The sequence below is a fragment of the Hydra vulgaris genome, chromosome 09, assembly GCF_038396675.1.
Source record: "Hydra vulgaris chromosome 09, alternate assembly HydraT2T_AEP".
NCBI lineage: Eukaryota > Metazoa > Cnidaria > Hydrozoa > Anthoathecata > Hydridae > Hydra > Hydra vulgaris.
In genome coordinates, this window is record NC_088928.1 from 50,227,078 (window position 1) to 50,296,026 (window position 68,949).

The window sequence follows — 68,949 nt, forward strand, 5'->3', positions numbered from 1 at the left end:
AACTATCCTAATTTGTCTAATTAAAAAACTGTCTTAACGTGATATCCCTAGCAACGCCATAGCAACGCACTTGTTTAACTGTATACATCCTTCATTTTACCTTTATTCAACCCTAATGAGTGTTATAACTGTTATGTACAAGCTTGAACAGCTTCTTTATGAATTTTTCTAGAATTTTTGTAAAGGTTGCTACATCAAGTACGACAATTTAAATCAGTTAAAGTGTTATTTTATCAGCTTAGTTTTATTAGTGAAAATGGGAAAAGATTGTCGAGTGAAGCAACGTACACAAACTCACCGTAAAAGGAAAGGATTTATTGGAAATCTTAATAAATCTGTGAACATTGATAGTGTTTCTGATAATGTTATTATTGAGTTGCCAACAATTAATTTAAATGCTGCTAACAGCACTAGTATTTTGGAACAAAATAATGAAAACTCACTTAATTTGTCAGCTTCGTCTCGAAAAGTTGAAGACTTAGAAGATACACTTGTTTTGAAACCTTCTATATCTGGTTATCGTATCATTGATGTTGCTGTTTTGGTTTCTGTTTTTAGTTCTTTTCTGTGTCCAGAATGTGGTAGTCCCACACTCTCATTAGGTGAGAGATATAATAAACGACATGGTTTATCTTCCTTGTTATATCTTAAGTGTCAAAAAAAAGATTGCAACTATCTTCATCAGTTCTACACCTCTATCAATGATAATAATGAAAAAGGATTTGATATTAATAAGCGAATAATTTATTGCATGCGACTATTGGGCCATGGATATGCAAGCATAAAAAAGTTTTGCACTTTTATGAATTTACCTAAGCCTATGACCAAAAACAACTTTCAAAAACTACTGAAAATAATTGCAACAGCTGTTAAAACTGTAGCAGAACAAACAATGATAAATGCTGCAAAAAAATTGCAAAAAACATCTTCGGCACCAACTGATATTTGTGTATCTTGCGATGGTACATGGCACAAACGAGGATATTCATCGCTGAGTGGAGTCTTTTCTGTTATCTCTACTGTTAGTGGCAAAGTGTTAGATGTTGAAGTCATGTCTAGATATTGTAAAGGTTGTAGTATTAATCAAGACCTTCAAAAGTCTATTCCAAATGCTTATGCACAATGGAGAAATTCCCATGTTTGTAAGTATAATTACCAAGGTTCTGCTGGTGGAGCAAAACGTGTTTTTCAGCGTTCTATTGATAATCGCCAGTTAAGATATATTCAATATTTAGGTGATGGAGACAGTAAAAGTTACATGAATGTTAAAAATACATACCCTGATATAGAAGTTGAAAAGCTGGAATGCGTTGGTGGTAAAAGGCGTCTTACAGATGCGACAATCGATCGCTTACAAAATTTTGTTGGAGTTGCAATCAGACAAAATGTAGGTAACCTAAAGGAAATGAAGGCAGGAGTGTTAGCATCGCTATTTCATGTGGCTTCATCGAAAAATAATAGTTTACATTTTCCACACTGCCCTACTGGTTCAGACAGCTGGTGCAAATACAATGCTGATAAAATAAATAAAACAACAACATATAAGCCAGGACCGGGTTTACCAATGGACGTTATTATGAAAGTGAGATATATATTTGAAGAGTTAAGTAAAGACTGTGAGTTACAAAAATGTTTGCACGGCAAAACACAAAATGCTAATGAATCGTTTAATAGAATGATTTGGGATCGTATACCAAAACAAACATTTGTCTCGCTTACCCAATTAGAAATTGGTGTATATAATGCTGTTGCTTACTTTAATATTGGAGCAAAAGCATCATTTGATATTTTTAAAGAACTGAAAATGGAACCAGGTTTTCATATGATTGCAGGATGCAAAGTATTAAATAATGAAAGAAAAAGAAATGCTGAATATCGAATAAACCCTGATAATAAGTCAAGACGACAATTTTTACGTGCCAAAAAGTTGGAAAAAAAATGATAAAATAATTGAAAAAGATGGTGACTTGTATGTTCCTGGTGGATTTTGATAATTTGGATTAATATTTTTACCTATTTTATGAATAAAATATTACTGTATTTAATGTTTTTACTTTAATCGAGTTTTTCTCAGAATTTAGTGATCGACCGAAACCGAAATTTGAGACGAAACCGAAAGTACCAAAATTTCGGTTCAGTGAAGCCGTAGCCGAAACCGAAACCGAAATTTCGGCCGAAACCGAAACCAAAATTTCGGCCGAAATTTGAAAAAGAATGTTTAAAATTCCTGAACCTTTTATGATCACCGAATTAAAGCAAAAAAAGTTATATTACATATATCTAAGCAATCACCATGAAACATAGTTTGATAAAAACTATAATTTCAATAATTAAAGGTAATAATTGAAGTATTTTCTATGCGGAATACATTTTTTTTTCATGTTTTCTGGCAAAAGTCTGTTTCTTTCATGTGAAAGAATGTCTCCAGCAGTTAAAAACAACCTTTTTACTTCGGTAGATGTTGGTCGAGGTCGTCGGAATCTCTTTGCTACTTTTGCCAAACCAATCTTTGCTTTTAATGTTGTTTTCTGATATAAATCTATGAAACTTCAGACCTTCTTCGGAGTTTGAATCAATTTTTGAGATTTTGTCAACCCAACCAGGCATTTCAAATTGCAACATTTCAGCCCTCTGTTGTTTTGTTCTGGTGTCAAATAAGGGTATTGATCTTTTTTTAATTGTAATAGGCTCAACTTGACCCGAAGTTTGTATATTTTCAGGACTGCCGGTAGTTGTGAGTATTGCTTTTTCAGTTAGGAGATTTTTTAGAGTAAATGACTTCTTAAATGTAATAAAAGTCCGCTAAGTGATTGAAGTTTTGGATTGTGCGATCCACGAGATACTTTCAAATTGCAGATATTGCAAGTTCCGTGTTTGAAATCACTACCTGTCACGGTAAAATGATTCCATAAACCAGTTTTTTATCGATTATTTTCCATTGTAAAATTTAGCACTGAGAAACTTTTGATGAAACTATTGGTTTGGGTTGCTTTAATTAAATGTTAATTCATTTTAAGAATGATTTTGAGAATAGTAATTTAAAACTTTTATGTAACGTGATTTCAATTAAAATTTCTACAATTGTTATAATTAAAAATTGATTTACTAACAAACGATTACAATTAGGAAACCGTCATAATCCCACTCTAAATTAAAACTTAAAAAAAAATCTTATAAAAGTTTCGGCTCATTTCGGTTGCGGTTTGAACCGAAATTTCGGCCGAAACAGGAAAAGTAAAAAAATTAGTGAAGCAGAAATTTCGGTTTCGGTTTCGGTCGAAACTTCGGCCGATATTTCGGCCGAAGCCGAAAGTTTCCGTTCACTACTCAGAATAGCAATTTGTGGACGCCGGCCAATATATTTGGAGAACGGTATGATATTTTTTAATGAAATTTTCATGAAGTGTTGTCCATATTATACTCTATGATATGAATGGAATGGATTTTATTTAAATTAAAAAAAAAAAGTTTTGGGTCAATAAAATGATAAAAAATTTGACCTTAAACTTCAGTCGTCCTGTTGTGGTGATGAGAAAAAGTTATGAAAAATCTGTTCCACTCATATCATAGACCTGCCTTATAACAACACTATGGTTCAGTATGGAAAGGTGGAAATGACTCAATTTCTTTGTATTTTGGCCGGCATAAAGTCATTGTTTGATCATTTTAGAGGTATTTTGTGGTTACCATGGCAACAATATGGATTTTTAATAAAAAAGTTAGTCCATTATTCTTAATTTAATATAAGCATGTTACCAATAATCATTTTTTGTAAAAATGCTTAGATTTAAAATCAGAGGGGGGTACCCCCTTAAAGTAAACATACCTCAGGTTTTTGTTTGATATCAACCAGTTAATATGTTGGTTTAAAATAATGTTTTAATTTTTTTTTAATTTAAAATTGACGATGTTTTCTTTGTTAAAAATATTTAAGTAAAATGAAAACAAAATAATTTTTTTATTTTATTTAAATATTACCATAATAACATATTTATATAGTAAAAAAAAAAAAACTTAAAGTTCTTAACATTTTCTTTTTTCGTTTGTTTTTTTTTCGATGAAAAGTATATAAGCCGATATTAATATTTTGAGCGATTCTTGCGATTTCTTATATTTCAAAATTTCAAAATTATTTTGTATAGCTTTGCCAAACTTTGACACACTGTGTTGTGATTGGAAGTAATTTTCTTTTGTTTTTTTATTTTGGCATGTGTCTGGCAATTCAAAGCAGTTTCTTGTCAACAATATACATTCAACATAAAAGTAGAATTTGTAAATATTATTCTATAATATTATCTGTTATAAAGATGGTTTTTGTATTAGTATTGGTTTTATTTATTTATAAATAAAAAACAATACTTTAAAAAAAAATCTCTTTTAATTTTAATATATTTATAATATACAGGTTTCGCTAATAAACTATTTAAAGTTTTAAAAACGTCACGAAGCATGTTTTAAAATCTGTTGTTACTCAAAGTTGACAAACGTTTTTGTATAAAATTATATGACTCCGATATAAGAAAATATGACCGCGGAAGTTTCAAAGGATTTAGGTCACTAATACCATACATTTTAAGAATCTAAAATATTGTTTCATTTGGGAAACATTGAACCTGTAGATAATAGACTTCATTTTAGCATGAGCTAGTTTAAAAGCCTGCTCTGCATATTTTTCTAGAAAATGTCCAAATAAAGTCTTCTAAGTGCGCTATAATATCATTTACTTTCCAAGTGACAGTTAGATGCTTTGAAAGAGACTATGATAAAAAAATCAATCAAATTTCTATAAACGAAAAGCTGCTTATAGTAATAATCTCTTTAAAAAAAATAATATGTATAAATTATAGTGAAATACCAAAAAATGTGAAGAGGCAGACAGTAATAATAGAAGCAAGAGATATATTACTATACCCTACCTCCTTACAATATTCCAGTGAATGTTATTTTTGTAAATGATATCTAAACTGTTCCCAAATTTTCCTCAAACTACCCAGCTGAATCTTCGCTGGGGATCTAATTGTGATAGTAGCTCTACTAACAACATGTTGCTAAGCCCATATCATTGTGACCGTTTTGAAGTGTTTCCAATTTCATCAATCATCTAGAGAACTCAAAGTTCTGAGATCTCCAGCAACAATAGTGGATTTCCCTTTACACCAGACACAGGAATATTTTTGATATGCTATAGATTGTTTTGAATTTCTTAAAAGATCTTAGAGTATGCTTCTCTGTAGCTCTTGATGTCCTCTTTTTTTTCTTCCTCAGATTTGAACATAATATAGATTACTTTCAATAAACCTCCGTTTAAATTGCATCAAATATATTTAATAATTTAAGGATGTTTTACTAAATACTAAAAGAAAAGTATATTCAATTTAAATCTATATCCCTATTTTTAACTTTAGTTACCTGAATTAGTTCCAACTCTGTTAAAGGTACTGTGGTATCCTGGTAAGTAAGCAAGGTCTCTTATGACTTAATTATTTATCTTCTCTATAACTTCTATAGTTTTAACAGCATAAAAATCTGACAGGATCTTGCTCTTCTCGTTTAGTTTTTCTTCCATAAACAATTCAAATTTTATACATTTCTGAAGCACCTACAAGATTTGCTTATTCATATATTGACTAAGCCCTAGTTAGTTCGTTAGAGGCTGGATTGCTTTAAGTTTTACTTTCCCGGTGTATTCAATTGATAAAATTGAACTTTTCGGTAACATTTTTTTAAAGGTATAATTGAAAGGCAGTTTGTTGAAGTATGATTTGTAAGATAAAAAAATTCTTAAAGTAGAGGAAAACTGCAAATATGCGTTCAGGAACAACAGGGATCAAATTTTGACAAAAAGCATCGATGTAAGTTTTACAATTTTACATAGAATGATATTGAACTATTTTTTTTTGGCCAACATACATGTTTTATTTTTAAAATTATATTTGGTTCAATATACTTTTAAAAGACAATACTTAATTTATTATGAATATTTTGTCCATTGTAAGTTTTATTATACCTATTGTATAGTCAAACACAGTTCGTGAATAACTTTGATTGTAATGATCTTTAATTAATTTCTCTAGTTTCATGTTCATGGATATACATTTTTAATCTTTGATGTGGCAAGAGACACAAACCAGTAACTAGCTTTGCGGACTTGATTTTGTAGTATCGCGGATTATCTCTTTAAGACACATAAGTATATTTATAAATTAGGGATGGCACTTTTACTTATTTTGATGTAAAAACGCGAATTACTTTTAAGCGTAAATTCCTTCACATAGCTCATATAAAAATATATAATTTACTTACATTTAAAAGTAATTCGTTTTTTTTTACATAAATTATATAACGTGTAAAACTTAATTACTTAAATTAAGTTTTTTAAACGAGTAACTGTTAATTGAAAAATTAATTATTTTTACAAGTAAAAGTTATTTGCATTTTTACTTTTACTTGTAAATATAACATACTTTTAATGGTACATCGTGTAAAATAATTTACTTTGAAAAGTAATTTTGGTTACAATTATGTAAAAAATTTATATCGAAATGTAATTTACTTTTTCCATGCTTTATATAAGGTTACTTTCTATATATATATATATATATATATGTTTGTGTGCCACAAAATTTGAAATCAATTTTTGAAAGCTTTTTTCTCAACCAATTTTGCTCAAATTTTGCACACTTAATCATTTTCGATGACAATACAAGGAAATGGAAAAATTTGACCAAAAAAAGTTAAATAAGTTAACAAAAATTTAATTTGTATTTTCCCATACATTTTATTTATTTGATATGAATTGCGTATTACGTCACAAAAATCATTGATTTGCAAATTATTTGCAGTTTCGAAGACATTAAAGCGCAGCGATTCAAAACCTATTGTTTTAAGTTATTAAGTAATAAGTCTTAAGTTATTAAGTTAAAAACCTATTGTTTTAAGTTATTAAGTTAATAAGTCTTAAGTTATTAAGTTAAAAAACAAAAATTTAGTAAAAACAGTAATTTTTAAATTTAAAAAAAAAAAAAAAACAATAATTTTTCCTTTTACAAAAGATAACAAAAAAAGAATTTCTAGGCCCAATAGAATTCTGCTTGTATAAAGCATGGATTTGAAAAAAGAATTTTTTTTAATTTCTAGTTATATATAAAAAAGTTATTAATGAAGTAAACTTGCGTAAATATAATATTTAAAAAACATTACACTTACTTTACAAAGTAAAATGAAACTAAAAAAAAAACTGATAGCAAAAACTAATTAACCAAAACAGCTTACATAAAAGTAATTTGAAAAAAACTGTTATTTACAATTACAAATAAAAGTAAATTTTGTCTTTGAAAATTTATACTTTATTTTGTGAGTAAGTAAAATGTAAGCTATATTACTTACTTTTCTCAAAGAACAGTCGTTTGATGATGATTTAACATAAATTTTGAGATAGGTAGCGTATTCAAATCCATTGCCTGTTTGAGGGCACTTCTGGGTAATACTTCAGCTAATACTCTGATGTATGTGGGCAGTGTCTGTGGTGGGGCATCGGGAAAGGGTTTTTTTCACGTATATCATAAAGGGTAGTTTTTTTATAATTAGGGCCAAATATAGTCAACATGAGGGTATACCAGTAGTGTAGAGACGGGCTCCCTGCCGCATGAGTGCTAATAGGGGCCGCTAAATAATCAGTAATTTTTTATTTCTTTTTTTTGTTGAGCAGAAATACGTTGGTGACCGTAATGAAAAGTTGGCGGTGGGAGGGGGAAGGGGGCATAGTTTCTAAGCTATGGGTAATTCATGCATTTGTAAACCTTGACTAAGTCACTGTTCGAACGCACTTTTTCTTAAGTTTTTTTCTTTGTATTTGCCTTTTTTAATCAAGTATTCTGTTATGGTAATATGACGCAATATAACATTTTAGGTATCTGCAAGGTCATCGATTGCTAAAACAGTTTTCAAAAAAATATAAGTCATTTAAACTATCTGATATAGTTTATATGATTGAAGGAGTGTTTATCAGATATAATCTTATATTGCGTTTTATCATATACAATCTATTTGCAAAAAGATGGTAAGGAAAGCTGTTCAATCTTCTACTGTAGGTGTTGGGCACCCTAAAAACCTCCTTTTTGTTGCGTTAGTGTCCAAACCGCACAAGGATGAAAAATAAAATCTTATTCAATTAAAATATTGCTTCAGAATAAACTTGTAATTTTTTTTCAAACGATAGTTTGACTTCACAAGTTGTTTGTCGGCTATCAATTGTCCCGGAATCTTGCGATTGATTTTGTACTACCTTCCAGACTGGCTAGAGCTCTGAAAAATCCAGCATTGGTGTAAATTTAATAAACGTACATTTTAAAATTGTTTTCAGAGTCAACTAGAGAACTCTACTTTTCCGAATCTTATTTTTTTTTTTTTGATTTTACTTTAACTTTCAGACTTTACTTTGATTTTACTTAATCTTGACAGCATTTGTGTTGTCACGATGAACATGCATGTTAAATTTGTTTACTGGGCAAGGGGGGTCGTACTCATATTTTTTTTCTTTAATACTTTGTTTTTCTTCAAAGTTGGGGTTTATAACTTTTTAGAAAGAAAGATTTTTTGCAAAAAAGCTTGAAAAGGTATTTAAATGGTTTTCAAAGCTTTTTTCCAAAAATTAATACTAAAACAAACAAATCAAAAAAAAATATTTTTGATTAATTTGTTTTAGTATTATTTTTTTTGTCAGGAGGAAATAGGTTAGTGGCACTGATAAAAGTTTACCGTAAAGCAACCGGGCGTATTTGTAGCTATGCTGCTGGTTTTCGCTTCTCTTAATCAGTGTAGTCGTTGTCAGGGCTGTCCCGAAACGGTCTCTCATAAGTGAGGGGTGTCGTATGTGTTTTTTGCCAACTAGAGACACACACACTCACAAAAAAAGGTCCTCAATTTTTGACATTTGCCAACTATACTTCAAAGCTTGCCAACTGAAATGCTAAATGTACAAATGTGCTAATTCAAATGCATATATAACAGCTTGGGGGAGTGGGTACCCTCTACACCCCCGGTTCGGGATGGCCCTGGTTGACCCAGATCATAACAACAACTCTAACAGAAATAAAAACTATTATTTTTTTATTTTTTTGTTTATTTATTAATAGTTATTAATGTCTGGAATGAACTAATTTCAATTAGTCTATTCCAGTTAACAATTATTCCAGATAGTCATTTCCAGAAATCAATTTCATTTGGTTAGATTGGTTTTTAACAACAACCACGCTGAGTAAAAGAAGCTAAAATACAAAACTTAGAATAAAATTGCAAAATGCAGAGCCATTTCCAAAGCAAGAACAATAAATCAGACAGTCTTTTAAAAGAAGCTTTAAAATAACTGATCTAAATAACAAATAGACTAATTAAAAAAAAAAAAAATTAAAGTTAAAAAAGTAATTCACTTTTACAAAATTTATAACTTGCCATTGCCACAACTGCCACTTATTATAATTTATTTTTGCGAATATAGTAAGGTGGTTAAAAAAGCACACTTTTAAACTTAAAATTATAGGGTCGATTGTGAAGAAAAGTGTCTTGATGTTATTTCATCATACAGATGAAATAACATCAAATTCTTTTTTTTTCAGTAAATTTTTGTCACTTTTTTTACTTTAAATTTTTAAAAACTTAAAGTAAAAAAGTTAACAAAAGTGTAAACCACAGTTTTAAACAACCAGATTTCAATCACATATTTAAAATCAGGCCCGTAGCAAACATTTTGTTTTTGAATGAGAGTTTATGTAACGATATGGAGCAAACTCCAAACATATATATTCATGTTTATGTAAAGCTTTTCAAAAGTATTGCAATAATCGGAGTCTGTTAACAATAAACCCCTAAAATGTTTACCTCCCTTTCCTGCAATTAGCATGAGAGTGATGAGTTTATAACATTTATATATTGGTACATTTTTAAAATTTTTTTTAACTAAATTTAAGTTTATTAACAAGTCTCTAATGTCATGCAATAATCTCTCGGTGTTCAAAAATAATAACCATATAGATTTTGAGCAATCTCCCCAATTATTAAGGGGATTTAAAATATTATCTTTAATTAAGTTATAAGTTTGTCGACTATCAAATTTTGTTCCTCATTCAAAAGTTCGGAGTGAAAGTTAATTTAACTCTTTTTTCGTGAATAAGAAATCACATGACACGGACCTCATCGTTAAAATTTGTCGAAGAATAACGACGAAAATTAAGTTTTTATAAGTAATTTTAGTCTACAAGATTATTTGTACTTTTCAAACAATATTACAATATTGTTCAAACTATTATTTTTTTTATTACTATTAATTTGATAATTATTAAATACCTTTTTTTTTTCAAAATTTAATTTCGTTATTGTTTTTTTTTTTTTTATAGCAAAAAGACATTTTTTATGCAGGTGGTGATTTTTAATTTTTATAATTTTTTATTTTCTAAATTTGCCGTTACAAATTATTACTTTTCTTCTGTAAAATATACAAATGGCGGTAAATTTGTAACGGCAAATTTAGAAAAATAAAAAATTATAAAAATTAAAAATTGATGATCATGTGTTTTTCTGAAGTTTGAGTTTAATAAGTTTATTTAGTTGACAATTATAGTTTTGTATTTTTTGGGAATATATCTAAAAAATTAATATATTATTAGCTAAAATACCAAATTCTCAAAAGTTTTAGTATGTTATTTTAGAAAAAGATAAACCTTTTTCTAAAAATAACATTATAAAGTAAAAGTTGTTTCAAACAAAATTAATTACTTATACGGAAATGTAAATTTACATTAAACGTTTAAAATTCCTTATGTAATTTCCATTTTTATAAAAATTAATTTACTCGTGTAAGTGAAAAAAAAAGTGAGTAAAAGAACCATCCCGATTGCAAATCCATATTTAATTTTAGAGAGTGACCATGAAAAGTCAGCTCAAAATAAACTAAATGTTTATTTGGGCATACAATTTTATTTTAATTCAACAAAATAGATAGATAGATGTAAATGGGGAAGCGTTAGCAAGGGATGAAACAATGATGGATGAAACTTTTAAGGTTTTATTCGTAGGGTTTTAAATAAGCTTAAGAGGAACTCGCTTAAGTCCTTCATTTTTTTAGTCAATTAATAGTAACATTCTATTTCGTGAACAATTTCTTAATTGAAACTTGCTTACGGGTGGATATGCTTCGATCACTTAATACTAGAATAACGTCAATCATAAGTACCTTTCTGACAATTGGGGGCGAACGGATAACTGTATACGCATAACTGTGACTTTCATAAAATTTTGTTGCGTTGTGAAATTTGTATTTTAACGCATTAAAAGCTGTTTTATAATTGTAAAAGTACATTTAAAGGGCAATTCAAATTTTTACTCCATCTGAACTACCTTTTTATTCACACTATTAACTAACAAGATATTTTTAAAAAATAGTTTCTTTGTTGTCAAATAATTGATAATGCTGCTAAGCCAAGTATGTTTTTATGAGATTTGTGACTCAAAAAATAAACATTTTTTGATATTCTATCTCTAAACTTTTATGAGATTTGTGACTCAAAAAATAAACATTTTTTGATATTCTATCTAAACTAATGAAAAAAAATAATGTTTCGATATCCAATTTACTATTGTTTCCATTACATTGCGCACTCTGTTCCTGACAGTACTTCAATTTTAAAAATTAAAAAATCATAGTACTGCGGCCCGAATGACCGGACTATTTCTATGACTATGCTCGTTTTTTCAAAGTAAATTTTTCTAGATGTTATGACGCAAAACCTTTTTATAAAAAATGATAATCGCTACGAAGGAGTACAAGCTATTTTTCTTCTCTATTTAATCATTGGTTTAACGTAAAGTAATAATCTCACAATCGGCGAAAAAATAAAAAAGCTTCGAAAAACAAACCATACTTTTGAAAACATTATTGAAACATCGCGATTGAAACAGTATTTTTTAAATAGCATTTGAAAGCAATTGTTCGCTTGCTCTCAACTATAGATAAATCAAAAAGAGTTTATCAGTTAAACTTTATTTTTAGTTTCAGAGTAACTATATTACAAAACTTTTAACCGCATTAGTGTCACTATATTTAAAATTCCAACAAATTGTTTTTTTATATTAACATGCATTTGAAACAGTCTGAAAGTGATAATAGTATTTTATATCAGAGCGTTAACATTGCTTATACCAAACAAATGACTAGAGATAGTTTCTTAAAATCTGCTCTTAGAAAAAAAGTAAAAAACAAAACAAAACCGGAACCTTGTATGAGAATCGATGTGTTATTGGAATGCACTTGTAAAAGATTGAGGAATGAGAGAAAACAACTTAGTAAAGGACGAACAAACCTCGATAGAGAAGAGGAAGCAAGTCATATCAAACAAAAATGCATTAGAGAAGAAAATTTATCTGATATTTTAAATGAAAGCATTGATACTCATTGTTCTGATATATGTTCAATGATTGATGAAAAAGAGCTTTTTTCTAATTCTTCAAATTTATGGAGTAATAATGAAGAAATTAAAGAGTTTTTAAGTTATGTTACAGCAGACAGTAATAATAATAATAAATATGTAGATACTTCAGAGGTTTTAGGTAAAAAAAACGAAACAACAGACTGCTTAGCTTCACTAGTTTCAAATTATGATGTTGGTTTGTTTACAATGGAGTTTGATAGCTTGTACAAAGAGCTTGTTCAAAGTTTAGTTTCTGTTGAAACAATTATAACTCAGACACATAAGTAAAACAATCTTAAAGACATTATAAGTAAAAAAATAATCTTTATTTAGCAAATATTTTTTTAAAATTTAGTTTTATCTAGGAACTTCTTTATTTTATATAAAAATGCATTTAAAAAATGAAACATGCTATTTAAATACATGTATTTAAATATCTTTTATTATGCTTTTATGAATCCTTATTAAATATGTTTAATTTACTTAATACACTAAATCAAATTTTAGTAAACCATTTTTTCAAAACCTTGAAATGATTTTCTTTATTATGTGTGTGTGTGTGTGTGTGTGTGTGTGTGTGTGTGTGTGTGTGTGTGTGTGTGTGTGTGTGTATGTGTATGTGTATGTGTATATACATATACATATATATATATATATATATATATATATATATATATATATATATATATATATATACATATATATATATATATATATATATATATATATATATATATATATATATATATATATATATATATATATATATATATATATATATATACGTAATATATATATATACGTAATATATATATATATATATATATATATATATATATATATATATATATATATATATATATATATATATATATATATATATTTATACAATATATATATATAAACAAAAATTAATTTTCTTATATTGTTAAACTTATATTGTTGTATAATCTAAACATTTGTTCATTGATTTAATTTTTTAGTTTTAATTAACTTTTTTTTTTTTGAATTTTATTTAATTCCTTGTTTTTTGTATTTATGTAGTATTTTACTACTATTTTTATTTATATATAATTAATTTTTCGTTAAAACTGGAGAATTTGTAATTTTATGTTTTATTAATAAATTTATTGGTTGGAGATCATCATATTGATGAATATAATTTATATGAATTTCTTACGGATTTCAATTTTTTTCCACAAAATATAATGATTTATATTTATTGTTTGCTGTTTTTCATTTTTGAATATATTCCAAATAATTCACTTTTATGAAACTTTTTAGTTAGTAGTTGTTAAGTATTGTTAATAACTTTAAGTGTACATAAATTTAGTAGAAGAAAAAGGAGTCTCTAAAAGTGTTAATAAAAATTTTACTTGTTTACATATTTGCTTATTGTAAACCATGCTATTTGACAAAGAGTTTAATTTAATAAAGATTTATTTTTAAAAATTTTGATACATAAGTAACAATCCTAGTGCGAAATATTATGCTATTAAACTTATTTTATATATTTCAAAATAAATAAATTTTATTTAGTGCTGAAAAAATAAGGAAAGTATTTAATCAAAAAAAATTAAAAATACCAACCCACGTGAGTATATTCAATATTCACGTGGGTTGGTTTGTTATTTTTTTTAGAACAGCTTTTATGTATAAATATTGCTTTACTTAAAAAGTTGCAAACATAAATAAAAAATATGTTCTGTAGTATAAAATCGGATTACCACAAATTTAGAAACAATAGAAAAGAAATGGCTTGAATAAAAAAACGGTAAATAAAAAATCTTTCTATTGCCTACTCTTTTCAAAAGTCATAAAAATCATTTTCTTTAATCGATTAAAAAGTTTATTCAAAACAAAGTGTTTTTTAAGGAAAACAAAAACAGCTGTATTTCAGTTTGTTATTTGATGTAAATACAAATTTATTAAAGTTATTAATTTATAAACACAATGAGATAATATAATAATGTAAAAATGAAAAAACAGATATTTTTTATCTTTCTATTAAACAAATATTTTCTATTTTCGTATATATATCTGAAATTTAATATTTTCTTTAGTTTACTAAAGATAATATTATGACTAGTTATAATACTTTTAAAGCTAAAATACAATTACTTAATAACCATTATGGTGAAAACTAAAGAAATTAGATCAAAACTTATGACTTTTTTTTGTTTGTTCACGATTTAAAGTAAATGCCTTTTTTGTTAAGCTTGAAAATAAATAAAAAAAACAGTTGTTTTGATGTAAATTTCATTTGAAGTAAACTTTTTGCTATAAAAGTTTTGACATAAAGTAAGAATAATTTTTCAAAAAGAAAAACATAAAATTTGTTTTTCTAAAGTAAACTAAAAGTTTTTGCAAAGTTAACGTAAAATGGGGTAAGTAGAACGTAAAATGGGGTAAGTAATACCCCAATGGGGTAAGTAGAAACACTCTTAAAATGTAGATTAAAAATTTTCAGCCAACATAAGTTAGAAAATTTAAATTACCAAAAACTCAGGTCTGGAGTACCGCTATCAGTTTATGATAGCAGAACCAGACCCGTAGCAACCAGGGAGAGGGGCAGCAGGGGCATTTGTCTTCCCATGTTTTTCAAATAAATAGTTTTGAAGAACTTGACTGAAAAAAAAAAAAAAAAGTCCTTAAAACTATTTTGGGGTAGTACTGCCACTCCCTCCCCTCCCCCCCCCCTACCAATATAATTTTTACTCCGACGGGCCTGAGCAGAACTACAGACACTTACTGCACTACAGAGCTGGGTTTTGAGTGCATATATACCATAGATAGTATAAGATAACATTTAACTCGTACTTTAGAAAAACTTTGATAAGTTATAACATCAGTTGTTAAATCTATAAAGTGTTTTTAAAACAAGAATTTAATTTCAGAATTAAAGTGGACAATATTAGAATCACATATTTCTAAGAGATATCAAAGGTTCTTTGTCAGTCGCAGTAAAACTATTTATTTGTGACACTCATTTCAAAAAAGTTCCCACTAAAAAAATCATTTTTGAGGTAGCTTAATATAAATATCTATGATGTTATCTATGATGTTATCTATGATGTTACCTATGATGTTATCAATGATGTTATCTATGATGTTATCTATGATGTTATCTATGATGTTATCTATTATGTTATCTATGATGTTATCTATGATGTTATCTATGATGTTATCTATGATATTACATTTTTAAATTAAACTACCTCAAAAAGATTTTTTTCTTTGTGGAAACTTTTAAAAAACGAGTGTCACAAAAAAATAACTTAATAAAAGGAATGTTTTGTTTTACTATATATTTTTACCACTATATCGTCCCTGCAAAGCAAAAAGTCTTAAGCATCTTTAGTGGACTAAATGGACTAAAGATGCTTAAGATGGCACAAAAGTCATCTCACAAAGTATGGAACCAAAACTGATTCAACTTTTACAATTATGAGTAAAATTCAAATACTTTATGTCTTAAAAAAATAATTAACAACAATATAAAAAAATAATTAGGAGACATCGTTGCTGCGAAACAAAACTATGCTGTGTCCGTTTTTTATCAAAAAAAACTTTTATGGTTTAAAATACGTAATACATATATTAAATAACTGAAAACAAGTATATTTAATCAAAAAAATCAAAAGCAGTGATCAAATTTAAAACTTGGTATGTCTTTTTCTCAGAACAGCCAAAACGAACTTAAAATGGTTTTGTTTTGCAGCGGCAATTTAATTTGTAGAATTTCGTCATATTTTAGATAGTTTTAAAATTATCTTAAGTCCATTTGCATTGTTGCTTCTCATAAACTTAAAGTTTTTATTTGTTATATTATGAAAAATAATAACATATTCTGTAAGTATTTTAAGAACACTTTGGTTTAATTAAAAAGATCAAACGTAGTGATAAATTAAAAACTTTAAATGCCTTTTTTTCAGAATAGCAAAAATGGACTTGGTCACCCGGGTTGATGTATGTATTTGCGTGCTCACCCGGGTTGATGCATGTATCTGCGTGTTCATCTGGGTCATGCATGTATCTGAGTTAGAAAGATTAGAAGGAGTAATATCAAACTCTAATAAAAATATGCTCAAAATACTTTTGAACATTGTATTTTTATTCAACGGGTAAAATGAGGGAATAAAGTGCGGAAGTAGGTTTAGGGGCTTAACTAATACTGTTTAACAAAACAATGAATTAAAACTCGTATAGAAACGTGTTCGTCATGATATAGTCATAATTTGACTTAATGACTATATATTATCATAAGTTGACTTAATAGTCATAAAAGAACACAATTTAAATATAATTTTAAAACATCAAAAGACGAATAAAATTTCCCGTATTTTTGGCTTACGATTGGTTGTGACAAACGCGTTTCTATACGAGTTTTAATTCCGAAAGCAAAGCAAGGCAATTTTTTTTCTTTGAAAAATAATTTTTTGAAGGCAAACGCTTCCAAAAAATTATTTTTCAAAGAAAATTAATTTTTTGAAAGCGTTTTTAAATGGAGAAATGTGCGGGGTTGTAACGCAGTCTATGGCGTGATAACTGGATAACGGCCTCTAGTACAGATCTTGGTGGTAGTAGCAAATATTCCTATACGACTTTTATCTGAATTAACATAACTTGAAGGATTTGTAAAAAAATATTTTAAATATTTTTATATAATTATTTGAATATTTTTAAATTTTTAATTGCAAAATATACATAGAAATCAAAAATACAAATACAAAAATACAAAAATTAAGATTAGATGTTTTTTTTCCCAGTGTTATTACACAGGAAACAAAAAGTTTCATTATGTGTTTTTCCATTCAAGATGTATATAAATTATAAAACACGTACTGATTCTTTTTAGTGCATGAGTAATAAAGTTAAAAAAAAAGAAAAGAATATTCAAGGTGGTAGCTGGTAAACATGGGTTACCACAGACTAATTTTATGTTAAAAATCAGTTAATGTTTTGTTTTTTTAATTTTTCTTAATTTGTAGTTAACATTATTTAGTTTACATTATTTTTTTAGTTTACATTATTTACTTTAGGTATATGTCGTGATTTACATATAAACATATAAACTTGGAATCTGGAAGAAGATCATGTCGATCTAGTCGCCAGAACCATACAATATAAATATAATATAAAATAATACAGGTAGTTTATAACAAAATAACAATCCAAAACATTTAAAACAATAAATGGTTAAAATAATATCTCAAAAATATTTCAATATATTATCCGTCGAAAAAATTATATTCTTTAATTTGTTTTTAAAAATAGAAAAAGAGATAGATGAATCTAAATTAGGCTGGACAATCTTGTTCCAGAGATAAGGTGCTCGATATTCTTTACAAAATTGATTAAATTTTGTTTGACAAAAGGGTTCTTTTAAATAGTTTTTATTTCGCAAACTATATTTATTCTTTACTTTATAAGTAAATAGATCTTTAAAAACATGTAATAAAGGGTGGTTCATACAACAATAGTAATAATATTCGAATAAAATTCGAAATTAGTAGTAATAATATTCGAATTTAATAATAATAATATTACCAATCAATTGTCATGATAAGTTATAACAAAACTCATTATTTAACAATTGAAATAAATTTAATGGCTTTAATTTTTTTATGACACTATTTGTTTTATGTAAATTTTTTTCTTTTTCTTTTCTTTGCATTCCTTTCCTTTAAATCCTGATAAACTTTCAACTAATTTATTTCTTTTTTGTATGTCATTCCTTACAAGAGTTCTAAAACATTTTGTTTTTGCATTTTTTCATTTGCCTGCCCTCTTATCGCATTTTAGAAATGGCCTTATTTTTTATACTGTCCAATGTGAATAAAAGGTGAATAAAAGTGCTGATTTGCTGTTTCTTGTAATTAGTAACTTCAATTACAATAAATGGTAATGTGATTATTGTTTGTGCTTGCCAATCAAATGATAGTAATCAGATAAATATAAATTGATTGATTTGAACTTACATATATAAGATATATATAAATAATTCTTCTACACCATACTTATCATTTAATATTATAAACTGCAATCAGAGGAAAAATTGAAAATATTTTATCAATTTTACAAGCCAAAAACTCGTTGATTTCACGGGAAATTTTATTCGAGTGGTATTTTAAAATTAGATTCAATTGTTGCGTGCTTTTAAGACTGCTTTTAAGATACTCTTCAAATTTTAGTACAGGCAATTCAATGTTGAAATGCAAAGCAACAATGAGCAATTTTTAAAAATACTCTTGAAAAAAATACTCTTAAATGATGATTTTTTATTTGATCATCTTTCATCTTTGGGGTCACAGTATTGACACACAACTAGCTATAATTTCGGTTTGAAGGAAAATATTGAAGAAAACTCGTCATTAACGCATTTTTTGTAGTATTTTCAATATTTTAACGCAGTGTTAACAATGAAAACACTAAATGGAACGCGTTCATAACGCATTTTATTTAATACTTTTCCCCATCCAAAAAGGTTGCACGTTTTGTGACACTACTGTGACCCCAAGGTGTCTTGCTTGATTCTTAACCTTTTTTTGTTCATTTTTACCTTGTTTACAATATTTAAAAAGGGTGATTAAGAAAACCATAATAATAATAATTTTCCTTACGAAAACTTTGTTAAAGAACTATACTATGTTTCTGTAACGGTGAAACCATTTTAGTTTGACACCTTAAATGTAAAAATAGTTCAAAAAGAAATGGTTAATCAACTGGTGCAGATTGGCTCGGTTTGGTTCCGAGGAATCCTGGAATTTAGCCCTAAATGACCATTACTTTGCCCCTAAAGTATCAAAACCAAAAATTTTAAAAACTAAAATAGAATTTCAAAATCAAGGAAATGTAAAATCTAAGATCAAAAGTTGGAGCGAAGTCTGGGTCAGATTTCCCCAAAAGTTGTAATTTGGCCTATTAATTTACCCAAAATAATCAGAGACCAAATTTTTACAAGAGATTTTTGTATCAGAGTGGTACTCAAATAACCCAAATCCAAAATGATTTCCGGAGTAAAACTGAGGTCAGACTCCCTCTAAGACTTTAAGGATCAGAAATAATTCCTGATTATAATTTTAATTTTTATTTATTATAATATTTACAAAACCTGATTGATGGTCCAAATTCAAGAATTTAAAATTTGGTCGGAGAGATAAAGAATAAAATCTATTTGCGTAAACGCTATATTTGCTGCCACATTGACCACGAATAAACCGTCAAAACATTTACAAGTAGGTCTCGCCGTAAACAGTCTTACCGGTATATAAACTCTGCAAGACAGAGTAGATATTGCGTATCTGTTTTTTTTTTCTTTCTTTGATTTACATTTGTTAATCGTTGTACAGCTTTAAATAACTAATAATAAAAATAGTAATATAAACTTAAAATGATAGAAAATATAACAAATATATACAAGGTATCTGAAAGAAGATCGTAATCTTGTAAGAACCTTAAATAAACATTTAATAAAGATAAGATAAAAAGTAATAATAAACTTTTAAAAAATTAAAAGGTAAATAATCTGTGTCTGAAGAAAGATCAAGAGGATCTTCTCACCAGAATTTTATACAAGAGTAAACCAACATATAAATTAAAAAGTAAAAAGTATAAGAGCAATAAAGTAGGAATAAACTTCTATAAACGTAAACATGTATATAAACTATAAAAAAAGTAGACCAAAATATATTTTTAACTTTTACTACTAATAATAACTCAATACATTATGTAATGAAAGAATAAGGTTTTTCTTTTTTTTTTTTAAAGGCAAAAAGTAATAGGTACTTCAAAATTAAGATTCGGCAAAACAGTTTTATTCCAAACGTGTGACGCTCGATAGGTAATACAAAATTGATATAAGGTTGTTTGACAAAAAGGTTCATTTAAAAAGATATTACTTCTCAAAATATGTTTACTGATTGGTTTAAAAGAAAAAAGATCATTGAAAACAGCTAGGGATAGTTACTGAGTAATGATACTCTCATTTCAATAAAATAATGCTTCGAATGAGAGAAGCGGTTTGCAAAATTGGTTATACGGATTGCGCGTTTCTGACGGAGATAAAGACGTTGCCACTTACTTTTTTCTGTACTTTTCCAACCAATATTGGCATAATGTAAATAACTATGTATAAATGAGTAATAAAGTTTGATTAAGACTTTCTTATTGAGATAGATTCGTAAATTATATAGCATCCCCATGTTTTTAGAAATTTTTGTGCTTATATAATCAAAATGTAGATTTCAAGTAATAATTTTATCAAAATAAACACCTGAAAGTATTATAACAAAATCTCTTTAATTTCCTTTTGATCGATAAAGATTTGAGGTAATTTTGATGGGAGAAATCGCTTTTTTGTAATCGAATTAAATAAAACCCATTTGAAATCCCAATTAAGCCATTAAAAGTAATAAAAGTAAAATTAAGTACAAAGGAACCAAGATTGCAATGAAACATTAACATAAACAATTTCAAATGTATGAAGATCTATTTAATCCATTAGACGCATTTCATATCGAAACGACGATAATTTCTGCATTTGGAAAGTGATTTTCTAAAAATGGTGGTCCACGTAAGTTAAACGAATATGATATTGTATTAAAAAGATCACTTTCAAGAGAAAAAAAAAGGAAATTTGAGCAGCAGCTGCTTACCCAGAAAATTAAAAATTTTCCATTTTAAATTACACCTTCAAATTTTATATGACACGAATACTAGTAATAATAAAACATAACTAAACCAATAAACTAAACTAATTAAACTAAACTAATTAAACTAAACTAATTAAACTAAACTAATTAAACTAAACTAATTAAACTAAACTAATTAAACTAAACTAATTAAACTAAACTAATTAAACTAAACTTAACTAACTAAGCTAAACTAACAATGTAAAATAAACTAACCTAACTAAACTAAGCAAACTAAACTAACTAAATTAAATGAACTAAACTATACCCAGCCGGAATCTCTACGTTGTTTCAACGTTGAAATTTGATTGAAGCGTTATTTTAATGTTGTTCAACTATGTCTCAACGTTAAAAAAACGTTACGATTTAAACGTTGTTTATTTAACGTTGTTTCAACGTTAAATCAACGTTGACAAAAAAAACTTAATTATAAAAAAACCGTCCGTTGAATTTGTGCTTAAAGTAAAAGTTATAACGAAAAAGTAATGAAGCAATATTTTGTGTATAATAGCAACCAGACAATCTCTAATGGACTTATTATAAAAGGACAAAAATAGACTTCGACAAAAGTTAATGTCTATTTAAAAACCTCAAAATGGACTATTTTGTGCTCAATTGAAGTTCATTAATTACTCAGTTCAGTTGTTTTTCAATTCTCAGTGAATGTGCGTGAAAATTTATTTTTAAAATGCCATCTCCAGTTTGGGATTACTTCAAAAAAGTTGAAGGTAAGTTTATCATTTAAAAAATTTTCCTTAGTCACTAAAATCTTTATCACCTTCAATAAAATTATTTTAAAAATATGTGATCAAGGAGTTGTCCTTTATAAAATGTGGATTAGTAAGTAGAAGATTCCAATAGGTGTTAAAATTTATTTAGATTTGTGAATAAAACAATAGTGAAAAAGAAAAATGTTTTTTACTTTCATTTTATTGATGAATATGTACGCAAGTTTTAAACAATAATTAATCATGGGCAATGATCGTCATTTGGAGTTTTGATGTCATTTCAATATTTTTTTAATATTATAAATTTACTACATAACAATCTTCAAATAATACGGTAATGAAAGATTTCTGGTTTTATGAAATCAAGTAAATTTAGACAAAATCATAGACACCAAATAGACAAAAAATTATGCTTTGTAGACTTATGAAGTGAAAATTATTTTTTAACTGAGCAATCTTAGGACACCATCAAAAATTTGATAGACACAACAAGGACAAAAAATTAAACATTTGTTGTGTCTATTACAACATACAGAATTGTCTATGTCTGTGTTGTAAGTCTATCCATAGACTAGTCTGGTTACTAGTGTATAATATGCAAAACAGAAGTGTTTATGTGCGAAATTTTGAATTTTGAATTTTCAAAAAAGTTTTATTTAGTATTTAAATTTCTACTTGTTCTTACGACAAAAGAAATTAATGGCTTATTTAAGAAACTGGCGAAAATGCCACTCTAATGTTCTAGCTCTCTCTCAATTCAAAATTTACACAAAATATTAGTTAAGTAGAAGAAAACAAAAATTTGGAAAGCGATTATGAAAGTGAAGAATTTCTTTATCATAAAGTTTATGATTATTTGTCTCAAATTGACAATGACACTGTGTTTTTCTCAGAAGAAATTGAAAGAAACAATGCTTCTTTTAATCATTTACTGGCGAAATGGCAGTAGAGCACTGCTGTTTACGTGAATAAGTAAACGACCTGTTAGCTATACTGATAGCAGAAGCCTTATGCAGAAACAGCTTTTTGTATACCAGTCTCAAGACCAAAATAACAGTATTGACCAACACACTTGCTTTCGACAGTAACTAATTTTGGAGCCTGAAGCAAAGTTCTTTTATCTTTCAGTGAGGATAAGAAAAAAGGAAACAAAGTATTAAAATTAGATAACGTTGATAAGTTCTCGATGGCTCAAGGCAGTATGTTATTAATTATTTTTTAGTGAATTTTGTTTAATTTTATTAGGTTTGTAAAAATATTCAACAAAAGTTGTTTTGTGAAACTCTTTTAAGTTATAGAGTTTCAAAAGAGAGTGTTATATTTTCTTACTGATATAAGATATCCCAAAACACAGTGACAAAGCCTGATTATAATAGCGAATTTATAAGCCAAATAAGTTTTATTTTGTCGGTAGCTAAATTTGTTGAAGTGAACAAGATATTAGATGACGAAAAAAACACAATCATCAGAAGTGAGTTTTAATAAGTATTTTATTAAATAGTCATATCATTTAGTATCAGAACTTTTTTTAATTTTATGTCTACAGCTTTATGTCAAAACTTATAAAAACTTATAACTGTATATATTAGAACAATGGCTTCTTAATTGGTAGTATAATTTCAATGGTTTAAGGGCAATTAATGTTAAATGTCTACAGTTTCATTTTCATTAGTATGATTATAATACATTATGAGTGAGGTTAGGCAATTTTTACAACCAAATGCTATTCCTGGTGTTAACTTGTTATTCAGATCAGGACTGATTATTTTTTCTTGTTATACTAACAGAAGTTTACCAGACTATTTGGTGCTATGAAAGGTATACCTTTATAAGGTATATAAAACTTTTTTATTTTTATTTACAGCTTCTTATATTGAATACGATGAAGCAACTGAAACTTTAATTGATGGCATTTTGTCTGAATTCTTAAAATGCGCTCCATTTCGAAAAGGTGGCAGAAAAGAAAGGAAATTAGATTTATTATTATAAATATTTACATTTATTTTAATAAAGAAATATTTTCTTGTTGTTTACTAATATTTTGTTTACAGTGTTAATTCAACATTACCAAAAAAAATTTAGGTTATGAAAAAGCGTAGGATTGAGTTGATGTTTTAAGTAAAATAAGAAAGCTTAACTGATATAATATCTTTATTTTTAATAAAAACAAAAATACTAATGATGTGGTATTAAAAATTCGTAATAATATTAATGTTTATTAGATGAAGATGTGTAAAAAATAAGTTACAAGTTATTATTTGGTCTTTAAAATTGTTTGAATGATAATTTATTATTTATTGAGATGTTTTCTTTTTTAATTTTTGTTGCTTTTATATTATCAATCAAACTAAGTTATTGGTGTGTGATATTTTATAATAAACTTTATATTATATTTTTTATTAATAATGAATATTATCTATTTTTGTTTAATATTCCCTATTACTCTCATGTAGTTAATTATTTTTTAGCAATCTGGGATTCTTTCATTCTTTTCCTTTGATGCCTTGAGTTATTTAAACATAATATATTCAGAACTATGCAGATTAATAGAATAATAAATATATTCATAAAAATGAATTTAAAATATAAGTTTATAAAATAAAGAAAATCTTATCTTTGCTAATAATGTCTACCAATATTATTGTTTAGCAAGTATCATGGTTATAAAATGTCAAGATTTAGCTAGTCTAACTAGGCCTGTTAGTACACTTATATTATGGTTTCTTCGTTTTTTTATTAGTTCATATAACATTTTCAAAATCAAATATGTGGAAAGGAGCTGTTTGGAATAAAGATTTACAAGGAGAAGAAGGTGTAATTCCATTTAATTGGATTTGTAATAAAACCGTTTATTGGCCTCCAGGTACCAAAGCATTGACTGCACTAAAATGCTGAGAAGAATTGGCTTAAGTTTCCACAAATTAAAACTAAATTCTCATCAAGAATTCAAGAACATCTATATATTACAATTATTATTTTTTAAATAATTTCCTTAGGAGTTGTTAGAGTTATTTTGTTGATACAAAATATATAACTATTTATATAACCATTCATATAACTATTTCAATTCCACAGAAAGCAAACAGGATTGTGAAAAATTTGAATTTACAACTACAAAAGAAAAATGTTATAATAAGAAAAAATATTTACGAAAAGGAAAACATAAACAAAGAGAATTTCCCAAGTAGGTAATAGTTTTATTGCTTGGATTTTATAAATTTCGATTTTTATACCTAAAAATAAAAATGTTTTTGTAATTTATACCAAAAATTAGTAATTATATTTTACAGGTTCAGTTATCAAAGATTCAGATGAAGTGTCAATGTACCTGACCTCCAGTTGTTCATTGATCAAATCTATAAGTAAATATATATATATATATATATATATATATATATATATATAACTTTTAAATGTATTCTACAAAATAGAGTGCTCAATGTTCTTACGAGAACAGAGCAATTATGTATTAGTAGAAAATCACTTAACAAAATTTTTTTTTCATTTTACACTGTGTTTCATCAATAAAGACTCATCATTTCTGATGAGTCTTTATTGATGAAACTCAGTGTAAAATGAAAAAAAAAATTTTTTAAGTGATTTTCTACTAATATATATATATATAATATATATATATATATATATATATATATATATATATATATATATATATATATATATATATATATATATATATATACATATATATTTATATATATATATACATATATATATATATATATATATATATATATATATATATATATATATATATATATATATATATATATATATATATATATACATATATATTTATATACATATATATATATATATATATATATATACATATATATTTATATATATATATACATATATATATATATATATATATATATAATATATATATATATATATATATATATATATATATATATATATATATATATATATATAAATTTTCCCCTGAAAGTGCAAGGGATTATTAAAAATTGCTTTAGCAAATGCATGCTATTTAACATGAAAATGACATTATTGACCTCTGTCCAAGACCTATAAGTGTAAAAACATGGACGTTAAACCTAAATTAAAACAAAAAATATCCTCTATATTAGGTGCAAAATCTCCTTTAAAATCCTATTTTTCTTATGAAAATTTTATGTGGCCACCCCGATAATTACTTTTCAATGTTAGAAAAATTTAGTATTTTGATTATTAATTTATTTTGAAAAAAGGTTGTTTCATTTAAATTAAATATTTTTAAAAGTTATTAATAATCATCTAACAGCAGGGCCGTTCCGAATGGTGGGTTTAGGGGGTGTCCCACCACCCCCAAAGCTGTCATATAAGCATTTAAGTTGACACATTTTGAGTCATTTAAGTTGCAAATATTGAGAACCTTTTTTTTGTGTGTGTCTCTCTCTAGTTGGCAAAAAATACATACAATCCCCCTTCCCTGTGAGAGACCACTTCGGGACGGCCCTGTCTAACAGTTAAATTACCTTTTAAAAATTCAGAGTTTTTTTGAAAAAATTTTATGACCTCCACAGATATGAAGGGCAAAGGTGGAAAAATATACTTAGAAAATCTAATTTATATGGCTTTGTAAATGGAATACCTTTATAAGTTGTAACACCATTCCATTCATTATATTTTTTTCAAGTTTGCCTTTTTTGATTTTTTTAAATATATTTTTTTTATTTACAGCTTCTTCTATTGTATTCAATAGAGCAAAAGAAACCTCGGTCAATGGACTATTGTTTGATTTTCTAAAATACGCTCCATTTCAAAAAGGTGACGGAAAATATATTATATTTTCCATCACCTTTTAATAAATTTGTGTAGATTTTATTCAATAATAAATTTGTGTAGATTTTATTCAATTATATGTAGATTATATTCAATTATTTGTAGATCCTATTCAATTATATGTAAATATATGTAATATTTAAATACATTTTTTAATAAAACAACTTTTATCTCTTGCTTTAATAATACTATTTTAACTAAACTTAACTGAAAAAGTTCTAAATAGTCTAAGTATAGACTATGAGTAGATTAAATATCCATAATATACCTTAATAATGTAATAGAGAAGTGCAACAGCACTATTGGACATGCATACTACGTTTTGATGGTGATCTCAGTTTTTATGAACGGTTTCTGTGATTACAAAACGTTTTTTAACAGCCGGTTTAACGTTGATAAATCAACTTTAAAAAAACTGTCATTCTCAACGTTGTTTCAACGTAAATTCAACGTTATTGTAACGTTCTTTTGCGTCGAATCAACGTTGATATAACGTTTGAACCTAACGTTGATTTAACGTTGAAAAAAACTTTCATTCTAAACGTTAAGTCAACGTAAATTCAACATTGCGTTTCAATGTAAGTTCAACGTTATTTCAACGTTGTTTGCCGGCTGGGATTTAATATATTTTTATAATCATCACGTTGATTTATATACATTAAATCAACCTTGATCTCTCAACATGGTGCAGTTAGCCAGAGATGAGCGAAAAGCTTCAAAATCAACTTTTTTATTGGTGTAATTTATTTTTGTAAATGTAATCTAGGGACCCCCATCACTCTAAAACTGATATAGTTTTTTCCATAGCGTGATTTTTATGCTCAGTATATTAATTTTACAACAAAAGTAGCAATTTTTTTTTTTCAAATATTATTGAAAAAAGTAATATAAAAATGAAGTATGAGGGCTGCAAGACTTTTATACAACATTTTATTTTCTTAAAAGTTTATATTAGTCCACTGACATCATATATTGAAATAAGAAGAAATATGAAAATTTACTTTTTATTCTTGCTTTTTTCAAAGTGTTTTTCAATAAAACCCCTTAAGATGCGCAATATTTTTTTAACACACGTTTATTCAAGCCATAAAGTTGATCCCATGTGCGGCCACACTAGGCCGCACATGGGATCAACTTTAAATTACACTCTTATATATAGATAAAAACTTACTAGGCTTTTTTTTATAAATGACATCCAATCGTAGATTTTGCTTAAAAAACTGGAGAAGATGCATAAAGTTTTTATCATTAAAAACTTGTTAAAATCTTTTTTAAATAGCACTTTTAATGTTATGGTAAAATGTTATGGAACATTTTATGAAAGAAGAGGAAATAAATAAGGGTTTGGAGGTTGGGAACAAATAATCCTCAAAATTTCATCCCTTGTTTAATAAAAATTTTATCAACTTGTTGCCCTTACCCCAAACGTGAGGGCAACAAGTTGACAAAATATTTTTATAATATTCTCAACTAGACTTATAAATATCCATAAATTTTAAGTTTTATAGTATCATCTCTCAGCGTTCAAAAATTATGACCATATAAAATTTGTAACCCCCTCAAATTAAGGGGGGTTTAAACTTTATAAGGTCATAATTTTTGAACGCTAAGAGATAATACTAAGAAACTTAAAGTTTATCGATGAATATAAGCTAGTTGAGAATAGTACAAAAAATATTTTATCAACTTGTTGCCCTCACGTTTGGGGTGGGTGATGATGGAGGGGGAGGAACAAATTTTTAGGGTTTATTTGTTCCCAGTCTCCAATTATTGCACTTTTTTGTAAAGCATTGATATTTGAAATATTTATAAACATACAAATGTTTGGAGTGTGCTCCATGTCTGGAAGTTAGCATCCAGCGGATTGTTCTCAAACAACAAAAAATGCTGGATCCGTCACTGAAGAGAATATTTATTATTTGTATTTATGTCTGCAAAAAGTTTAGTTTAGCAAAGAGTTAAAATTAGCTTGTTAATGAGAAAAAAAGTTTTTAATTTCTGGTTGTGTTAAAAGCGAGAAAACGACATCATCTAGTACATTCAGTGTTAATGTCGTCTAAATAACTTTTCTTAAAAGCCGCCTTCATCTAGATAATTGTACTTTAAATGTGTCAAATGTGTTTTGTTTATTTAAATATCGCCCATAAAATGGAAATAGTCATTTCATACACCCTAATGTTTATGTTTAAGACTAAAGCAACTGAGAGCATTACACAATAAAATTCTCGAAACAAATTATGATCTATGATGAAAATGCTTTAATTTTAAGGTGTATAGAATAAGAAGAAGTCCGGGAAAAGTCAAAGAATCCAATCACCTTAGGAGGCCAAGAAGCTCTTGATCTACAAATGCATGATGTATGTCATCACCAAGATTCTTATATATATATAAAAGAATATGTTAATAAAGCTCAACTTCATTGAATGTTATTTGTTTATATTCACAATATCAAAGAAGTATATAAAATTGATAAAAATCACGAAAATATCTTGACAACCCATGCCCACACCTACCTGTGCAATTATAACCACTCCTGGAGACCAAATTTGACCAGATTTAATTTTCTTGATATCAATTATCTATATTTAGTCATACAACATGACCCATCTAATTTAAAAACCATCGAGAAACCCCATGACCACCCTTGATAACCTCTAAAATAACCACTTGTGTGGTTATGACCACTCCAAAATTAAAATGGAGCCCAAAATGGAAATCCTTGACCCCCAAAACCTTTATAAACATATTTCATATGTCTATATTTAACCCATAAATAGTTTTTTCATTTTTAGACAATTCTGGCCCACTGTGCATTGGATCAACATTGGGTTTAGATCGGAAAAATGACCAATTTTTGCGATGTTCTTACATACGTTGGAAATAATATAATTTTGCCTGATATTTTAAATCACGTCGTTATTAAGGTTTTCATTAATATAAATACGATAAAACTAACATTGAATCAACGTTGTATTTGCATCGGAGAAAACAGCCGACGCACAGTGACTCAAAGTGAAGAAAAAACGGCAAAAATCATATAACCATAGCATTTTAATATGTATTAAATGAATTTTTTTTTTTTTTGTCTAAAAATCAATTATGTGATTTTAAGTTATTTTTACGCGCAACAGCCAGCAAAACGTGCGCGTATCTAAAAAACACGCGCGCATGAAATTTTACACGCGCAAGCAGATTTTTTTTTTAAATTTTACTTCTCGAATCAAATAATAGTTTGCATAATACATAATTTACTTTTAAATCTCTTTTTAACTTTCAAAATTTAAGTCATAATTATTACCGTGCCCCTCCCCTTTTGCTAAAAATGACAATTGAAAGAATTTTCAAAAAAAAAAAAAATAATAATAATAATTTAGTCATCAACAATAAGTATATAATAGAATGCTCTGAGCATTACTATTATAACTATTGTAAATTTTAATTCATAGAAAAATTTAATTTTTGATGGCAAATTTAACTATAAAAAAAAAATTTCACAAAAGAATCACGACTGTTTAAGAAGAGAAAAAACTTCTACTGGAAGCAATTTCCCATTTTCACATCTATGGTTAGTGAATTGGATGCTCGATATAACTGGATCACTCCTTATCATAAGATAGTTAAACTGGTTTTTCATGACATTTATCTTTAAAATTTTGCATGAATGGTTTAATCTTGCATTTCTAATCTCTTTGTTAAGAGCCTCTAGTGATTCTTTTGAATAAACTCTAATGGAAAGTTCTAATGCATCGGCAATCTGTAAACCATGTTCTAAAAGTTTGTGAACGCTTGGAGGAATAACATACCAATTATATTCAGAAAGAATATTATCTGTTGTATCATTACAATAATTTTGAAAAGAGTTTGGATCTAAATCCTGAACAAACTGCTTTTAAAATTGTTTAAAGTCTAGAAAGGATGTCAACATCTACACCAGTTATCTCAGAGAAAGTACTCGATTCCTCAAAGGCTCTTCTGGCAGTATTACCATCATTAGTGTTTCCAAAACCTTGTTTTGGCATGTTAACAATAAGACTTAGTTCTTTTCTAAACTTCGTTTGGATAAATGCTTTTCTTTCTTTAACTGATTCTTTCTGCTCAGAGGTTTTAGCATAAAATGACCTAATTTTCAATTTATATCCAAGATGAAGAATGTACTCAAAACATCTTATCCAAAGATGAAGAGGTAAAAGGCCAAAAGATAAAGCTTCTTTATTGACAGGTTTAGATCTAATCAATTTAATGTCATTTATCTCTGTTGGTTTTGCTGAACATACATTACAGCTTTGAGAAGAGGTAGCACTTGTCAGTGCATTAACAACTTTTCCATCAAACATAATCAAATCCAAATTATACTTTATAATTGCTGTCATCATAGATGAACCAGCCGGTTCTGACTCTAAACTTACCACAAATGGTTCAAGTTTCTGAATCTAAATTCGTAATCGTTCCTCTTCTTCTTTAATTAGCATATCTGTTTCCATTTTGTACTGTAAACATATTGGTCTGAAGAAATGTATACTAGATAGTTTTTTGTTGTACCATATTACTGTATCATTAACAGTCAGTTTAAGAGGCACAGTATATGTTTGGAAAATACTCTCTTCATTTTTTAATAACTTCATCTAGAGTTGTATCTAAATAATTTTGTTTATACAGACTCTGGCTAGACGCTCCATCAAAACCGCCTTTGAAATGCATAATTCCATGTTGATTGATATCTTTAACCAATAATTCAGAAAATATTTTGTTGCAACTATTTAGACTCAAGATTCTACACAGTGTGTGATTAAAAAGAGATTGAAGGAAGCAAACTGCAGATGTTTCTGAAAAAGTCATATTATTAGGATAGCATTTCTTTTTTTCAATTAAAATTTTATGAAGAGACGGATAGATGTTTGCATTTTGTAATAAGGAGCTATTTCTGATTATCTGGTATTGTTCATCGGACAGATCACATTGAATTTTTAGGCTGAGAGCATCTTCAACTTTCATTTTAACAGGTTCAAGCATAGACATGTTTTTTCTAATTTCATTTGCTTTATCTGGGTACAAAGCCTTCTTTATTATAAAAATAAAATTGTTTCTATTAATGTTGAATTCAGTTGCTGCACTTTTTAAAGAAGCTAAGGCCAATGCTTTGTGATTGTTTTTAGCTAAATGGGCAATTTTAGCTCTTTTGCTTCTTTCACCAAGATTTTCCCAAACTTATTTTTTCTAACAAGATCGGGGAAATTTTAGCTCTTTTGCTTCTTTCACCAAGATTTTCCCAAACTTTATTTTTTCTAACAAGATCGGGGAAAAACTCCTCCTGTAAATAGAAACTTAATTAAATAGAATGATTGCATAAAGAAAATTATTAACAAATAACTCTGTTTCTTTACCTGAAGCCAAACATCTTCTTTAAAAATCAACCTGTCATAGTTTCTATTATTCTTATCTAACTTAGCTCCTACTTTTGCTTTAAAAACTGACAACTTATCCTTTAAGTTTAAGCTCTGATTTATTGAATTCATTTTTATGAAGGTTATAAATATTTAAGACTTCTTTGAACAAAGATTCAAGCAGATTAACTTTATTGAAACCTAGCTCTTTAATTTTTTGAAGAAGATCAATTCTTTTCATGTTTTATATATTATCTATAACATAACACACCAAAGTTATTAATAGTTTAACAATCTTATTGTCATTTACATTATAGCTTAATAGCTGCAAGAATTTTGAAAATCCATATATATATATATATATATATATATGAGCTATAAAAAAAATACTTATCAAATTTTTTTATATTTTACACTGTGTTTTCATCTCTAAAGACTCATCAAGATTAAAGAAATTGATAAGTGATTTTCTGCTAATTTATAATAGCTCTGCTTTTTTAAGAACATTGAGCACTCTATTTTGTAGAATACAATTGAAACTATTTGTACAACCTTTTATCGTATAGGAGAGATGGGGGCACCTTGGTCTGTTGGGCAGCTTGATCTTTTTGCACTACATCATCTATTTATAATAAATATAATTAATATAAAATTATTTTTTTTTGCAAAACAACAACGAAAAAAAATAGCCGGAAGTCTATGCGGATAGCAACTTATGACGTTTCGCAGATATAATTTTAAATAGATGATGTAGCGCAAAAAGATCAAGCTACCCCACAGACCAAGGTGCCCCCATCTCCCCTACTCGCTAAATATAATATTTAGCGAGTAAATGATAAAAGCTGGGTAATATCATGTCAATTGAGCCAGAAAATTTCAAAAATGTCATCATACATCTCAGATTTTGCTGAGTTTTATACAGTTGAGAGTACTTAGTAAAACAAGAAATTCCTTGAAAATTTTAGCTTCTAGCTCCAAGAGGATCCTGAAATATGAGCATTTTACTTTCAACTGATCTTGGCCAGGCCCCTCTTGTCCTCTCAGAATTGAGACCTTTGTTTAAAGGTTCCAAGTCACTTAGCTTTAAAAATATTTGATATTTTGACTTAAAAATTTGTACCTGACTATTTTCAGGGTTAAAGAATCCAATGAAATGATAAAAAATATAAAAAAATATTTTTAAGTACCTGTAATTATCAATTTAAATAAATTTAGGCAATTTTTTATGTACCTGATTTTGATGCTCAAGAAACCCACGTGGCCTTTATGATATCAAAAAAAAATATTTTACACATTATTCTAAATTTTATGATCTTTCAGAAAACATAAGAATTTTGATCTGCAAGTATATGGATTTTCATATATAGATAACGGGGCACAGGCCCCACTTTTTTGTAGCGGAATCTTGCAATACATTTTCCACTACCTTTCAGACTAGCTAGAGCTATGAAAATTTCTGTATTTTTTTAGTGTCAATAAAATAGCATTTTAAAATTAAAAAAGAGCCCAAGAAACTAGGGGAGGGGGCTGGGGGCATGTGCCCCACTTTTTTGAGCAGAATCTTGAGATGGATTTTTCACTGTCTTCCAGACAAGCTGCAGCTCTGAAACTTTCAGCATTTGTGTAGTCCTGATGAACATGCGTTAAAATTGTTTTAGATCAGACGACCAGATGGTCCATGGGGCTGGGCACCTGGGACTATGCCCCACTTTTTTTCACAAAAAAATTTTTTTTTTTTTTTAAAACACATAAATGTGTCTTAAATTTAAGATAAATTTGAAAATATTGTATTCAAAATTTTTTATTGCTTTATACTTGTTCCGTTTTACTTTATTATTTACAAAATAAAATACAAAAAAAAGAAAGTCAAGATAATGTTAAGATTAGCTTAGATGCATCGAAGGTCAAAGTATAAAAACGTCCATTTGTTGTTACAGGTGCATCAATTATACAAGTTATGTTGGTAATTGGCGCCCAACACTCATCTACTCTAGATGGCCAGAAAAGTTTATTAAAAGGACCGTACGGGTGCATGAACGTTACCATAACATCTTGCTCTATATTATCAATTTCATTGATCATATAAATCCAATCAAACGCATCATATTTACACATAATGAATTCACCTAATTTCAAGGCATCAATGTTAATTTGCTGATCATTTTGAGAACTTTGAATTCCAGAAAAAGAAAAAATGCCTGTTATATGAACATCTTCACTTGTTCGTTTAAAGCTAATAGTATCTATAGATTCTGGTTTAAATTGATGATAGCTCCTAGTTTCAGGAATTGTTCTACTTTGCTAAAAACGTTTTTTTAAAGTGGTGCGCAATTCTGTCAGCCTTCTTTTTCAATCTTGAAAAAAATAATTGCTTTAATATTGTTAGTACAGTAGTCAAACATTTTGTTACAATTCAATATCTGGTCATTTATGGGCCTTTGTAGACTTGCATTTGTAGTTAATCGTTTTACAGTGCCACTAATACCATCACATGGTGACTTACCATGGCTTGTAGCAAAAAATGTCCACTCTGCATCAATGTCAAAATCATTTTTATAGAGACAGATATTGTAAATGTTTTTTGTGATTTTTATACTGTGCAGCACAACCATCAGAAAAATAAAGAATCTTTGAAATTTTAGGATGATATTCTTTTAAATAGTTAACTATTTGTGTTTGAACTTTATACACAAAACCAGTGTCATGCTCATTATCTTCTGACATGAAACAAAACGATTTTTTTTCAAGTTGGTCATTTTTGTTTATTAAATAGGGGTGCAATGTGCATTGACTTTTGCACCAATGGTAACTTTGGACTTCATCTTGAATCACACAAGTGAAGTTTTCTGCAAAGTCACCTAAGACAATACAGCGGTCTTTTGCTAAATTTTTCTTTTGTTGCTTTAGATATCTTGCTTGACATTTTGCAATGTAGGAATGAGCTGTTAACTTGTTTATTGCCTCTGATAACATCAACTTGTATTCTTCCATTGTTGTTGTCTGATAGATCAATGTTGTTCTGTCTGTTTTCTGCCACTGATTGAATGACACCTCCTCGTCATTGTCAATTAGTTGTGCATCCAGAAACTTCTTTAAAGAAACTATACCTGGACAGTTCGGACATCGATGAACCATACACTCATTACTTGTAACATAACAAACAACTTTTATCATCAGATCTTTGTAAGTACATTTTATTTGTATAGCATTGATCAAGAGTGTTGAATTTGATGGAGGGTACATACACAAACAGAATGAGTGCCTGATGCTCCAACAGTTATACACCATTTTGGTCTTAAACTGCAAAACTTAGAAAATCCAATAACTTCTTGAAGATATTTAGTTTTAAAAGAAACATAAAGTTCTTTAAGATTACATAAAATAAGGCGCTTTTGCATGTGTTGTTTTCTACTAATTAAGTATTAGTAATCTTTTTTACCAGGCATTTGTCGAGTAAGTTCGTCATCATAGTATACATTGTTGACACTATTTAATGTTATTTCTGAAAATATTTTTCCTTTGTTAGTGCCTGGAACTGAAAAAATCCCACTTATTTTCTTTAGTTTGTGCGCTTCTATAATTTGGTATATAGTGACGTTGAAATATCTTGCAGTAAAATTTCTTGACCAAGACTCGGGTGTAAATGTTAACAACTGAATTTTAGTTTTTTGGTCAGAAACAATTAACTTTTCTTTTATTTCTGCTGTTAGTTTGTCTAGATCATCGCAGTTACTTTTGTCAATAATTTTCGTATGAGGAATTTTATGTTTCAGTTTTTCTTCCCTAACATTATATACTTTTGAAATATGCTCTTCATACTTTGACATTGTTTTTATAACTTTACTTTTAGCAACAGATAACCGTTGATGCTTTGGAATGCTATGAAGTTTTATGGGGGATACACCTATTGTTTCCAAACTAACATTTAATGACTCTCGTGACTTTTCAGAAGTACCACATGAAATAGATTCTTCAAGTTCACAATTATCTTGTTCATTAAATTTACTGATTATAGCATCAAAGCAGCTCCGACAAAGTTGATATCCAGGCACAACATTTGGAAAATTAATTCTTAATTATTTTGCCATGTCTAATGTTATTACATGACTCCCTGAAATGAAAAGAACAATTTGATTTTAGTAATTACCTATCAATATGAAAATTATTTGTACTTATTTCAATATATAATGCATAACCAGATCAGTTTTTTTTTCAAACTTTTATAAACTAGTAGATTTTAATTTCATTATTCAAAAAAGATTATACAATAATTTTTTATCAACAGTATTTACCTTTGATTGCTTTTCTTTTTGATTTATGCTTCTCCAATAAATTACAACATTTTGTGTGCTTCTTTTCAAAGTGTGTACCAAAAATCTTTGCATGATGAAGGCAGATTGTTAAAATTTTATCATCTGTTATTCCAGATCTCCAAATAAATTCTTCTCTGGAATTTTCTCTATAGCAATCAAATTTCTTTAAATCAATCTTTCTACAATAACTTAGTTTATGACAAGTATCATTTAACTTTTTTCCAAAATCACATGAATCCATTCTTACTGTAACACTAAAAACAATTTGAGATTAATTTAAAAATTAGAAACCAATAGTAATTTATTTAATGAAAGCAACTTAAGCAATCACCATGGTAATACAAGACTAAACAGTGATTGATTTCTTTTATCTTACTTTGACAAAAAAAAAGTTTCCTTTTCACAAAGTTTAATTATACTCAATTTGTTAATGTTAAAAATATTAATGATGACTTTAATAGGTAACAAATTTCTTCTATACTAGTGTAATGACAGGATGTTTTTTGTTTCTGTTAACAACTTGCTGTTACCATTTTAGAATTAGCAAAATATATTTTCCTTTTTTAATTCAAATTTTAAATTATACGAAATAAAATTCTGTTAAAATCATTACTTTAGACTGTTTTTAATCTTATACATGCAAATAAAAATTCTTATAAACATTAAGTTTCTTAAAACATTTTTAAAAGATTATTGAACATAGAATGATCAAAACCAAATGGAATAAATATAAATCACAAAAATTTGGGAAGCAATGTTATCAATGTTTCCCAAATTTTTGGGAAACATTGATAACATTGTTAAACATATGAAATGTTTAACGTTGTTAAAAATGAAAATCTAAAAAACAAAATTGAAGACAATAGTTTTAAAGTTATCTTAAATAAGTTTAAAAAAAAAAATTTTTTTTGAGAAAAAAAGTGGGGCATGGTCCCAGGTGCCTCAGCCCCATGGACTATCTGGTCGTCTGACCTGAAACAATTTTAACGCATGTTCATCAGGACTACACAAATGCTGAAAGTTTCAGAGCTGCAGCTTGTCTGGAAGACAGTGAAAAATCCATCTCAAGATTCTGCTCAAAAAAGTGGGGCACGTGCCCCCAGCCCCTCCCCTAGTGTCTTGGGCCCTTTTTTAATTTTAATAAGATTGTTTATCAACACTATATAAATGCAGAAATTTCATAGCTCTAGCTAGTCTGAAAGGTAGTGGAAAATGTATTGCAAGATTCCGCTACAAAAAAGTGGGGCCTGTGCCCCGTTATCTATATATGAAAATCCATATACTTGCAGATCAAAATTCTTATGTTTTCTGAAAGATCATAAAATTTAGAATAATGTGTAAAATATTTTTTTTTGATATCATAAAGGCCACGTGGGTTTCTTGAGCATCAAAATCAGGTACATAAAAAATTGCCTAAATTTATTTAAATTGATAATTACAGGTACTTAAAAATATTTTTTTATATTTTTTATCATTTCATTGGATTCTTTAACCCTGAAAATAGTCAGGTACAAATTTTTAAGTCAAAATATCAAATATTTTTAAAGCTAAGTGACTTGGAACCTTTAAACAAAGGTCTCAATTCTGAGAGGACAAGAGGGGCCTGGCCAAGATCAGTTGAAAGTAAAATGATCATATTTCAGGATCCTCTTGGAGCTAGAAGCTAAAATTTTCAAGGAATTTCTTGTTTTACTAAGTACTCTCAACTGTATAAAACTCAGCAAAATCTGAGATGTATGGTGAGATGGCTTGGCTCAATTGACATGGAATTACTAAGCTCTATTTTAGATTGGAACAAATTGGAGCAGGTAAATTTTATTCCATTAAATGGTATATTGCTGACAGTACTCAAAAACACTAAAATTAGCGTTGAGTTATGCGGAACATTTTTGTTCTTGTACCACAAATAATGTGTTACAAAGAAAAAAAAAAATTTTTACTAATATTTTTCTTCATGCTGAGTAATAGCTTAAACCTAATAATTTTTTGAAAAAAATCATTCATTTGCATTGTGAATTGACACAATTTTAATAAATTAATAAAAAATACAAACACTTTAACTACTATGTCTCCACAAAATAAATTTCTAAAACTGACTATTTTATCGAACATTTCAAAATAGCATCAATAAAGTGCTTCAAATTAATACATAACCTTGCAATGGCTTCAAAAAAAGTTTTAAATTATTATGTATCTGGCCTTTCCATCATTAAAAGTTATTTGTATTTAGAAACCAAAGACGTTTTTTGCTTTTTTGCCACTTTTTGAGGATTTTGAGCAACTGTGCGACACTGTGAGCCACTGGAACACAACAACGTAAGTGTTCTAACACTTACGTTGTTGTGTTCCAGCCTTAATTTGCTAGCCAGCAGTAATTATTGTTAGCCTAAGTAATTGTTGTTGTGTTCAGCCTTGAGGCCTCAAGCCTCAAGGCTGTATTTCATCCTCGAGTAAGAAATACTTAAAATTACACATTTAAACGTAATGCGGGACGCGGATGCGGGTTTTTACAGTGGTAACATAATAACACTGGTAAACAAAATTAAACTTGTTTTTCATCACAAACAAGAATAAGCTTTTCTGAATGTATTTTCGATTTTGAATCCAAATCTTGTTACAATTTTGTTCTAGCACGTTTAGTTAATAAACTATTTACATTTTTGTGTTTTATAAAAATGTATTTAATTATGAAAATAGAGTGTTTAATAAATCACATTTTATGCAATCCATTTACTTGGGATAAGTGACAAATACATCATACATTAATAAATTATAATGCAATTAACTGCACACAGCTAACTTACATGAAAAAGAGCTTTTAAAATAGTTGTGAAATAAAAGTATACACATCACAAACTATTCAGATATCGTTGAAAGTACGATTTTTGTTTGAACTTTTTGGTCTGGGGTATTACGATACAACAACCAATAATGATCAGCCATCATGTTATCACTCACTGTTCTAAAAAGATTTTTGAGAAAGAAATCTAGTTGGAAATGCAAGAATATAGACCCTAATATCCATTTATTTGCCTTAGTGTTCCGTTGTGGCACAACTGACCCACAGGCTAAGGAAACAACAATGTTTTACAAATCCTGTTTGCATACCCTTTAGAATACCTAACTTTAAAATCTCTGCAAATGACTATTATATTTGTTTGCCATAAGTAGTATATCCATATTGTCATATGTTTATTTAGATGTTCAGAATGGGCAATAGGGATGAATGGCTTTATATTTTAACTATGTAAAAGTACTGCTTTAAGGCTTCTCTGCAACTAATCAATAAAGCGACACCAATCAGATGCTGCATATGTCTGAAATAATTCTATATATAGTCCATGTATATCATGGCAACAAAAATGAGGACCATCTACTGTAAAGTATGTTATTAAGTTATTATTCTGCTTTTGGTAGTAACTGATACGAAGATTTTTTTCAAATAAGTTGTTTATTAACTTTGCTTTCTCTTTAAACAGTGATAGGTTTCTGACAAGTTCATTTAATTTGTATTGGGTTAACAACTTTGGCTCAAAGTTTTTACCTTCCAATGTGCAATCAGGATCTGCAGGGGATCTTCTGTAGGAATTGAAATGGGCTGTTCTTTACAATGTTTCACTGGTATATGGCTCTTTACAATGTTTCACTGGTATACAATATTTTCACTGGTATATTCCTTGACTGAATAAACAATGTCATTGTTTATTCAGTCAAGGAATCAGCACATATAATTGCAACAGTTGGTGTTCCAAGACCCCCTGCAGATCCTGATTGCACATTGGAAGGTAAAAACTTTGAGCCAAAGTTGTTAACCCAATACAAATTAAATGAACTTGTCAGAAACCTATCACTGTTTAAAGAGAAAGCAAAGTTAATAATGACATTGTTTATTCAACAGGGTTTTCTGCAAATAACAAACACAACATTGTCACTGTTGTGTTTGTTCTTTGCAGAAAACCTTGTTGAATTCTTACTGAACACAAAAAAGAATCAGCATGAAGATCTCTCAGCTCTCTCCATATCATAGGTATGGCAAATGGTATTGAAGATTGCTTTTTGTTCATCCAACTATGTAATCTGTTTGAAAAAGCTAAGCAGATTTGATGGGGTGCTCATGATTTATCTTGGTCACCTAGGTGGCAACCAAAGTAAAGATTGTATTTTTTTTTTAATGCTTAGTGTAATTGATCATTGTTGTTGTTTAGTTTTAAAATTGCCACATATATAAAAAAATTGTCAAGGTGATACTTACAATCTGAATTCTTAGCACTATACTTCACATAATGATGATATACTTCACTGGCAGAATGTTCTAGTAATGTAAGCTGTTCTCAGAGATTCCAGGTAGCAATTATTGGTGTTGCCTGACATAATAACTGTCTGATATAATCAAATGAATACATTAATCTAAAAAATATGTTAGACTAATCCAATTTTCAAAAAAGTAGTTCTTTGTCTATATAATATTGTTAAATCTATGTATTTGCATATATGCTTTTATCATAAAAACTTTACGTGCAGTTTCAAAATCAGCATCAAAAAATTGTATCCAGGCAGTTCAAAATTATCTCTGATTAAAGTTCTTTGTTGACCAGTGTGTCTCCCCTATGCTCAGTTAATGATTTTTTTTGCTAAAAAGTTTTACAACTTTTTAACTACTTAAAAAATACCACTAATTTGGTATTTGAACAATAACATTAAGCTGTATCTTTTAATAGTATTTTTTTCTTTTTTCTAGATTTTAGATGTCAAAGTGTCTACATAATATTTAAATAGCTAACTTTATGTTTAAATAGCTACACGATTTTTTTTGTATAAGCAACTTAGAATTTCGGTCAGAACTCGAGTTGCTTATTTTTCAGCCAATTTTTATATCTCGAGTTGCTTAATGGTTGCTTAAGTTTCTTTGCCTAAATTTCAGTGTTTTTACGAATAAGAGACAAAATAGGCCTAATATCAAGTCTTTAACAGTAGAGTGCTCTTTACAACTAAAATCACTTAAATTCTAATAAAAAAAAAGATACTCATGATCTTAACAGGGTTGTCAACAACATACACAACAACAACACTACTGTGATTACTTTCTTTTGAAATCGCTTATCTAAAAGAAGTCATTGCAGAGAAAAAAATTGATTCGATCGCAAAATAGAATGTTTTTATTTCTCAAAAAAATGTATGGCAATTTTTTAAACTACATAAAGCTATGTTTTATATCCAACATAAAAATAGTATTTGACAGTAAATAAAGGAACTTTTTGAGTGCTTTGATTTTTATGTGCAATTTATGAGTTGCTTATGTTAACATTTGTTCAGAACTGAAGTTGCTTAATATTTTTTCACATCGAGTTCAGTTGCTTATAAACGAGTTGCTTATACAAAAAAAATCGTGTAACTTAATAGAAATTGATGTTGCTCTTATTTTGTTTTTAGTATTTTTGATATTTGTAAAAATAATAAATATTGAATATTAATTGTTAAAGATGCTTAGATTAAATTAGATGCTTCAATTAAAATTTCTCTCCCAATTAAAAATTTGAGTAGTGTTATATATAATTAAATAAATATAAATATATGAATGATGCTTTTTATTTATATATTTCTATTTTAATTTTTTTTTTAATGATTTTGTGAATGTAGTTCTTTATTAGCTATGATCAGGTAAAAGTACCAGCCCTCTAGGTAACAACCATTTAGATAACAGCCCTCTGCATAATAAAATGAGGTACATTTAAATAACACACAGTTTAAAGGATATTTAAACTTAAAATATTATATAGTACATTTTTTTCAGATATTATATATTTAGGTTTAATTAAATAGAATATTTTATTACAATGAAATGTAAAAAAAAATGTATTTAAAGACAAAAACAACTCAACTTTTTATGTTATTTAATTTTTTTATTAATCTTTTTAGTCTACACAGAATATTAAAAATGTCTAATGTCAACTTGAACGAAAGTACGTCTTCAAGCTCTGAGCCTCTCTCTCACTCTGAGAAATCAACTTTTTCATCTTCATATTCTATAGCCTCAACTCTACCTGTAACATCATCTGAAGAATGCACAAGCCAGGAAGAAACATCTGCTTGGGGAATTTTATTTCCTTTTAAACCATGTTATACAACATTTGAATTAACAGGTGATAAAAAAATTTCCTTTGGTCGACACCCAAAGTGTTCATATATTTTTATCGATGGTGTTGTTACAGATTATTTTTTACACATTTCTAAAAAACATTTTATTATATACAAAGAATATGATAGTCGTTCAGAAATTGGATATATAGTTTATTTGGAAGACCATAGCTTTTGTGGAACGTATATTAATAAAGATTTAGTTGGGAAAGAAAAAAAAAGAGTTTTGTCTTCTGGGGACATCATATCTTTAGCAATACCTAATAATAGAATATTTTTTTACTATGACATCGCCTTAGAAAAAGAAAATTTACCAAAAGCTTTTTCAATAAAATACATTATTAATTCATTTGTCATACTTGGAGAGGGGGGTTATGGGGTTGTAAAACAAGCCACAAATAAAAAAACACAAGAAATTGTAGCAGTTAAAATTTTAAAGTCTTGTGGATCTAATAAAGACTTGGCCTATGAGGGGACAATTATAAATAGTATAAAACACCCTGGCATTGTTGAAGTGAAAGACATTTATGATAATGACAAAATTGTCATTATTGTCATGGAGTATGTTGCTGGTGGTGACCTTTTGGCTTATATATTAGACCAAGGTCCAATACCAGAGTTAAAATGCAAGTCTCTTTTTTTAAAACTATTAGAAGCATTACAACATTTACATGACAATAATATTGTTCACAGAGACATTAAACCTGAAAATATCTTGTTGACATCAAAAGATTTAAATAACTGTATTTTAAAGATAACTGACTTTGGCCTTAGTCGTTTTGTTTCAGATCAATCTTACATGCACACTGCTGTTGGCACGATAAATTACTGTGCTCCAGAATTACTTAATAATATTTATTCAGGGTACACCTCTGCTGTGGATATTTGGTCAATAGGTTGTGTTTTATATATAATGCTTTGTGCAAAACCACCTTTTCAAAAAAATGCCAATCAAACAATTGATTACCAAATTATGAAAGGTATATATGACCTTTCTGATGGCATTTGGAAAAACATTAGTGATGATGGGAAAGATTTAGTCAAAAGAATGTTAACTGTTAACAGTAAAAACAGAATTTCTTTAAAAGATTCAATTTGTCACCCTTGGTTTCAAAAAAGTAATAAACCTCCATTAAAAAAAGTTAAATTCACTACCTAACGGTTTTTACAAACTTTAAATTTTTTATTGAACTTATTATATGAAATTATTAAATCTACTCAAAGGTAAAGTTATACGACGATCTCAATAATAGGAGTTTGATTTTTAATCGTTTGATGATGTAGTTTTTCTATTTATATATTTAAAAAATTTTCAGCTTTTTTTTTACATTTTTTACAAAAATTTTACTTTAACTTTTATTATAGGGGAGAGTGGTGTACCTCTGAGGTATTTTGAAACTTTTGCAAATATAAAAAAAATACTAATAATATGTTCTGTAAAAAAATATTTTCTTTTACTTGATAATATTAGTAACTCTAGGATTTTTTATTAAACATCCAGACATATTTTTTCATCCCTTATTATGTTTTGTTTTTTGGTAAAAATGATGGGAAGAATTAATCTTAACCATTTGCAATCATGGTTATATTTGAAAGGTTGGGGGCGAAAAAAATGTCAACAAGCAATTGTTAAAACAAAATATCTTTTTCTGAAGTTTTTCATGTTGGAAAAAGAATTAAATTTATATATTACACATTACACATAATACATAACCAATAACAATTGCTTGTTAAGAAAACTGTATTACAGAGGTTATCCTATGATTTAATTTTCCAAACATTACTTCAGTTAATATAGCTTCATGTCTATTTTTTTTCGGCTTAATGTATTGAAATAGGATGTTGTCGCATGGTAAAAAAATTTACCATGCGCCCTTTATTAGGCAAAAAAAAATACTAACTTACCATCAGATAATTACTATATTATAGTAAAATGCTTGTAAATTTACAATTCAGTCGAAATTAAAATTGACTTAACAATATAGTAATAGATTTTTATGATAAAAATATCAATATATAAATGTTTTTAGTTAGAATATCTTTAATGAATTCTTTTACTTTTGATATGCCATTTAGAGACAAGAATGTTAACTTGAAAAGGAATAGAAAGAATTTAAATAAACACAAAACCATAAAGGCAAAAATGTGGTTTTAAAAGAGGAAGATGATTATTATATTATTTGATGAAAAATAAAAAAAATCATCTTGAAAGATAAATCACAAGTTGTAAAAAGTAGACAAGAAGATGTAAATTTTCTCAATGATCACAAAAAATTTTTGCAAAATAGAAAATGAAGTAAGAAAAAAGTTTAAAGGTTATGAGTCCATTAGGAAACAAACAAAGGTTGGTTGGTAAAAAATTTAAGGAGACAATAAAATGTTTAGATACTTGCGATAATGGAGATAATAAGATAAACAGTATCTCCAGCCTTTTTTTAAAAGTATATCGTTCCTATTTTTATTCATTATCTGTAAAATAATTACATGAATTAGCGCTTGAACTAGCTCAAACAGAAAAATCTGCAAGCTATATAACAATTAAAGATTTTTTGGACCTGAAAACTTAATTTTTTCTTGGATTTTTAAAAAATGACATTACTTTAGACAGAATGGCTGGAAACCAGTTCATCAAACTGGAACTTATGTGCTATGTATATATATATCGCTATATATTATATACTTATTTCCAGATTATAACTAGTCTTTTTCTCTACATTACAGTGCATAACGTGCTAAACAAGGCCTTATTGAAACTATAAGAAACAAAAGTAGACGGAAAAGCAAACTTAATGGTTGCAGCTTATCATTGTCTAAAATTTAAAACAACTGATCAAAAATCTTGGATAAAAATCATAAAATAGTCTTTCTTTAAATAAAAAATGTACTATTATAAAAATGTTTTATGTTTAAAGTTCATAAAAAAAGTCTTTCACTTTGATTCAGCATTTGTCTACTCTTCATTTAAGTAAATCAAAGTTAATGCCAAATGATAGTTTTTCCAGCTAGCCTCCTGCAATAGAGGGATGTGGCAACTGAAAGACCATTTCTGATTTATCCAACTTATACACAGTTTTATCTTCTCTTTGATAATTTTAGAAAAATAATTATAATTTAACAAAGAAATACACACATCATATTATACATTAAAAAAATACTTTCATAACAAATATTACTCATAATATTATTTAGAAAATCATACAAGTGTGTACCCAGCCAGCACAATCAACGTTGAAAAACCATTATATTTACGGTTGAAAAATGGTTGATTTTTGGTTAAAATGGAAACGCACATCAACGTTGAAACCAAACGTTAGATCAACGTTAAAAACAAACCGTTAAATCAACGTTAGATTAACATTGATTTAGCGTTGATTCAACTAACTTATATACAATTTTATAAACCTTAAAAATACAGCTTATTGTGCCGTGACTCTTTTAATCCGAAAAAACATTTATTTTTTGTACAATGTTGTGAGTAAGAAAAGAAACAATAATTCTTCATAAACTTATAATAGCTGTCATAGTACAATATCTTATGCTATAGTACCACACATCTTGTTCTCAATTATTACAGCTTTCATTTATTTTTATTATTATTAGTATTATTAATTAATTTCATATTATAATACCAACTATTGATACAGTATCAGAAATAATATACCTTGTACCATTTTTTCAACGCAGGTAACTAAATTATGGAAATAGAAAGGCAATTATTGAAAGCAAATAAAACCAAAAAAATAATTTATACATTTTTAGAACAAAAACTTATACAAAATTAAAATTATTTCCAAAACAATCTTGATAAAATCATGATATCGTTATCTTCATCATCAATATCAAATTTATATGTATTTTTATCACCTTCTGTCATCAGACTCATTTTGATTTGATGCACGTTTTCCACAATCCAATCAATATGGTGCAAACTTCAAACAGTCTAAATTATATTTTTGTGCATTGTGTCTTTATTTAAGAACATCCGGTAACTGCATCTAAATAAAAATATCTTTAAGTAAGGTACTAGGTAAGGTACATTTGTACTAGGTAAGGTACATTTGTACTAGGTAAGGTACATTTGTACTAGGTAAGGTACATTTGTACTAGGTAAGGTACATTTGTACTAGGTAAGGTACATTTGTACTAGGTAAGGTACATTTGTACTAGGTAAGGTACATTTGTACTAGGTAAGGTACATTTGTACTAGGTAAGGTACATTTGTACTAGGTAAGGTACATTTGTACTAGGTAAGGTACATTTGTACTAGGTAAGGTACATTTGTACTAGGTAAGGTACATTTGTACTAGGTAAGGTACATTTGTACTAGGTAAGGTACATTTGTACTAGGTAAGGTACATTTGTACTAGGTAAGGTACATTTGTACATTTTACAAATATTACTATACTTCACATTGTTCAAAAGTGAATGTGAACATTAAAAGTGAATGTGAACATTAAGTGATCATTAGTGGGAAAAAAAACAACTTATTACTGATCCGTGCCTAATTTACTTCATTATTGACCAAGATATCAACCTTTTTGAATAAGGATAGATTATACATCAACATCATACATCAACGCATATACACTCACATAACACAAACCTTGAAGGCAGTTAAACATCATTTAAGTCAAATAATTGTTTAGTCGAACCGTTTTTCTTCGTCCACTGGAGGGTCAAGATATCTGTAATAATGTATATAATTATATACATATATGTATATTTATGTATATATACATACATATATAAATACATATATATATATATATATATATATATATATATATATATATATGTATGTATATATATATATATATATATATATATATATATATATATATATATATATATATATATATATATATATATATATATATATATATATATGTTTATATATGTATATATATATATATATAATAATAATAATAATAATAATAATAATAATTAGAGATTAAAGTGCCATTATTTACAACAATCGCAATAGTGATGAAGTAATTCAGAAGCACTAAAACAAGTTGGCTATGAGTTTGAAAAAGCGTTTATAAAAAGTTCATATTTTAGTCTTTTTCTAAATGTTTCTAAAGAGGTTGAGTTTCGCGTGTTCATAGATAAACCATTCCAAATTCGAGGTGCAGTCATACAAAAAGAATTTGAGCCCAGAGAAGTTTTTTGTTGACGACGTGTAAGTTGACAACTGTCTAATGATCTAGTTTTTTGTTTTGAAGTTCGGACTTCTAGGAGTTTAAATAAATATGCAGGAGATTTAGATAATAAAATTTTATATGTGATAACTGATATCTTATAGATTATTCTTTGATTTATTGGTAACCAATGAAGAGATTTCAGCAATATTTCTGAATTTAAATGAATAGGAGAATGGAAAATGATTTGAGATAAGCTATTTTGAACTCGTTGGAGTTTTTTAATATTTTTTTGATAAGTACCAGATAAAAGACTGTTACAATAGTCAAGCTGAGTGTTAACAATGCCACATGCAATTGTACTTGCAGCTTCTTTAGTCAGACATGGACGAATTTGGCGAAGTGCACGAATATGGTAATTGCAGGATTTAATAGTGTTGTTTATGTGCTTGTCCATAGAGACTGAAGAATCTAGGGTGACGCCAAGGATTTTTACTGAATTTATCGTAGTTAGTGTTGTTCCAGAAACAACAATTTTTGAATCATTTTTATACTTGGTTATTTGTTTTCTAGATCCAAATAAAACAGCTTCTGTTTTATTTGGGCTGAGCAGAAGTCCATTTTCTAGAAACCACTTTGTTACTGCATCAGCACACACATTGATTTCATTAATGCTAACTATGCCTGGGTTGATGACAGTATAAAGTTGGGTATCATCAGCATATTGATGATGATTGGTACCAAGTTTAGCTATAATATGATATATAGGTGAAACAAACATGGAAAATAGAAATGGGCTTAATACACTACCCTGTGGTACTCCTGTTGAACTTGCTATTAGTCTAGATTTTGTTGATCCAATAGAAACAAAAGATTTTCGAGAGTGCAAGTATGATGTCAGCCATTTTAGTGCAATATCTGTGACACCAAATTCATCTTTAATACGGGAAATAAGCAGGCTGTGATCAATTGTATCAAATGTTGAAGATATGGCAAGAGATAGGAGAATAGTGTTCAAAGCATCATCAATGTTTAGCAGGATGTCATTGCATATCTTTAATAGTGCTGTTTCGGTTGAGTGATTCGATCTAAAACCAGATTGTAAAGGATTGAAGTTAATAGATGAAGTTACGTGTGGAAGAAGAGGTAATGCAAGCTTTTCAAGAATTTTGGAAATTGTATTGAGATTTGATATTGGGCGTAGATTTGATGAGTCAGATTCTGCTAGTCTTGATTTTTTTGGAATTGGTGTTATTTGAGCAACTTTATATGAGGCTGGGAAAATTCCAGATTTGAATGAGAGGTTAGCAAGGTGAGCTATAATTGGACTGAAAAGATCTGAACAAGATTTAAGGATGTATGTTGGAATAATATCAAGTGGCGATGTCTTAGATTTGAGAGCTTTGATTATTTTTGACACATCTGTAGGTGTGACTGTACCAAATGCTGTTAAAATATTTACCGGGGGATGTAACTCTGAGATAAATTTGGATTTTGGGTTTTTTGCAAGCCTTTCATGGATAGTAGTTTTTATACTTTCAAGTTTGTTTATAAAATATTGACTTATTATATTGCATTTTGCTTCTGGTATTGTGTTTTTAGTTTTAGAACTATTTGAATGTAGTAATTTCTTGGCAATATTCCATGTTTTTTTCTGATTACCATACGCTGAATTTAGTTTTCCTTATAGTGATTACATCTGGATTTATGAATTGCTGCTGATGACTCGCGGCATGCAATTCGATATAGTTTTTTATCTGATAAGTTTCCAGTTTTTTTATAACAACGCTCCCGTTTACGACGTCTGATTTTTTTATTCTTGTCATCTGAAGATAACCATTTATCATCTAGTTTACCAGGTCGCATTGAATATTTCCGAATGGGTGCTAAATGATCGAGAACAGTTGTTATATTTGCTCTTATTTGTTCAGCATAATCATCCACATTGTTTTCAGGTGATAAGCAACATGGCATTACTTGCAATTCTTTTATAAAGCATGACAAGTTTAGTTTTCTAAAGTTTCGTTTTGAAAACCAAACAGTTTTACTATTTGAAGGTTGATGATAAAGTGCAACCCGAATCAATATAGTGATCTGAAATACCCTCATCAGTTACTTGAATATTGTTGAGTGAAATGTCATCATGTCAATTTATTACTAGATCAAGCAAGTTGGCTATACCGGTAGTAGATGATATGCGGGTTGGATTGAACTCTTTGTATCATGTTGTAGGTCTCTAGAATCTCAGCAAGTCTTGGATTGCAGGTTGTTGGAGTAGTACCTGGGCAGTTAAAGTTACCACACAGAAGTATTTCTCCAGATAATGCTTGAAGTTCTTCTAGGAGATCAGATAATTCGAAAAAGAAAATATTTGTTGGAATGATTGGATTTGATCGGTAAATAGCAATAATATTGTAGATACTATTTGCCAGATTTAGTTTGGCAGATGAACGTTCATAAGACAGGCAGGTAGACAATAACGAGAGTGGTTTGATATTTAAGTTGTCTCGGTATATTATTGCAACGCCTCCTCCACGATGATCTGATCGACAGTATTAAATTGTTTTAAAGCCTGTTGGGACCATATCTTCTTGAATTGCAGTAGGATCGTCTGACTTTATCCAAGTTTCCGTGAGTATAAAAATATCTAGAGAATGATTATGCACTATATCATGAATGATAGCAGATTTTTTTGTAGCAGATTGAACATTTTGTATACCCAAGTTTAATGTAGAGGATCTTTTAATTTTTATATTTAAATTATGCTGATTTGATTTCAATCCATTTGAGAGGAATTTTTAATTAAATAATTTTGAGTTTCTTTGTTCTCCAAATCTGGTTTTATTGCTTTTAGTAATGTTTCGATGGTTTTTTTTATCATTTTCTTCATTAATTTGTTTGTCTAAAGTAGTATGATCAGCTACCCCACTTATAATGATGTTGTTTTCAATTCTTTTTTTATTATCAAACTTGTTTGTAATTTTTGCCATCATTACCACTTCAGTTTCTTTTGGTCTTGATTGATTTTTCTGAATTGATGTTGCTTGTGCATATGTGAAGATTGTTGTTGGTTTATTTGATGTTGCTATTGAGACAATTAACTTTTCATCTTCAAGAATTTTAAGTCGCTTTAAAAGGTCAGAAACGATATATGATATTTTGCCACACCATTTATGCATATTTTTGGTTACTTCAGCAGATGCACTAGGAATTGTTGGCCAATTTTGCTCTTCTAAGCATTCATAGTCGAACTCCATATTTTTTTGTTTTTTTTTATATATATTTTTTATAAATATATGAGAGGGCTACCACGCTGAATAACAGTGGATTACCTCTTGATGTCTTTTGTTGAAGGGTTACCACCCTGAATATATATATATATATATATATATATATATATATATATATATATATATATATATATATATATATATATATATATATATATATATATATATATATATATATATATATATATATATATATATATATATATATGTAAGTATATATAAATACAGTTAAACATAAATAGCTTGACCACTTACAGTCCGTGACGTTAGAATAATAGGATTATATGTCCCTTTTGTAATGTTGAAAGTATTTAAAAAAATTTGTTATTTTAAACTTTAAAATCAAAAGTAAAAATTTGTTAAATTCGTTAAATTAAAAGATCAAAATATCAAATTTGTTAAATTGATTGCTTAGAACACAAACTATTTATTTTGTATTGAGTAATATAAACTGGTAAGACAAAAAAGCATATAGGTAGATGAGAATTATTATTATTATTGTCTTTTTTTCTTTAATATTTTGCCGTTTAAAAATATTACAATAACCAATTATATTTTACAATTTTTACATTAGTAACGACAGAACTTGGGTGGAAGTTGGGTGGAAAAATTGCGCGAGCTGCGTGTTTCTGATGAAGGTAAAGAGATTTTAGCTTTGTTCTATGAGTGCTTCCCCATATAATATTTGCGTAGTTTATATGACAATGTATAAATGAATAATATAATTGTGTTAACTGGTGTTTACATAATATATTTCTTGCTTTATAGAGAATTCCGATAATTCCATAATATATTCCGATAATTCCATAATATATTTCTTGCTTTATAGAGAATTCCGGTGCATTTAGCAATTTTTTTGGAGGTATTATCAATATAATTTCTCCAAGATAGATTTTCATCAATATATACTCCAAGTAACTTAGTAACTTTTTCTCTTTTTATTATTATATTATCAATTAAAAGGTCTGGCATGATATGAGGCAGTTTCTGTTTTTTTGAAGGTGGATAAAAAAGTGTCCATTTAGTTTTATCTATATTTAGAGACAATCAATTTTGTTTAAAACAAACAGATACTTTTTTTAATTCATTTGTCATATTAGTAAAAAGCATATTAATATCTTTATGAGACAAAAATAAGTTTGTGTCATCTGCAAATTTATTGTTGATAAGTTTTATGATTTATGAAGATCATTTATGTATTTAAAAAAAATAAGTGGACCAAGTATGGATCCTTGTGGAGCACCACATGTTAAATTCATTAATAGATGAGATATAGAATCTTTATTGTAAACAAACTGTTTACGATTAGTAAGATAACTTTCAATCCATAATAGGGTTTTTCTTTAATACCATATGATATTAGGTTTTTTAACAGGATTTGATGGTTGACAGTATCAAATGTCTTAAACAAATCAATAAACACTCCTAGTGTAAAACAAGAGTCTTAAAATAGTCAGTTATATTGCGCGTAAGTTAAAGAATGACATGCTCGGTTGAATTATTTTTTTTGAAACCAAATTGGTTTTCGTATAGAATTTAATTTTCAACAAGATATGAGTAGATTCGGTTGTACATTATTCTTTCTAAAATTTAAAAAAAAATTGAAGAACTGAAATAGGACGATAATTTGTTATATTTGTACGATCCCCTGTCTTAAAGATTGGAGTTACTTTTGCTATTTTTAGTTTATCTGGAAAAGACCCTTGTGCAATGGATGCTCTGAAGATTTTATAAAGAATATCTTTTATAACATCGTAGGAATCAATCACAATATTTGTGTTAATATCATCATACCCAGTAGCTTTATTACGTTTTAATGACTTAAAAGCAAACTCAAATTCATTAAAAGTTAACTCAGTAAAATTTAGATTAGAGCTTATTGATGTTTTGAACTCATCAACAGATTTATCTTTAATAAATGAGATACTATCGCTTAATTTTGTCCCGATAGTGGTAAAAAGCTTATTAAATTCAAATGCAATATTATTTGAGTCATTTATTAATTTGTTATCAATTTGTATAAAAGTTGGGAATAAATTTTTATTTGGTTTAAGTTTTCTAGACACCTCCTTCATGGTTTGCCAGACGCGTTTTGAGTTGTGCTCATATTTATTAAGCAAGTTTGAATAGTAGTTTTTTTTTGCATTTTTGCGAAGCTTTTCAAATAAGTTTGTATAAGTTATTATTAAATTATAATATTTTACCTTCCAATTTATTATAAAGTATTAATTATAAGGTTCTACCTTCCAATGTTCATAGTAAAAATGCTTAATATATATATATAATATATATATATATATATATATATATATATATATATATATATATATATATATATATATATATATATATATATATATATATATATATATATATATATATATATATATATATATATATATACAAGAGAGGTGATTAATTTGTTCACAATATGTTGTGACTCTATATGGTTAGTAAATGACCCGGGTTGATATTTGAACGAGGCTGGGTTTGATAAAATGTAGCCGGGGCTGGGTTTATGACCGGGGGTGCATAAACAATTATACGTCCTAAAGTATATTTTTTCAATTCAAAATTCATGTTATATTTTGTATATATATGCATATAAAAACATCATTATCATCAACATGATCATCATTACCGCCATGATTATCATCATCATCATCATCATCATCATCATCATCATCATCATCATCATCATCATCATCATCATCATCATCATCATCGTCATCATCATCAGGCTTTAGCTTTCCGCTCTTATGCTGTTTCTCTAATATAAACAATCTAGAGCATTTTCTTTCTTTAACTAAATCTCATTCATACAATATAAAGGCACTCTCTTCAAGTTATCTTACTTCTACCTCACTTTAATCTTCTCTTACAAACATTGTCCGATAAGACGCTTTTTTCTAATTTGTCTAAGACTATGCCTCCTTTTCTTGTCGTGTTAGAGTCACACATCACATTTATCTGATCATCTTCTATTTTGGCAAATACTACTCCATATAAATACTAAAGTTTATATAAATATGAAAGGGTATTGTTTGCCAGCATCTAAATAAATAGCAAAAATATATGTTTATATCCATAATATGTATGCATAAAGCGCATCTTGGAAGCTTTTATTCCTTCTGGAATAAAAGCTTGGAAGCTTCTGTTCCTTCTCTTCAATATTAAGTCAAGCCTCATTCCATTCCGCATTTCTTACCCTCTTGAGCAGTTGCTTTATTAAACAATAATCATTTTTTTCATCTTTTTTACACAAACATCTCTCTTATAAACAAATGTCCTTTAATTATTCCAAGAAACCAATGTAAAAAGGTCCTGTCTGATGTTCAGCTCTGTTATTCTAAGTTTACTAAATCTTATTTTTTATCTCAGATGCTAGGATCTAGAGACTTTTGGTTAGTCTTCGACAGTGTCATTAACTAAATTAAGTCTAAAATTTAATCTCTAATTCATAGATCTGACTTTTTACTTCTCTCCAGAATAAGGCAGAGTTTTTTGCACAAAAACCTTACTCAAACTCAACTCTTGAATTTAATGGCGACACTCTTCCTGTCAGTTAAACAGATTAACCCATTGTTAAACATTAAAATCACTATGGCTTCTAATGCTTAAGTTAATTCTCAATTGTCAAAATACAAGATTTCCATCATAGTCTTAAAAAAGTGTCCTCCAGAATTCTTTTTAATTTTTGCTAAACTTTTAAAAAGTGCTAAATAAGTGGTTCCAATTTTTCAAATCTCTAGAAAGCACTTTGATCTCTTCAACTATCCTACGAGTAGTCTTCACTCTGTTATTAGTTTCTTTATATAATGTTTTTGAGATAAATAAATTATTTTTTTCTAACTGCTGAATTATAGTTATTCTTGAAGGCCTACACTCAACTTTATTTTAAGTAACTTTATGGGTACCGCAAAGATCTTTGCTCCTGTGATATTTCTTATCTACAATAACAATCTTCATGAAAATTTTACATCTAAAGTACCTCTATTAGCTAAGGACTCAACTTCATACTCTTGTCTTGACAAAAAATCTTCACTCTTTGATTGCTTAGAAAAAGTGCCAGTTTTTAATCTGATCTCTCTTCTGTAACAGCCTAATGCTCGCAGTAGCTTGTGGATTTAAATTTTTTAAGGCAACGAAATCATTTACGGCAAAAAAGTATTGCAATATTGCTGGCATTCCTATATGGACGAATAACAACCTTCCTACTCTCAGAAAAAGTCTGAAAGTACATTGTAAATGTAGTTAGACTTGCTTTATCTGCCAAGCTTGAACCACTCACCCATTGTTATAAGGTTCCATTTCCTTCTTTTTTCTACAAATACTATCATGGTTAATGTTCATGCGAGCTATCATCACTATTACGTTAAACCAAAACTCATTCTTGTTTGGCTTTTTATTCAACAAGTTGCATCCTTTAACTGTATCTGTCCCTTCATGCTATAAAAACTTTTATTAATTCAGTTTTTTGTTCTCGCACATCAAAAAAAGCCTTTTAACTCTACCCTATCTTCGTTTTTTCATTTTTTAATTCATCCTGCAACTTTTAAAGTTTTCAGTTAACTATTTACTTTTTTAGCTCATAACTTAATAGTGGTTTCTTGCAATCTTTTTGAAAGTAAATTCGAGTTTAAAAATATATAAATATATGGTATTATGTAATAAATATAAATGTAAATATAAAATTATAATACAAAAAGTATTATACATTTTTTTTTCTAGCCCCAGCTATCAACCTCTGCTAAATCCTATAATTTTGCCGTGGACGGGGCCGGGTTTGCAAAAGGTCTCATTTTCAGGCGTGGCCAGGGTCAGGGCCCTGGTCTCTTACTATTCATGGTATTTATGTTTGGTTCAATATTTAATCATGCTTGTAATTCATTTCAATAATTTTTAAGGTTACTCAAATAAGAGGAATGGGAGGAGCGACTCGGAAACAGCGACCACGGAAAACAGTTTAAAATGTTTTTAATGCTATCATGGAAATTAGGCATGATTTAGCTCCTTTTTATAAATGCATAAAAGGCGAGCATTGAATGCGAGTTTGTAGCTAATCCATTTTATATAAGACTGTAATATTTTTGTTAACAGTAAATAGCATAATGGGAAACAGTAATACGTTGCTCATTTTCTCCTATTCACTATTTGCAAATATATTTTATGTCGTTTTTTTATTATAATTTAATTTTTTTATCTATGACTTTTCAAAACTAATAACAAGTATTTTAATATAAATATTTATTATGGATGTCTTTTAATTTGTTGACATTTTTGAAATCAAATTCAAAAGCAAAGTTTCTTTACTTTTGAATTTAATTGTTTATTTTTGGTTTTATAAAACATGCTCTATGATTGACAGACAATTTTGTGATCTCTTTTTATCTATTACTTATATCGGTTTATATGCTTTGTAACGTATGATTTTAATTGTATGATTTATATTTTAATGATTTACGATCTGCAAGCCTCTCTTGCTATTATATTGTCTACAAGCTATTATATTGTCTATTATATTATCTATAAGAAAATTTTTTTTTAATTTTTTTTTAATTTTTTTTTAATTTTATTTGAATCACTTTTTTCTTGATATGATTTGTAATTCAATTATTTACGATCTGCAAGCCTATATTACTGTTATATTATCTGTCAAATTATCTTTAATATATTTTTGTGAACTTTTTATTTTTTTGTAATTTTTTAAAATTTAAGTCTTGTTATTCTTTTATTATTGCAAAACACTTACTTTTTTATTTACTAAGTAAAATATTTAACATGTAAAAATGCAACAACGTCTTTTTACAGCAGTACTCGAGTTTTACGAGTTTTCGCGTTCTTTATATATATATATATATATATATATATATATATATATATATATTAAATATCTTTACTTGTAGTTATTTATATTATTTTATTTTAGCTTGTAAATTTTATGAAATATTAACGTGATGTTTTAAAATGTAATAAAGAACAAAAAAACAAACAAAAAAAATAAATTTATAGGTTCGGAGTTAATTACTTTCAAAAATGCATAAATTTAACTGAAAACGTACTTTAGAAATTTTGATAATCTGTTTTAAAATAAAGTTTATACCTACAGTTAACACTAAAAAAGTTAATTTTTGGTACCAGAAAAAAACTTATAAAAAAATTTTATATTATAAAAGTATGCGGAAAAAAGTGTTTTTTATCAGCATACTTTTAAATGGAGTTTTCACTTAAATTTTAAATCTTGCTAGAATAATTAAATTTTTTTGTTGTAACTTATTCATTTGTCAATAAGGCAGTCATAAAAAAAGCTACAAACAACAAAGTTTTCATTACCTTTAATTTTACAGAAAAAAACTATCAATTCAGTGACGCAACATTTAGTGATGAAACAAAAAGATGGAATTAAAATCATTTTAAAAAGTTTTGTTATTTTGTAATAAACTTTAATTATACTCAGGTGAAAATAGCATTGGAACAACGTTATCATTCTGAACATAAAAATAATGTGATTTTGATATATCTTTGATTTTTCTTGAATAATTTAAAATTGAACTGAATCCAAGTTCATTTTTTTGTTGTCTTGAGTCGTTTCCTAACAAATGAATTACAGATATTTGCAAATCTTGTAATGCTAACGCAAAATCTGCTGCTGATCTGATCTCGCATTGACTAGATTTAACTCTCAGGGCTGCAACTCGCTTAACAGTACTCCTATTCCGTCAACCACTCCATTTCCGTGCATCGCTGCAAAGAAATGCCAGAAGAATTTTTTATAAAATTGCTCTTCAAACACAACCATTGCAGTCATAATTCTTTTGTTTTTGAACTGAGAAGTGTCATTATTGCTGAACATGTGTACTTCTTTGACTTGATCAGGAATAAAGTGAAAGGTTTTGTCAATGTACGGTACAACGGAAGACTTTGTATGATCAGTTGAATCAGAAACTATAGCAAATGTTTTTAACTCAATGTTCCAGACTGCAAGGGACATGATAAAAACTTGATTTTGACCAAAATGAGCCGCTTGTGGTTCATTTTGATAAAAAAACACCTATCGTTTTCAGCTCTGTCAACTTGGATTACCGCAATTTCAGAATTAATACTCATCGAAACCGCCTTCAGTTTCTTAAAAATTGTTGATTGTTTTTTTTTTTACAAATGCGCGTTTAACGAACTTAACACGCATCGCGATATGTGTTGAATGAGTTCCGTTACAATAGACTTTTTTGAAATTTTTTCAATGCTTGCATATGTTTTAGTTTCAGGCTTTCTCCAATCGTCCCAGGATACTTCAAAACCAAATGTATTGGCAGTTTGCAAGTGTTTATCAAACTGTTTCATACCTTTGCATGCAACGCATTTGTCATAGGCGAAATCGTATGTGTACGGTTCACAAACAAAGTTATTTATCATTTCAGATCCAACTTCGGCTGAAGACGCTTGAATTGATTTTATTAATGCATCTAAGGCAAATCACATATTTTCATGCAAAATACAAACACAAACATTATGCGGAAATTTTGTACATGGTTTCACATTGCGTGGACGAAGGTCGCATAATTTGCTGAGTCCAATTTTTATGTGATGATGCTTTTCTTTGAATAGCTCGAAAGCTTCTTTTAGCGTATAATATAAATGACGTATCTGAATGTTGTTTACTTTTCCGTCAGATAATTGAATTTGAGTGACATCTTTTGGTGATATTTGGGAAACTTCATCTTTATTATAAAAGTTTACAACTGCTAAAACTTGGCTTTTAGAAAAACCATACAGCTTTGAACATGCTGGAGGTAGACTCGAATTATCATTACAAGCAGAGCTTTTTGAAAGAATAGAAAGAATTGTATCTTTTTTGATGTTGGTAGTGCTTTTAAAACTTTTTATAAAACAATGAGATAATTAGCTATTTTATAAAACGCTAATTATCCCGTTGCACAGTGGGACAAAATCGAGTTTTTTGTGCCAAAATTATTTTCGTAGTTTTTTTTATTAGAGTAGCTATATTTATATATAAAATGCATAAATAAAGTAATAAACTTGTAATTATATTATATTAAAAAAAATTATTAAAAAAAATCAAATTTTAATGAAAGTACGAAATATTTTTTATGGACAAGACAACTTTTATCAGCTTTTATTTAAACATTAAAAATATTACTTTTTAATGCATGTATTTGGACATGCATGACAACAGCTTTTAAACTATAAGTTAATGTAATGCTTTTTGACCAATTTTTGAATCAAATCATAGTTTCATTATTAAAGGGAAATATACTTGTTAAGCAAGTATATACAAAACTATGAACAATTTTTTGAGGAGTTTTTTAGCAATTGGTAGTCAATACCATTGAGGTTGTTACTTTTTAGGTAGACCCAATTGACTAAAAATAGTTTTCTAGTTTTCATAAAAAAAAAGGATACAAACAAGCGTACGCTGAAGCAAGAAAATGTATACACCGCTTAATGTTGAGACATTTTGGATTGGAGACTGACAAGCAAAGATCAGAAGGGCCTCGTAATTGTACTACAGGAAATGTTTGCAAAAGTGCCTTTATAAGTTCTAAAATTTTAAGTAAAATCCTAGGAATCAGCACAGAACTCGTAACAAGGTTTCAAATCAATGTTTAAAAACCATTAATAGTAAGTAATGGTAAATAGTAAACTACTCATACTAAGAAATTCAGCAGTTGTTGTGAAGAAACATATTTATTTTTCTCAAAAACTTTTTGAAGCTAGGTACCAGCAGCAGTCCATGAAATATTGGCACATTGAGTAAAAATTATTAAGTTTTCTTCTACCAGTGTTTGGAAAGTTCCTTTTTAAAAGGATCTCGTTCCGTTCCCCGTTCATTTCGTAAAGTAAGAACTCGTTCCAATTCCTCGTTTCTTAATCAAAAAAAGAACTTGTTACGCGTTCCTCAAAAAATAGAACTCGTTCCTACTTCGTTCCTTTTTTTAAACTTATTTTTACATAGTAAATGGTATTACTTATTGCACATTTATGACAAATTTAAGAGTAGATATATTGTTTCGCTAAGCGGGTGCTTTTTTAAAGTGTTTTGCTTAATCGTTACTTTTAAAAATTTTTTTAATATTTCTGGTGTCCTGCCGGCCTAGTCTGCCTCTGCATGTACTTTATACACATAAAATTGATATATTAATTTGAGCTATTTCGGAAGTATGAGGATTATAAAAGTGTTATTGTAAAATAAAGATTTAGAAAACAAGAAAAAAGTATAAAGACAAAGGAAAAATTTTAGACACCAACTTTATTTTGTTTCAATAAAACTAATTTTTCAAATAGAGAGTCACTTAATGTATGTCTTTTTTCAGTCATCACATTAGACCCTGTCGAAAATAGTCGTTCAACCGGAGCACTCGACGGAAGAGGTGTGTTAAGTTCTAAAAAAACTTTTAATACTGCTGGGTATAATAATAACACAGTAAACTCTTTTGACTGTGATTTTAAACATAACTTCAACTCCTCAATACCAGAACTCGTAACTACGTTGCTTTCCACTGGTAAACAGAAAAAGTCTTATTTAGACGAACCTGTTGCTATATGTGAAGAGGATTTGATTTCACAAGCTGTTGAACTAAGATCCACATTTTCAAACAAAGACTTTAACCAGGTTTCTGCTGTGAAACGTTTGACACCATCAAGCCATAATAATTTAAAACGCGGTATTAAACAAGATGCTAATATTAGTTCTTTTTTTTCCCAAATAGAACAAAATCGAGTTTTAATTAAAGTTCTTACCGTGTTGACAAGTGGACCACAAAAGTTCATACTTTTCTGTTGCAAAATAATTAATTTTTTATCCAAAGCATAAAGCGTTGGTAACAAATACCCCATAAACATTGATTCTTCTCCTTCTAAAAAGTCTAAAGATTGGGCAAGAGGAGTCATCACTTCACAGTATTCATGAATTAATTGAATTTTTTGATTAGTAAACCTTTGTATTTCGCAGAAATCCATTATGTTATTCATTTTGTTATGTCCATTAGAGTCTAAAAATATATTTTTAATTTGTAATAAGCTATCATAGGTACAGTTCCATCTTGTTTTGTTTGGTGTTTTTAAATAAACCTCTAATGTATTGTGAATTTTTTCAGCAACTCTATTTGATATATTTTGTTTACTCCATAATGATGAACACTTACCCATTGCTTTCCTATAAATTTTCTTAAAATTAGTTTCTGAAGTCTGTACCATTTTCTCAACATCATTTTTTGCTATTAAGTCTAGTGTATGGCTAGCACATCTAAAATGTTGTGGTAACTGAACAAATAAGTCATTTTCTTCTTGTTCATAACTACTTTTGTCCAAAATTTCATACAAATTTATATTCTCATCGCATAAATTGTCATTGTCATTATCTTCATCATCATCATTAGTATCTTCTTCATTCTCTGAATTTATTGAAATTGGATATGATTTAAAAGCTTTTACAAAATTCGAACCACTGTCTGTTGTTGTAGCAACAATCTTGTTTTGTATTTTATAGGTTGTATGAATCTTATACAAAACATTAGTCAAAACAGTATATGTTTGTCTTCCTTTTAAGCGACTACATGCTAAAGATACTGAATGACGCTGTAGAGTCTTTTGATCTATCCAATGGCAAGTCACCCCAATATAACCCCTTTTACCTTTACTCCAACAGTCAGCTGTGGTTGCAACATACATAACATCTGCAAGTGTTGAAGTAATATCTTCAATCATTGATAAATACAGATTATTAATACATAGTTTTAAAGTTTTACTACAAATAATCTTCAGGTCTTTAGGAAGGCCTAATTTCACCAAATTCACAAATGATGGTTTATCAACTATATTTAAGGGTTGTGTTTCACTAACAATAAAATTTACAACAAGTTGATCTAATCTTTTTTGATTTAATTTAAAATGCTCATTTCCTTTATTGGTTCCATATTTCTCAAGAGTAGATTGTTCCACTCCGTTTTTCACATTCTCTGATGAACTTAATTTTTTCTTTTTAACAAATGCATCTTTTTTACTTTCATTTATAGCTTTTTCAAAAGCAACCATTTTGAATGGGTGAATTCTCTAATAAAAAAAAAAAAATTTAAATGAACAATTTTTACTAATAAGTAAATCAAATTTGAAACCTCAGCAAATTCAAAGAGTTACATTCTTTATTCAACATGGTGTAATTATTGAATTTGCATGTTTAACAATATATGCACCTATTCAAGCTACTTTATGTTTACAATAATTTCTTTTTTGCATCCGCTGGTATGAAGTACATAGAATGATACTATGCATTCTAAGTATGTAATTTATTTCATGCATAATTCAAAATAAGTTAACTGAGTTAAATTCAAAATAGAAAGAAACACTAACATTTCTTTACCTTAATATGCCGTTTTAAATTAGATGATGTATTTTTAGCTGTACTTATTTCTTTTCCTAAAGGGCCGCACAAAACACATTTTGCATTTATATTATTGCCATTCATTCCATTAAATACAAAAAATGATTCCAAGCCGCTCCAAGGCAAACTTTTATCTAAGAAAAAAAGAAAACATTACTTAGTGTTAAGCATAATGAGTAATTTAGTTGCATAGACTTACGACCTCAGTTAAGTTAAGGACGTTAGTTAATAAACTTACTTTAAAAATAATAAACTTAAGTCAATGCAATATAAAATAGATAGAAAGTAACAGCATGTTTTATACAAACTTACCACTAACTTCAATATTATTATTACATGCATAATTTCTGACACTTTCAATAACTGAAACATCACTGACAATATCAATAATCGGATTCATTCCGCCAACTAAAACCACGTGAAATAAAACTTAAGAAGACCTTTTATTTAATGTTTATCTATTTTACGGGGTTTTAGTTCGGATTAAGTTAGCACATGTACTAATTTTTAAACTGTAAGATTAAATTCAAAAATTAGTACATGTGGCCAACTAAATTCGAACTTGGGTTGAACATCATCTAAATACAAATTATTTTGATTTTTAACTTTAAAAACAACTATTGCAAAAAGTAAAGTTATAAATTTTTAAGGAACTATTACTTTTCGTTCACGTTCCTTCAAAAAAAGAATTCGTTCTCTTTCCTCGTTCCGCTATTTTAAAAGCAACCAGTTCCAAGCTTCGTTCCTCAAAAAAAGAACTAGTTCAAGGAACTCGTTCCTTTTGGAACGCGTTCTTCCAAACACTGTCCTCTACTCGTAGAAACTATGGGTAAAAACGCACTAGATTGTTGCAAAAAAATTGTGAAATAATATCGGTTACGACATGTTCGTAAATGCTCAAGAGAAGACAATTTATTAGACTTATTCATGTGAAATGAATTCATCAAGATGATTATTTTTAAGTACAAGATCTACAGTTAAAAAATATATTCATCCAAAAGAAGTTACTGACCCCTTAATAATAGAAGAAGTAGAAGTAATTAAAAGCAATTAATAAAATGACAATGAGCCATTATTTTGGATTTTTAATCAAACCTCTTTCCTCGGGAAAAATCTTATCAGCGCCTTTCTAAAAAGTTAAATTTCTATAAAAATACAGATCAATATTATGTGAAATTTTGTAAACACACTAATTTTACTAAACTAATTTTAACTATCTAAAAAAAACGATAAAAGTAGAAAAATAGTTTTTGCCACCCTTTTGTATGTACCCGTTTCATTGTGAAGTGGTGCCACACTTGTAAACGTGTAATGTCGAGTTTTGAATAATAATTAAACACGAGGGTGTAGTTACTATAAAAATGTAGCTTTTTATCTGAAAATTTACAAAATTTTTTAATTATTTTCTTTCTCTCTTCATCGGAAAAATAATTACTGCACTTACGAGTGCAACTCGGTTGCATTCTAAACAGCCACTAATAACTTTTTTTTAGCAGGATTTAGTTGTCTTTTAATAGCAACATTATATTTCCCTTTTTTACTTTCTTTTTTGCCTATTTTGTAAGACCTTTTCTGTTTTTTAGTTAATTTTCCTTTTGTTGTTGAAATCAAAGTTTTAGATTCATTTACAATGTTTTCATTCTTTTCTGTAATTGTATTATTACTTTATTTTACATGTTTTATGTTTAAAATATCCTCGGTAGAACCTTGGGTTTCGGTTTTATTTATACTATTAAATTACTATACTACTATTTTAATCGGAACTACTTTGGTCCGAATGTTCAATAATGCAAACATGCAATTTATCTGGAGTATGTGTAGACGTAATAGATCAAAATAATTTTCTTTCTTTGTGATCTTGTTTTAGCAAAATTATGATTCTGTTTGAATTAACCTTGCTCAGATCTAATATACTTATGCTCCTGTTTATAATTTGATCACTTTTAAGACAAAAAAGATCAAGTTTTAGCATACACAATAATATTGTGCATTGTAAAAAATCTAACACCAAGCTAGCGGACCCAAGAACGCCACTTATATGGGGTGATCCGTACACATCAAGGCACTCTGTGATGCAAATTTTGAAGTATTTTCATTTTTCCCGCAAAAAATAATTTAATTTGAATGTTCTTGTTAAGTGAAATTTTGACTTTATAGTGCGACAATAAAAATAACTCTAAAATGAGAACCACTTTATATAATTTGATAAAAATTTCTGCTAATGTAGCATATGGCCGCATAAAACTCTGGATAAAATTTCTGCTAATGTAGCATATGGCCGCATGAAACTCTGGATAAAATTTCTGCTAATGTAGCATATGGCCGCATGAAACTCTGGATAAAATTTCTGCTAATGTAGCATATGGCCGCATGAAACTCTGGATAAAATTTCTGCTAATGTAGCATATGGCCGCATGAAACTCTGGATAAAATTTCTGCTAATGTAGCATATGGCCGCATGAAACTCTGGATAAAATTTCTGCTAATGTAGCATATGGCCGCATGAAACTCTGGATAAAATTTCTGCTAATGTAGCATATGGCCGCATGAAACTCTGGATAAAATTTCTGCTAATGTAGCATATGGCCGCATCAAACTCTGGATTAAATTTCAGTCAGATTGGTTACTGGTTAAGGATTAATGGTATTTTTAATTTCTATTTTGGTGGTTTTTTACTACTTATACTTCAAACGTTACCAATTACGGTCATTGTTTTCAAAATAATGGTCGCATGAGTGTTCTACTATGTAAAACCAACATTTTTTTTATAACTATTTTATTGCTACAACATTTTCATTTAATAGACCAAAATATTGATTTACGATTTAAAGCGTTATTTGGCTTATGCATTGCGAGAAAATATCAGCATTTTCTAAGATATAAACTACTGTCAAAATGCATTAAAATGTTAAAAATAGTTAAAAAGCTTTTATAAAGATACATACATAAAAAAAGTATAAAAATTTAGATAAAATAACCAAAATAATGGACAAATGAAAAGATTGGAGGGCTCGTCAGAGGAAAATCTTATGAAAGGGAGAATCCTATGAAGAACATTAATAATCTTTTATAGGAATGTGACATCAAATAAAATCTCATCTAAGTTGTCAATAAGTATGACAAGTGTCATTAATTTAAATAATTATTTTCTTTAAAGAAAAGAATATCGTTTTTTTAATTATTATTTCCTTGAAATTTAAGCAATTATTTCCCTGATTTTAATTTTTTGTAATTAATAACATTTGTAGGTATGTTAACGGATTGTTATCCAATATAAACTAAGGCTCAATTTTGTAAAAGGGATAGTTTGATCTAGTAAAGTTGGATTTAGTGAATTGCCATATTGTTAAATAATGCAATAATTCATAATAAAAATTGAAAATTTGTGTGCTTTACTATACTACTATTTTAATCGGAGTTACTTTGGTCCAAATGTTTATAAATGCAAACATGCAATATTAAGACAGTTTAATACTTTCCGAGATCGAATATTTAACTGTAGATAGATAAAGATCAATATCATTGATTCTCGGGTACCACAAGGACTCTGAGAATCATGTAGAACAATTTTGCGCAGGAAAAAATAGAGAAAAGAAGTACCCCACTAAAATAGCACCACTAAAATAGTGGTGCTATTTTATTTTTCGCAACTGTACCCCAGGTACAGTTGCGAAAAATAAAATAGCACCACTAAGCGTATTTTCCTTTTTGTTAAGAAAACACCATGCAAAATAAAATTGTTTTATAGCTTTGATGTTTAAAATATTAGCTAATATGTTTATTTTCTAAAACAAATCATTTTGGGAAAAAAACTGCTTGGTGTTGCTCGATTTTAATCAAAAATGCCAATTCTGACCGAAAAATAAAATAGCACTACACACTCTTTTGTTGTAAAATACTCTGATAACGGTAAAAATAATTGTGAAAATAGCAAGCGTTGGGTTTTTTTTTGCTTTTTTATTCGTTTTGTGTTAGTGCGTATTAGTAAGAGACATTTACATATAAAATGGGACGCGGAAAGCATTTTAGTGCAGAAAAACGTGAACTGATCCGAAAATTGATATCAGCAGGGAAATCTTATAGAGAAATTGGTCGTTTAGATGAGTATTCCAATATAATGATAAGAAATGCCATAAAATTTCAAGAAAAGCCTGAAACACGTGGTTGAAAATGTTCTAGTTCAAAATTGCTGGCCAATCGCTTAGTCCGACAGGCTAAAAGGGAACCTTTTAAAACAGCTACCGAGCTGAAAAAGGACTTTAACATCGATGCAACAGTACAAACAGTTCGGAGTTGTCTGCGAGTTAATGGATTAAAAGCCTGTAGCCCCAGAAAAGTTCCACTTCTAAGTGCCAAACATGCTGTAAAGCGTATTGCGTTTGCTAAAAAACACTCAAATTGGCCACTCGAAAAATGGATGAATGTTTTATGGACAGACAAAAGTAAGATTGTGCTTTATGGTGGAAAAGGCTCTCGGGTGTATGTTAGAAGACCGCCAAATGCAAAATAGAATCCAAAACATACCATCGAAACTATTAAACATGGAGGTTGTAGTATAATGATATGGGTATGTTTTTCTTATTACGGTGTAGGGCCCATTCATCACATTACTACTATTATGGACCAACACGTTTATGTTGATATATTGGATAAAGTGATGTTGCCGTATGCAGACTATGAAATGCCGTTGTCCTGAGTGTAACAACAGGACAATGACCCAAATCACACTAGCAAGTAGGCGAAGAATTTGTTTGAGGAGCATAAAGTGAACGTTATGGAGTGGCCAGCACAGTCGCCAGATCTTAACCCAATCGAGAATTTGTGGGCTGACGTAAAGGAGGTGGTTGCTGCTGCCAAACCCACCACGAAGGAGTCACTTTGGAACGTAGTTAAGGAAACATGAAGCGAAATTAAAGGTTTTGCCAATAAAGCTCACGCTACAAAATACTAATATGTTAAGAAATAACTAATATTTATTTTAAAATGTTTAAAACAATTGATTCTCATTTTATTTCCTTATTTTAAAGTACACATTAAAGCTGTGGTGCTATTATTTTTTCCGCGTTTTATTTGATTATTTTTGAATTTTTGTTTAATAAATGAATACTATATATAAAAACTTGTATATATTTTGTTTTTTATAAAAATTATAAGTCATTTTACTTTTAAATATGTATTTAAAAGATTTTCAAACTATCAAAAATAGTTAATAATTCTAATTTCAACCAATTTTTGGTGGTGGTGCTATTTTATTTTTCGCAGCTGTAAATATTATACTTTTACATATATATTCAAAAAAAATCTTTTTAAAAAAAGACAAGATGTGACAAGACAATAACAAGGTTTCGAGAAGTTTTTAATCAAGTTTCTAATCACTTTTAACGATTAATTTGAAAGTTTTAAACAAGCTTTTTGAACAAAGTTTAAGGTAAAGATAAAATATGTATGTTTTGGTTTCAGGTCAAGGTAGTGCCCAGCCACTATCAAGCGCTCCAAAATTAACCTTTCTAACTCTTGTAAATGAACAGTTGAATACGGGACTATTAAACAACGGATTTAAGAAACTGGTTAGAACTGTAAACAGGCCCGCATAGAGACTTTGTGATACCCAGGGTCAATATTTGTTCAGTGCCCCAAACTTTGGATTCCTTGGTATATTGAATTAAGCATGAACTTCGTTGTTTATCGTTCGTATGTCTACTATCACATTATAATTTAATAAAACAATAAATATTTTTGTATTAACTATCGTTGCACATAAACACTCTATATTTGAACTTGGTTATATAAATACAAATACAATTTAAAATGAATGGAATTATATATTTCATCAACAAAATGTTAATTATGAAGACCAGATCACAATAATTTTACTTTACGAGCTTTCTTCTTTGCAAAACTAGAGAAGATATTTTCGTACGATAAAGTCTTGGCAAGGTCGTTTTCAATTGAAATCGCTAAAAGGTTAGTAAGGCGTTCTTCAGTCATTGTTAATAGTAATTTGGATTTGATGAGAGTAAGCTTACTAAAAGAGAGCTCTTCTTCAGCCACTGAAACCTACTAAGATTAATACTGAGATTGTATTAAAAATGCAAAACAAAAATCAGATCGAAAGAAATATTGACTGAAGACCTTTCTGGTAGATTATTGAGCAACATGATAGAAGAAAGAGATTCTATTTATTCAAAAGTATTTGACCGCTTCAGAACATCTAGATGATGGATTTCTTCAATCAACTCCTCTTCTTTTACATCATTTACGTAGAGATATGCCACTTTGCATTTTTCTTTTTGACAAAATTTTTCTTCACCACTTGAAGGAGATGGAGATGGTATATAAAAATATATATTATAGATATATATAATATATATTTTTATATACTTTTACATTACATATATTTAAATTGTAAACACTGGGAATTTACAAATAAGAAAGATTGAAATTTTTGTTCTTTTTTTTTTTTTTTTTTTATGTTATTATCTATTTATGTTTTTTTTTTTTTATAAATACATTAGTTTTCTCTACCTACTTTTAAAATTTTTAACAGTATCTTTTTGTACAGTGGCATTGATTATCTTCTGCTAATTAAAAAAAAACATT

The 68,949-nt window shown here is 28.1% G+C and overlaps 2 protein-coding genes and 1 long non-coding RNA gene across 3 annotated transcripts; all 3 read left to right on the plus strand.

Annotated features, from left to right (window-relative positions):
- The first annotated feature begins 256 nt into the window (after positions 1-256).
- Positions 257-1,942, plus strand: LOC136085551 (uncharacterized). Its single transcript, XM_065806867.1, has one exon. The coding sequence runs from the start codon at positions 257-259 to the stop codon at positions 1,940-1,942; it is 1,686 nt and encodes a 561-aa protein (XP_065662939.1).
- A 20,438-nt stretch (positions 1,943-22,380) lies between these two features.
- LOC136085122 (uncharacterized) lies at positions 22,381-25,380 on the plus strand. Its single transcript, XR_010641098.1, has 3 exons — positions 22,381-23,081; positions 23,747-25,066; positions 25,173-25,380. It is a non-coding gene; the product is annotated as an uncharacterized LOC136085122 (long non-coding RNA).
- A 16,883-nt stretch (positions 25,381-42,263) lies between these two features.
- Positions 42,264-44,014, plus strand: LOC100207948 (myosin light chain kinase A). Its single transcript, XM_065805990.1, has one exon. It carries the CDS (start codon positions 42,270-42,272, stop codon positions 43,677-43,679), a length of 1,410 nt encoding a protein of 469 aa, XP_065662062.1. The 5' UTR covers positions 42,264-42,269; the 3' UTR covers positions 43,680-44,014.
- Positions 44,015-68,949: the final 24,935 nt, after the last annotated feature.

Excerpts from the sequence above, each read along its gene's own strand:
- LOC100207948 (XM_065805990.1), top strand. The coding sequence starts at position 42,270 with ATGTTATTTAATTTTTTTATTAATCTTTTTAGTCTACACAGAATATTA.
- LOC136085551 (XM_065806867.1), top strand. The coding sequence starts at position 257 with ATGGGAAAAGATTGTCGAGTGAAGCAACGTACACAAACTCACCGTAAA.